Source organism: Lolium perenne, chromosome 4 (assembly GCF_019359855.2).
Source record: "Lolium perenne isolate Kyuss_39 chromosome 4, Kyuss_2.0, whole genome shotgun sequence".
NCBI lineage: Eukaryota > Viridiplantae > Streptophyta > Magnoliopsida > Poales > Poaceae > Lolium > Lolium perenne.
The window spans coordinates 29,297,714-29,369,802 of NC_067247.2; the positions used below are offsets into that span (position 1 = coordinate 29,297,714).

At 43.3% G+C, this 72,089-nt stretch overlaps 2 protein-coding genes across 2 annotated transcripts; one reads left to right on the forward strand and one right to left on the reverse strand.

Annotated features, from left to right (window-relative positions):
• Positions 1-34,218: 34,218 nt before the first annotated feature.
• Positions 34,219-35,067, reverse strand: LOC139838884 (uncharacterized). Its single transcript, XM_071828900.1, has one exon. The coding sequence runs from the start codon at positions 35,065-35,067 to the stop codon at positions 34,219-34,221; it is 849 nt and encodes a 282-aa protein (XP_071685001.1).
• Positions 35,068-36,428: 1,361 nt separating this feature from the next.
• LOC127348295 (probable L-type lectin-domain containing receptor kinase S.5) lies at positions 36,429-47,723 on the forward strand. The gene is made up of 2 exons (XM_071819635.1): positions 36,429-36,953; positions 46,569-47,723. Exons 1-2 carry the CDS (start codon positions 36,554-36,556, stop codon positions 47,522-47,524), a joined length of 1,356 nt encoding a protein of 451 aa, XP_071675736.1. The 5' UTR covers positions 36,429-36,553; the 3' UTR covers positions 47,525-47,723.
• Positions 47,724-72,089: the final 24,366 nt, after the last annotated feature.

Genomic DNA, 72,089 nt, shown 5'->3' on the forward strand with positions numbered 1-72,089 from the left:
GAGTTAACTCATAAAGCAATAATTCAAAGTAAAGGTATTGAAGCAACACAAAAGAAGATTAAGTTTCAGCGGTTGCTTTCAACTTGTAACATGTATATCTCATGGATATTGTCAACATAGAGTAATATAATAAGTGCAATAAGCAAGTATGTAGGAATCAATGCACAGTTCACACAAGTGTTTGCTTCTTGAGGTGGAGAGAAATAGGTGAACTGACTCAACATTGAAAGTAAAAGAATGGTCCTCATAGAGGAAAAGCATCGATTGCTATATTTGTGCTAGAGCTTTGATTTTGAAAACATGAAACAATTTTGTCAACGGTAGTAATAAAGCATATGCATCATGTAAATTATATCTTATAAGTTGCAAGCCTCATGCATAGTGTACTAATAGTGCCCGCACCTTGTCCTAATTAGCTTGGACTACCTGGATTATCACCGCAATACATATGCTTTAACCAAGTATCACAAAGGGGTACCTCTATGCCGCCTGTACAAAGGTCTAAGGAGAAAGCTCGCATCTGGATTTCTCGCTATTGATTATTCTCAACTTAGACATCCATACCGGGACAACATAGACAACAGATAATGGACTCCTCTTTTAATGCTTTAAGCATTCAACAACAATTAATTCTTTTCTCATTAGAGATTTGAGGATGTTTGTCCAAAACTGAAACTTCCACCATGGAACATGGCTTCGGTTAAGCGGCCCAATGTTCTTCTCTCACAATATGCATGCTCAAACCATTCAACTCAGAGTAGATCGCCCTTACTTCGTACAAGACGAACATGCATAGCAACTCACATGAAATTCAACAATGAGTTGATGGCGTTCCCCAAGAAACATGGTTATCGCACAACAAGCAACTTAATAAGAGATAAAGTGCATAATTACATATTCAATACCACAATAGTTTTTAAGCTATTTGTCCCATGAGCTATATATTGCATAGGTGAATGATGGAATTTTAAAGGTAGCACTCAAGCAATTTACTTTGGAATGGCTGGAAAATACCATGTAGTATAGGTAGGTATGGTGGACACAAATGGCATAGTGGTTGGCTCAAGTATTTTGGATGCATGAGAAGTATTCCCTCTCGATACAAGGTTTAGGCTAGCAAGGCTTATTTGAAACAAACACAAGGATGAACCGGTGCAGCAAAACTCACATAAAAGACATATTGAAAACATTATAAGACTCTACACCGTCTTCCTTGTTGTTCAAACTCAATACTAGAAATTATCTAGACCTTAGAGAAACCAAATATGCAAACCAAATTTAGCATGCTCTATGTATTTCTTCATTAATGGGTGCAAAGTATATGATGCAAGAGCTTAATCATGAGCACAACAATTGCCAAGTATCACATTACCCAAGACATTTATAGCAATTACTACATGTATCATTTTCCAATTCCAACCATATAACAATTTAACGAAGGAGAAACTTCGCCATGAATACTATGAGTAGAAACCAAGGACATACTTGTCCATATGCTACAGCGGAGCGTGTCTCTCTCCCATAAAGTGAATGCTAGGATCCATTTTATTCAAACAAAACAAAAACAAAAACAAACCGACGCTCCAAGAAAAAGCACATAAGATGTGATGGAATAAAAATATAGTTTCAGGGGAGGAACCTGATAGTTTGTCGATGAAGAAGGGGATGCCTTGGGCATCCCCAAGCTTAGACGCTTGAGTCTTCTTGATATATGCAGGGGTGAACCACTGGGTGCATCCCCAAGCTTAGAGCTTTCACTCTCCTTGATCATGTTGCATCATACTCCTCTCTTGATCCTTGAAAACTTCCTCCACACCAAACTCGAAACAACTCATTAGAGGGTTAGTGCACATTATAAATTGACATATTCAGAGGTGACACAATCATTCTTAACACTTCTGGACATTGCATAATGCTACTGGACATTAGTGGATCAAAGAAATTCATCCAACATAGCGAAAGAGGCAATGCGAAATAAAAGGCAGAATCTGTCAAAACAGAACAGTTCGTATTGACGAATTTTAAAATGGCACCAGACTTGCTCAAATGAAAATGCTCAAATTGAATGAAAGTTGCATACATATCTGAGGATCATGCACGTAAATTGGCTTAATTTTCTGAGCTACCTACAGGGAGGTGGACCCAGATTCGTGACAGCAAAGAAATCTGGAACTGTGCAGTAATCCAAATCTAGTACTTACTTTTCTATCAATGGCTTAACTTGGCACAACAAAACACAAAACTAAGATAAGGAGAGGTTGCTACATTAGTAAACAACTTCCAAGACACAAAATAAAAACAAAGTACTGTAGGTAAAAACATGGGTTGTCTCCCATAAGCGCTTTTCTTTAACGCCTTTCAGCTAGGCGCAGAAAGTGTGTATCAAGTATTATCAAGAGATGAAGTGTCAACATCATAATTTGTTCTCATAATAGAGTCAAAAGGTACCTTCATTCTCTTTCTTGGGAAGTGTTCCATACCTTTCTTGAGAGGAAATTGATATTTTATATTACCTTCCTTCATATCAATGGTAGCACCAACAGTTCGAAGAAAAGGTCTTCCCAATATAATGGGACAAGATGCATTGCATTCAATATCCAAGACAACAAAATCAACAGGGACAAGGTTATTGTTAACGGTAATGCGAACATTATCAACTTTACCCAAAGGTTTCTTTGTAGAATGATCAGCAAGATTAACATCCAAATAACAATTTTTCAGCGGTGGCAAGTCAAGCATATTATAAATTTTCTTAGGCATAACAGAAATACTTGCACCAAGATCACATAAAGCATTACAATCAAAATCTTTAACTTTCATCTTAATGATGGGCTCCCAACCATCCTCTAGCTTTTTAGGAATAGAGGCTTCACGCTCTAGTTTCTCTTCTCTAGCTTTTATGAGGGCATTTGTAATATGATGCGTGAAAGCCAAATTTATAGCACTAGCATTAGGACTTTTAGCAAGTTTTTGCAAGAACTTTATAACTTCAGAGATGTGGCAATCATCAAAATTCAAACCATTATAATCTAAAGCAATGGGATCATCATCCCCAATGTTGGAAAAATTTCAGCAGCTTTATCACAGCAGTTTAATGCTTTAGCGATTTCAGGCTTTTTCGCGCTTTGCATTAGAAGTGGAAACATTGCTAACACCAATTCTTTTATTAGTATGAGTAGAAGGTGCAGCAACATGTGTAGCATTAGCATTACTAGTGGTGGTAATAGTCCAAACTTTAGCTATATTCTTCTCTTTAGCTAGTTTTTCATTTTCTTCTCTATCCCACCTAGCACGCAGCTCAGCCATTAATCTTATATTCTCATTAATTCTAACTTGAATGGCATTTGCTGTAGTAGTAATTTTATTATGATGATTCTCATTAGGCAAAACTTTTGATTTCAAAAGATCAACATCAGCAGCAAGACTATCAACTTTGGAAGCAAGTATATCAATTTTCCCAAGCTTTTCTTCAACAGATTTGTTAAAAGCAGTTTGTGTACTAATAAATTCTTTAAGCATGGCTTCAAGTCCAGGGGGTGAACTCCTATTATTGTTGTAAGAATTCCCATAAGAATTACCATAGCCGTTGCCATTATTATAAGGATATGGCCTATAGTTGTTACTAGAATTGTTCCGGTAAGCATTGTTGTTGAAATTATTATTTTTAATGAAGTTTACATCAACATGTTCTTCTTGTGCAACCAATGAAGCTAATGGAACATTATTAGGATCAATATTAGTCCTATCATTCACAAGCATAGACATAATAGCATCAATCTTATCACTCAAGGAAGAGGTTTCTTCGACAGAATTTACCTTCTTACCTTGTGGAGCTCTCTCCGTGTGCCATTCAGAGTAGTTGATCATCATATTATCAAGAAGCTTTGTTGCTTCACCAAGAGTGATGGACATAAAGGTACCTCCAGCAGCTGAATCCAATAAATTCCGTGAAGAAAAATTTAGTCCTGCATAGAAGGTTTGGATGATCATCCAAGTAGTCACACCATGGGTTGGGCAATTTTTAACCAGAGATTTCATTCTTTCCCAAGCTTGAGCAACATGTTCAGTATCTAATTGTTTAAAATTCATTATGCTACTCCTCAAAGATATAATTTTAGCAGGGGGATAATATCTACCAATAAAAGCATCCTTGCATTTAGTCCATGAATCAATACTATTCTTAGGCATATATAGCAACCAATCTTTAGCTCTTCCTCTTAATGAGAAAGGGAACAATTTTAGTTTAATAATATCACCATCTACATCTTTATATTTTTGCATTTCACATAGTTCAACAAAATTATTAAGATGGGCAGCAGCATCATCAGAACTAATTCCAGAAAATTGATCTTTCATGACAAGATTCAGTAAAGCAGGTTTAATTTCAAAGAATTCTGCTGTAGTAGCAGGTGGAGCAATAGGTGTGCATAAGAAATCATTATTATTTGTGGTTGTGAAGTCACACAACTTAGTATTTTCAGCGTTGGCCATTTTAGAAACAGTAAATAAAGCAAACTAGATAAAGTAAATGCAAGTAAACTAATTTTTTTGTGTTTTCGATATAGCAAACAAGATAGCAAATAAAGTAAAACTAGCAACTAATTTTTTTGTATTTTGATTTAGTGCAGCAAACAAAGTAGTAAATAAAACTAAGCAAGACAAAAACAAAGTAAAGAGATTGAGAAGTGGAGACTCCCCTTGCAGCGTGTCTTGATCTCCCCGGCAACGGCGCCAGAAAAAGAGCTGTTGCCGTGGGAGGCAATTCTCTGTGGTGTAGCTTTTCTTCAGTTCCCCGGCAACGGCGCCAGAAAAAGAGCTTGATGGCGTGTATTTCACACGTTCGTTGGGCAACCCCAAGAGGAAGGTATGATGCGCACAGCAGAAAGTTTTCCCTCAGAAAGAAACCAAGGTTTATCGAACCAGGAGGAGCCAAGAAGCACGTTGAAGGTTGATGGCGGCGAGATGTAGTGCGGCGCAACACCAGGGATTCCGGCGCCAACGTGGAACCTGCACAACACAACCAAGATACTTTGCCCCAACGAAACAGTGAGGTTGTCAATCTCACCGGCTTGCTGTAACAAAGAGTTAACCGTATTGTGTGGAAGATGATTGTTTGCAGAAAACAGTAGAACAAGTATTGCAGTAGATTGTATTTCAAGAAAGAGAATTGGACCGGGGTCCACAGCTCACTAGAGGTGTCTCTCCCATAAGACGAACATCATGTTGGGTGAACAAATTACAGTTGGGCAATTGACAAATAAAGAGAGCATGACAATGCACATACATATCATGATGAGTATAGTGAGATTTAATTGGGCATTACGACAAAGTACATAGACCGCCATCCAACTGCATCTATGCCTAAAAAGTCCACCTTCAAAGTTATCATCCGAACCCCCTCCAGTATTAAGTTGCAAGCAACAGACAATTGCATTAAGTATGGTGCGTAATGTAATCAACAACTACATCCTTAGACATAGCATCAATGTTTTATCCCTAGTGGCAACAGCACAACACAACCTTAGAACTTTCTCACATCCTTGTCCTGTGTCAATGCAGGCATGAACCCACTATCGAGCATAAGTACTCCCTCTTGGAGTTACAAGCATCTACTTGGCCAGAGCATCTACTAGTAACGGAGAGCATGCAAGATCATAAACAACACATAAGCATAACTTTGATAATCAACATAACAAGTATTCTCTATTCATCGGATCCCAACAAACGCAACATATAGAATTATAGATAGATGATCTTGATCATGTTAGGCAGCTCACAAGATCCGACAATGATAGCACAATGGGGAGAAGACAACCATCTAGCTACTGCTATGGACCCATAGTCCAGGGGTAGACTACTCACACATCACACCGGAGGCGACCATGGCGGCGTAGAGTCCTCCGGGAGATGATTCCCCTCTCCGGCAGGGTGCCGGAGGCGATCTCCTGGATCCCCCGAGATGGGATCGGCGGTGGCGGCGTCTCTGGAAGGTTTTCCGTATCGTGGTTCTCGGTACTGGGGTTTTCGTCACGGAGGCTATTTGTAGGCGGAAGGGCGAGTCGGGGCCGGGCGAGGGGGCCACACCATAGGGCGGCGCGGGCCCCCCTGGGCCGCGCCGCCACGTGGTGTCGCCACCTCGTGGCCCCACTTCGTGTGTTCTTCGGTCTTCTGGAAGCTCCGTGGAAAAATAGGCCCCTGGGCTTTGATTTCGTCCAATTCCGAGAATATTTCCTTACTAGGATTTCTGAAACCAAAAACAGCAGAAACAAAGAAGCGGCACTTCGGCATCTTGTTAATAGGTTAGTTCCAGAAAATGCACGAATATGACATAAAGTGTGCATAAAACATGTAGATAACATCAATAATGTGGCATGGAACATAAGAAATTATCGATACGTCGGAGACGTATCAAGGACCTATAGTCTGGCGGAGTGGCATAGTGGTAGAGGGTAGGCATCAGTAGTAAGTTATGTTAGTTTCCAAAAAAAAAAATAGTAAGCCATGTTACAGCACGAGACAACCTCCACAAATGTAGGAACCTTCACCGGAACGAGAAGCAAATTCACATCAATTGTAGGACAACATAACTTAAGGACGAGACAATTTTAATGTATTTAGGCAACTTCTTTACAACAGTAGGCAACTTCATTGCAGCCGTGGGCAACTTAGCAACAACAATGTATAACTTTACAACAAAACCATATAGTTGCCTATAATTACATAATAGTTGCTAAAAATTCTAGTTTGTTACCTAAAATCAAATAATAATTGTTGGCTAAAAAAATATCGTAGTTGTAATTTTCCCTAGCTGCAGTATAGTTACCAATATGATGTTGTGTGTCGATTCTATGAAATTGCCTAAGAATGTTGTGAAGTAGGCGTCGCCATCCGCATAGATGACAGTCGATGTTTCACCGGATGTCTAGAGCGGTCCTCGGGAAAGTCCGGATATGCGCTTGAGAACTCAAGCGCACCAAAGTTGTGTTGTCGGCACCAAATTTGCTCCGTTGGGCGGCAAAGTTGCGCTTTCGGCCACCAAAATTGCATTTTCAGGCACCAAAGTTGCATTGTCATGCGCTAAAAGTTGATTGTCGATCACTAGGATTGCGCCGTCGGAACCAAAATTGGCTTGTCAACCACGGGATTGCTCCATGGTACCAAAAAAATGTGTTTTAAGGCACCAAAGTTTGGTGGGTAGGCAATTTTGGTGCATGAGTATGTAACTCTGGTTCATCAGTAGAAAATTTCGGTGTAGCCGTATGCAACTCCATGCATCATTAGGAAAATTTCTGAGCAGTGTTAGGCAACTTCGGAGCATCATTAGACAACTTTGGTGCAGCGTTAGGCATGTTTAGAGCATTATTTGGCAACTTCGGTTCAACGTTAGGCGACTTTGGAACACCTTTAGGCAACTTCAGTGCACCTCTGCCCAAAATTCGATGCCATGGTATGTAATTTCATTGTATGGTATGCAACTCCAGTTTATCGATAAGCAATTTTGGTGCAGCACTAGGCAACTTCGCAGTCGTGTTAGGCAACTTTGGTGCAACGTTGGGCAACTTCAATGCACTGGTAGGTATTTTCAATGTAGGGTATGGGACTATGGTTCATCGGTAGGCAACTTCGGTGCATCCTTATACAACTTCAGTGCAACCGTAGGTAAATCTGTTCAGTAACAAGCAACTTCGGTTCAGCGGTATGCACCTTTGGAGCAATGTTCTGGGGCAGAGCAAGTTCGAAGCCTCGCAAAACAAAACCCTAGCGCCATGGCTAATAATCACAAGGCCGGTGGTTCTGCAGCCGTCGGCATCGGCAGCAGCGACCGCTCCCGCAACCTCTCAATCGGGGAGGAGGACATGTTATGCGAGGCGTGCCGCCTTGTCTCACCGGATTGGCGACTCCCCTCGGGGTGGAAAATCTCCGCTTGCGTCTATGTTGGGCCGCTGCTGCCGGGCGCCCACACCCACGACGAGTATGTGCGATGGCAGCGAAGCCAGCTCACATCGGAAGGGCAGGCGGGCCGCCAACAGCTAGCTCTGAGGGGCCTCTTTTCACGGCGGAGCGTGAGGTGTCCCTCGTCGCTATCATTGGCCCGGACGGCGGCCCTACAACCGTTACGGCCGCCGCGACCGGGGCGAAGAGTCCGTAACGTGGACGTCATCCTAGCTAGCCCAGGCCGGCTACAGGCCTGGAGCTCGTCTGCGGCGAATGCCATGGCGGCTGAGCCTCATCGTGGAATCACCGGCCGAAGGCAACTTCACCAAGATGGTACACAACTCCGCGGGAAGCAACTTCACAACACCATAGACAAATTAAGAATAATTATAGATCACTTTTAGCAACTTTTTTTTTTGAGAACACAGTACAACGCAGACGCTCACAAACACGCACGTACAAACACCCCTATGAACGCACGCACGCACCCCTACCCCTATGAGAACCTCCGAGGGACTGAGCCGGCATATCTTGAGGTTGACGAAGTCACCACTGACGCCTCGCTGTTGACGGGCACGTCACCTAACACTGAAAGCATAGCGCCGGTTAAATCCTGGAATAAATCCAGGTAAATGCAAACACCCATGTCAAGTCTAGGACTTGAACCTGGGTGGGCTGGTTCCACCACAAGGAACCTAACCACCAGAGTCAAGCTCTGTTTGCAGATCACTTAGCAACTTCGTGACTACGGTGAGCAACTTCGTAATAATTCTGGACAACTTGACAAGCACGATGGACAACTTTAAAATTTAATCACTTAAACAGATTGTTAGACAAGTTGACAGCACATTTAGACAAATTTATGTAAAGAATTGCCTCCACACAGGAGGATACTGATCACGATTGTGCACAGAAGATCAATCTTACACTCAAGTGAGTGAAAAATCCTGATCATCGCGGGAGAGTAGCAAAAGCCAAACTGAGTTGTATATCTCTCCTGCTCCTCCGCAAATAAATGGACGGGTGGCGGCGACGCCCTGTCGCCTGTCGGGCAGAGCATCCGCACCGGCCAGATCTGCAGCGGGCACAGGCGGCAGGACGGGGCGGACGTACGTCGTCCGGACCACGCAGCTAAGAGATCGACGACAGGTGTAGCCGTCCCCAGCGGGAAGACGAATCGATGGAGAAGTCTACATCGGCGCACTCCATAGTCTGCCCGGCTCCGGCTCCACGCCGTGGACTCCGGGGAAAGAGCGAGCCTCGCCCGGGGGAGCTGGGAACCTGGCAGGCGGTGGTAGCAAACGCTAGAGGGGAGGCCGGCGGCAGCGCGCGCGCTGGTTCCTATCGACGGCGCCGCACGTTGTAAAGGAATCGGGTTGGAACCCATCGTGAGAAACAAAAGAGGAGGTTGGAGAAAGAATGGTGGAATTTTTTGTCCTGTATTGCGCTCGCCCTGGCGCTTTGGCACGCGCCCGCCCAAAAGAATTTGGGCAATCTAAATAAGGGTAAATTGTAAAGTCCCAAAGTAAATAAGGGTAAAAAGTAAAATTTCCCAAGTTGGACAACCTGCGGGAGTCCTGCATAGTGCCGCATCGGTCCGGTTTTGCTGTGCGGGATTACGCGGGCGGCCCACTGAATTGCATGCGTCCAACGGGCGACCTATCCTACGTCCAGATAAATTGAATTAGACAAAACTGTACATCAAACGCGTCCTAAAACTGGATGGCCGCACCGTTCGGAACGACTCAAAATAAGCCCAAATCTGAGACTTGTTTGTGTGGCCGCGGACACCAAGGGCTGACCTCTCGCGTCCTTCCTTTGTCTTCCCCTTGTCCCCCTGCCCATATCGCTGCCTCCCAAAACACACCCACTCCACTTCCAAATCAAACCTAGAGGATGACCAACAAAGCTGTCGTCGCCGCCACCATCGGAGACGAGACCGAGATCGCGGCCGTTGTCGCTCCTGTCAAGAACAATAAGCCGAATGTGAAAGCTCCTCATCCCAGTCATGGGCGACCAATGTACCGTGGGACAGGCCTCTAAACAGGGCACTGAAAACGATATCTAACCATTCATCAACGAGAAGGCCACTTTTAGGCGTGAGTTAAATTGTAACACCAAGATGCAGGGCGTGACACAACAAAGCATTGCGTCCTGACACAGGGCACGACACTAGGACTTACTAAAAAATTTAGGACTAGTTTTAGGCTAGTGTGGCGCCCTTCAGGATGGCGCGACACTACACGGTGTGGCATCTTTGTCGAGGTGTCTTTGAGAAAAGCGTGACACCAAAAGGTTAGTTTTTCAAAATAGTTTTGGCGAGAGTTTTTTTTTAATTTCTTTAGTCAATGAGTTAGTTTTGTCGATTTTGCTTCGCATGTAGATCCTACCCCTAGGAGGATATCCGAAAGACTGAATCTAGACTGATCTTAAGATTAATGAAGTCATCAAAAGGCCTCTATCCACCACTGCCCTCGTTTACTATTCATTGAGAACGTGTGAAAACGTTGAAACTTGAAAACATTGCTTTGTTTTAACTTGTTTCGGTCTGGTAGTAGTTTATACGATTGTGTTTGCTAGCTGTAAAAAACATATCTTCCTGTTGCTATCGACGGTTATGCTCGCCGGCGCTAGGCGCACATTTGTTGCCGGCAGGACGGTCGTACGATTATGTAATGTAATGTCTTATTCTTGAGTCGTATGAGAGCATGTACAATAAGTTCTAGTCAGCTGGCTATAAGCATTAAAATAATATATTGTTGCTTAGTTGGAGGAGAGAGAGGATGAGAGAGAAGAGGAGTGGGCTCTTATGCAAGAGCCAGCTCTAGCACGTGCTTATAGGCACTATGTGAGAGTGAATGATGGGCCATACACATATAAAGTAGTACAATTTATAGCTCACTATTGTACATGTTGGCTCTACAATAACTATAGATGACATGACACTTAACTTATAGCCAACAGTTGGCTCTACTATTAAACTTGCTCTGAGTGGCTTCATCGATCCGACAGGGAGATGTACCAACCATGCGAAGTTTCGTATCAAGAGTGGGTCCGTTCAAAATTAGTTCGCGGTCTGGTCAAGTTAAACTTTGTAAATTTTGACCAAATAATTACAAAAAATATCAACTTTTTGAATATAATTTTTTTTTTGAGGAAACAACGGGGGGCGATCGCCCACCTGAACTCATTTTTCATTAATGCGGGAGTGGGTTACATGGGGGGCATAGAGCCTACAAAATAGGTCTGGGGCGGCATACCGCGCCCAAACAGAGCGAGAGTGAGAGATGGGGGGAGCTGGATACAGGGGGAATACAGGGCAAGGTGAAAGACAGAGTCTAAGAGATAGCCTGGCACCAAGACAGCAGGGCGCTCGTGTCGATCCTAGGGGGGCGCGGATGACCCACAGGCGGAGATGGTCAACCAACATGGCTAGAATGCGCGGAGTAGACATAAAATCTGCATCAAACACCATTCTGTTGCGGGATTTCCAAACAGTCCACAAGAGAGCTAAGATGACCGTGTTGCGCGCTTCCGGGTGCATGGGAGGTAAGTCTTCGGAGAGAGCATCGAGGAGGGTGATGCGTGTGGTTGGCACGTCCGTTGGGAACCCCAAGAGGAAGGTGTGATGCGCACAGCGGCAAGTTTCCCTCAGTAAGAAACCAAGGTTTAATCGGACCAGTAGGAGTCAAGAAGCACGTTGAAGGTTGATGGCGGCGAGATGTAATGCGGCGCAACACCAGTGATTCCGGCGCCAACGTGGAACCTGCACAACACAACCAAAGTACTTTGCCCCAACGAAACAGTGAGGTTGTCAATCTCACCGGCTTGCTGTAACAAAGAGTTAACCGTATTGTGTGGAAGATGATTGTTTGCAGAAAACAGTAGAACAAGTATTGCAGTAGATTGTATTTCAGTAAAGAGAATTGGACCGGGGTCCACAGTTCACTAAAGGTGTCTCTCCCATAAGACGAACAGCATGTTGGGTGAACAAATTACAGTTGGGCAATTGACAAATAAAGAGAGCATGACCATGCACATACATATCATGATGAGTATAGTGAGATTTAATTGGGCATTACGACAAAGTACATAGACCGTCATCCAACTGCATCTATGCCTAAAAAGTCCACCTTCAGGTTATCATCCGAACCCCTCCGGTATTAAGTTGCTAACAATGTACAATTGCATTAAGTATGGTGCGTAATGTAACTAGTGACTACATCCTTGAACATAGCACTAATGTTTTATCCCTAGTGGCAACAGCACATCCGTAATCTTAGTGGTTCTTGTCACTCCTCCAGATTCACGGAGACATGAACCCACTATCGAGCATAAATACTCCCTCTTGGAGTTACTAGCATCAACTTGGCCAGAGCATCTACTAATAACGGAGAGCATGCAAGATCATAAACAACACATAGATATAACTTCGATAATCAACATAACAAGTATTCTCTATTCATCGGATCCCAACAAACGCAACATATAGAATTACAGATAGATGATCTTGATCATGTTAGGCAGCTCACAAGATCCGACAATGATAGCACAATGGGGAGAAGACAACCATCTAGCTACTGCTATGGACCCATAGTCCAGGGTAGACTACTCACACATCACACCGGAGGCGACCATGGCGGCGTAGAGTCCTCCCGGGGAGATGATTCCCCTCTCCGGCAGGGTGCCGGAGGCGATCTCCTGGATCCCCCGAGATGGGATCGGCGGCGGCGGCGTCTGCGGAAGGTTTTCCGTATCGTGGCTCTCGGTGCGGGGGTTTCGTCACGGAGACTTTTATAGGCGGAAGGGCAGGTCAAGAGGCGGCACGGGGCCCCACACCACGGGGCCGCGCGGCCAAGGGGGGCCGCGCCGCCCTAGGGTGTGGCCCCTCCGTGGCCCCTCTTCGTCTCTCCTTCGGACTTAGAAGCTTCGTGAGAAAATAGGCCCCCGGGCTTTGATTTCGTCCAATTCCGAGAATATTTCCTTACTAGGATTTCTGAAACCAAAAACAAACAGCAGAAAACGAACTGGCACTTCGGCATCTTGTTAATAGGTTAGTTCCAGAAAATGCACGAATATGACATAAAGTGTGCATAAAACATGTAGATAACATCAATAATGTGGCATGGAACATAAGAAATTATCGATACGTCGGAGACGTATCAGCATCCCCAAGCTTAGTTTTGCTCGTCCCGAGCAGTAAAACGATAACACGTATAATTTTACGGAGTGACATGCCATCATAATCTTGATCATACTATTTGTAAAGCATATGTAGTGAATGCAGCGATCAAAACAATGTATATGACATGAGTAAACGAGTGAATCATATAGCAAAGACTTTTCATGAATAGCACTTCAAGACAAGCATCAATAAGTCTTGCATAAGAGTTAACTCATAAAGCAATAATTCAAAATAAAGGCATTGAAGCAACACAAAAGAAGATTAAGTTTCAGCGGTTGCTTTCAACTTGTAACATGTATATCTCATGGATATTGTCAACATAGAGTAATATAATAGATGCAATAAGCAAATATGTAGGAATCAATGCACAGTTCACACAAGTGTTTGCTTCTTGAGGTGGAGAGAAATAGGTGAACTGACTCAACATTGAAAGTAAAAGAATGGTCCTCCATAGAGGAAAAGCATCGATTGCTATATTTGTGCTAGAGCTTTGATTTTGAAAACATGAAACAATTTTGTCAACGGTAGTAATAAAGCATATGCATCATGTGAATTATATCTTATAAGTTGCAAGCCTCATGCATAGTGTACTAATAGTGCCCGCACCTTGTCCTAATTAGCTTGGACTACCAGATCATTGATACGTCTCCGACGTATCGATAATTTCTTATGTTCCATGCCACATTATTGATGTTATCTACATGTTTTATGCACACTTTATGTCATATTCGTGCATTTTCTGGAACTAACCTATTAACAAGATGCCGAAGTGCCAGTTCCTGTTTTCTGCTGTTTTTGGTTTCAGAAATCCTAGTAACGAAATATTCTCGGAATCGGACGAAATCAACGCCCAGGTTCCTATTTTTCCCGGAACCATCCAGAACACCCGAGAGCCGCCAGAGGGGAGCCCTGGGGGCCCCACACCACACCCTGGCGTGGCCAGAGGGGGGCCGCGCCCCCCTATAGTGTGGGCCCCCCAGAAGCCCTCCTGCGCCGCCTCTTCGCCTATATAAAGCCCCTGGATCGAAAACCCTGAGGCGTTCGACGAAAACCACAGAAACCTTCCAGAGCCGCCGCCATCGCGACGCCAAGATCTGGGGGACAGGAGTCTCTGTTCCGGCACGCTGCCGGAACGGGGAAGTGCCCCCGGAAGGCTTCTCCATCGACACCGCTGCCATCTCCACCGCCGTCTTCACCGCCATCTTCACCGCCATCGCTGCCTCCATGATGAGGAGGGAGTAATCCACCTCCGAGGCTGAGGGCTCCGCTGTAGCTATGTGGTTCATCTCTCTCCATGTACTTCAATACAATGATCTCATGAGCTGCTTTACATGATTGAGATTCATATGAGTTTTGTATCACAATTCATCTATGTGCTACTCTAGTGATGTTATTAAAGTAGTTCTATTCCTCCTGCACGTGTGTAAAGGTGACTAGTGTGTGCACCGTGTGGTTCTTGTCGTAGGCTATGATCATGATCTCTTGTAGATTATGGAGGTAATTATCATTATGATGGTATTGATGTGATCTATCTGGTTATGTTGATCTATCTTACACTATAAGGTTACTTAAATATGAACAAATTGTGGAGCTTGTTAACTCCGACATTGAGGGTTCGTGTAATCCTACGCAATGCGTTCATCATCCAACAAAAGTGTAGAGTATGCATTTATCTGTTCTGTTATGTGATCAATGTTGAGAGTGTCCACTAGTGAAAGTCTAATCCCTAGGCCTTGTTCCTAAATACTGCTGCGTTACTACTGCTTGTTTACTGTTTTACTGTGTTACTACTGCTGCAATACTACCACCATCAACTACACGCTAGCAAGCTATTTTCTGGCACCGTTGCTACTGCTCATATATATTTATACCACCTGTATTTCACTATCTCTTCGCCGAACTAGTGCACCTATTAGGTGTGTTGGGGACACAAGAGACTTCTTGCTTTGTGGTTGCAGGGTTGCATGAGAGGGATATCTTTGACCTCTTCCTCCCTGAGTTCGATAAACCTTGGGTGATCCACTTAAGGGAAAACATGCTGCTGTTCTACAAACCTCTGCTCTTGGAGGCCCAACACTGTCTACAGGAAAGGAGGGGGAAAGTAGACATCAAGCTATTTTCTGGCGCCGTTGCTGGGGAGGAAAGGTAAAAGGCACTCATACTTCGGTTCCAGGTAAAGTACTTTTCTGGCGCCATTTTGTTTGTGCTCGAAGCTATTTCCTTTAGATCCTGCAATTGCAACTTTTTGTTTCTTGTTTACACTAGTTAGGCATAATGGAAAACATCTGTGAGCTCTTTGTACTATTTCCTGAGTCAAGACATGAATGGTTTAATGCGAAAATTAAAAAACCCATGGAACATGTTAGCATGAATACTTTGAACACCATTGTTGCTAATGATATGGAAAATTCTAAGCTTGGGGAAGCTGGTTTTGATGAGCATGATCTTTTTAGTCCCCCAAGCATTGAGGAGAAAATTTACTTTGACGATACTTTGCCTCCTATTTATGATGATTATAATGATAGTGGTCTTTTGGTACCACCTACTATGGAGAGTAAATTTTGTTGTGATTATACTATGCCTCCTACACTTGATGAGAATAATAATGATAGCTACTTTGTTGAATTTGCTCCCACTACAACTAATAAAATTGATTATGCTTATGTGGAGAGTAATAATTTTATGCATGAGACTCATGATAAGAATGCTTTATGTGATAGTTATATTGTTGAGTTTGCTCATGTTGCTACTGAAAGTTATTATGAGAGAGGAAAATATGGTTGTAGAAATTTTCATGTTACTAAAACACCTCTCTATGTGCTGAAATTTTTGAAGCTATACTTGTTTTATCTTTCTATGCTTGTTGCATTATGCTTCTTGAACTTGTTTATTTACAAGATTCCTATGCATAGGAAGCATGTTAGGCTTAAATTTGTTTCATACTTGCCTTTTGATGCTCTCTTTTTTGCTTCAAATACTATTTTTTGTGAGTGCATCATTAAAACTGCTGAGCCCATCTTAATGGCTATAAAGAAAAGAACTTCTTGGGAGATAACCCATGTGTTATTTTGCTACAGTACTTTGTTTTATATTTGTGTCTTGGAAGTTGTTTACTACTGTAGCAACCTCTCCTTATCTTAGTTTTGTGTTTTGTTGTGCCAAGTAAAGCCGTTGATAGAAAAGTAAGTACTAGATTTGGATTACTGCGCAGTTCCAGATTTCTTTGCTGTCACGAATCTGGGTCTACCTCCCTGTAGGTACCTCAGAAAATTAAGCCAATTTACGTGCATGATCCTCAGATATGTACGCAACTTTCATTAAATTTGAGCATTTTCATTTGAGCAAGTCTGGTGCCATTTTAAAATTCGTCAATACGAACTGTTCTGTTTTGACAGATTCTGCCTTTTATTTCGCATTGCCTCTTTTGCTATGTTGGATGAATTTCTTTGATCCACTAATGTCCAGTAGCATTATGCAATGTCCAGAAGTGTTAAGAATGATTGTGTCACCTCTGAATATGTTAATTTTTATTGTGCACTAACCCTCTAATAAGTTGTTTCGAGTTTGGTGTGAAGGAAGTTTTCAAGGGTCAAGAGAGGAGGATGATATACTATGATCAAGAAGAGTGAAAAGTCTAAGCTTGGGGATGCCCCGGTGGTTCACCCCTGCATATATCAAGAAGACTCAAGCGTCTAAGCTTGGGGATGCCCAAGGCATCCCCTTCTTCATCGAAAACATTATCAGGTTCCTCCCCTGAAACTATATTTTTATTCCATCACATCTTATGTGCTTTTCTTGGAGCGTCTGTTTGTTTGTTTCTATTTTTGTTTTTGTTTGAATAAATGCTTGTGTGGGAGAGAGACACGCTCCGCTGGTTCGTATGAACACATGTGTTCTTAGCTCATAATATACATGGTGAAGTTTTCTTCTTCGTTAAATTGTTATATGGTTGGATTTGGAAAATGATACATGTAGTAATTGCTATTAATGTCTTGGGTAATGTGATACTTGGCAATTGTTGTGCTCATGATTAAGCTCTTGCATCATATGCTTTGCACCCATTAATGAAGAAATACATAGAGCATGCTAAAATTTGGTTTGCATATTTGGTCTCTCTAAGGTCTAGATAATTTCTAGTATTGAGTTTGAACAACAAGGAAGACGGTGTAGAGTCTTATAATGTTTTCAATATGTCTTTTATGTGAGTTTTGCTGCACCGGTTCATCCTTGTGTTTGTTTCAAATAAACCTTGCTAGCCTAAACCTTGTATCGAGAGGGAATACTTCTCATGCATCCAAAATACTTGAGCCAACCACTAAGCCATTTGTGTCCACCATACCTACCTACTACATGGTATTTTCCGCCATTCCAAAGTAAATTGCTTGAGTGCTACCTTTAAAATTCCATCATTCACCTTTGCAATATATAGCTCATGGGACAAATAGCTTAAAAACTATTGTGGTATTGAATATGTAATTATGCACTTTATCTCTTATTAAGTTGCTTGTTGTGCGATAACCATGTTCACTGGGGACGCCATCAACTACTCTTTGTTGAATTTCATGTGAGTTGCTATGCATGTCCGTCTTGTCTGAAGTAAGAGCGATCTACCACCTTATGGTTAAGCATGCATATTGTTAGAGAAGAACATTGGGCCGCTAACTAAAGCCATGATCCATGGTGGAAGTTTCAGTTTTGGACATATATCCTCAATCTCAAATGAGAAAATTATTAATTGTTGTTACATGCTTATGCATAAAAGAGGAGTCCATTATGTGTTGTCTATGTTGTCCCGGTATGGATGTCTAAGTTGAGAATAATCAATAGCGAGAAATCCAATGCGAGCTTTCTCCTTAGACCTTTGTACAGGCGGCATAGAGGTACCCCTTTGTGACACTTGGTTAAAACATGTGCATTGTGATGATCCGGTAGTCCAAGCTAATTAGGACAAGGTGCGGGCACTATTAGTATACTATGCATGAGGCTTGCAACTTGTAAGATATAATTTACATGATACATATGCTTTATTACTACCGTTGACAAAATTGTTTCATGTTTTCAAAATAAAAGCTCTAGCACAAATATAGCAATCGATGCTTTCCTCTTTGAAGGACCATTCTTTTACTTTTATTGTTGAGTCAGTTCACCTATCTTTCTCCACCTCAAGAAGCAAACATTTGTGTGAACTGTGCATTGATTCTTATATACTTGCTTATTGCATTTGTTATATTGCTTTGCATTGACAACTATCCATGAGATATACATGTTACAAGTTGAAAGCAACCGCTGAAACTTAATCTTCCATTGTGTTGCTTCAATGTCTCTGCTATGAATTTATTGCTTTATGAGTTAACTCTTATGCAAGACTTATTGATGCTTGTCTTGAAGTGCTATTCATGAAAAGTCTTTGCTTTATGATTCAGTTGTTTACTCATGTCATTACCATTGTTTTGATCGCTGCATTCACTACATATGCTTTACAAATAGTATGATCAAGATTATGATGGCATGTCACTCCAGAAATTATCTGTGTTATCGTTTTACCTGCTCGGGACGAGCAGAACTAAGCTTGGGGATGCTGATACGTCTCCGACGTATCGATAATTTCTTATGTTCCATGCCACATTATTGATGTTATCTACATGTTTTATGCACACTTTATGTCATATTCGTGCATTTTCTGGAACTAACCTATTAACAAGATGCCGAAGTGCCAGTTCCTGTTTTCTGCTGTTTTTGGTTTCAGAAATCCTAGTAACGAAATATTCTCGGAATCGGACGAAATCAACGCCCAGGTTCCTATTTTTCCCGGAACCATCCAGAACACCCGAGAGCCGCCAGAGGGGAGCCCTGGGGGCCCCACACCACACCCTGGCGCGGCCAGAGGGGGGGCCGCGCCCCCCTATAGTGTGGGCCCCCCAGAAGCCCTCCCGCGCCGCCTCTTCGCCTATATAAAGCCCCTGGATCGAAAACCCTGAGGCGTTCAACGAAAACCACAGAAACCTTCCAGAGCCGCCGCCATCGCGACGCCAAGATCTGGGGGACAGGAGTCTCTATTCCGGCACGCTGCCGGAACGGGGAAGTGCCCCCGGAAGGCTTCTCCATCGACACCGCTGCCATCTCCACCGCCGTCTTCACCGCCATCTTCACCGCCATCGCTGCCTCCATGATGAGGAGGGAGTAATCCACCTCCGAGGCTGAGGGCTCCGCTGTAGCTATGTGGTTCATCTCTCTCCATGTACTTCAATACAATGATCTCATGAGCTGCTTTACATGATTGAGATTCATATGAGTTTTGTATCACAATTCATCTATGTGCTACTCTAGTGATGTTATTAAAGTAGTTCTATTCCTCCTGCACGTGTGTAAAGGTGACTAGTGTGTGCACCGTGTGGTTCTTGTCGTAGGCTATGATCATGATCTCTTGTAGATTATGGAGGTAATTATCATTATGATGGTATTGATGTGATCTATCTGGTTATGTTGATCTATCTTACACTATAAGGTTACTTAAATATGAACAAATTGTGGAGCTTGTTAACTCCGGCATTGAGGGTTCGTGTAATCCTACGCAATGCGTTCATCATCCAACAAAAGTGTAGAGTATGCATTTATACTTTGTTATGTGATCAATGTTGAGAGTGTCCACTAGTGAAAGTCTAATCCCTAGGCCTTGTTCCTAAATACTGCTGCGTTACTACTTTGCTTGTTTCTTTGTTTCTTGTGTTACTACTGCTGCAATACTACCACCATCAACTACACGCTAGCAAGCTATTTTCTGGCACCGTTGCTACTGCTCATATATATTTATACCACCTGTATTTCACTATCTCTTCGCCGAACTAGTGCACCTATTAGGTGTGTTGGGGACACAAGAGACTTCTTGCTTTGTGGTTGCAGGGTTGCATGAGAGGGATATCTTTGACCTCTTCCTCCCTGAGTTCGATAAACCTTGGGTGATCCACTTAAGGGAAAACTTGCTGCTGTTCTACAAACCTCTGCTCTTGGAGGCCCAACACTGTCTACAGGAAAGGAGGGGGAAAGTAGACATCAATCATCACAATGCATTGTTTTTACCAAGTGTCACAAAGGGGTACCTCTATGCCGCCTGTACAAAGGTCTAAGGAGAAAGCTCGCATTGGATTTCTCGCTATTGATTATTCTTCAACTTAGACATCCATACCGGGATAACATAGATAACAGATAATGGACTCCTCTTTTATGCATAAGCATATACCAACAATTAATAATTTTCTCATTTGAGATTTGAGGATTGTTGTCCAAAACTGAAACTTCCACCATGGAGCATGGCTTTAGTTAGCGGCCCAATGTTCTTCTCTAACATATGCATGCTTAACCATATGGTGGTAGATCTCTCTTACTTCAGACAAGACGGACATGCATAGCAACTCACATGAAATTCAACAATGAATAGTTGATGGCGTCCCCAGTGAACATGGTTATCGCACAACAAGCAACTTAATAAGAGATAAAGTGCATAATTACATATTCAATACCACAATAGTTTTTAAGCTATTTGTCCCATGAGCTATATATTGCAAAGGTGAATGATGGAATTTTAAAGGTAGCACTCAAGCAATTTACTTTGGAATGGCGGAAAATACCATGTAGTAGGTAGGTATGGTGGACACAAATGGCATAGTGGTTGGCTCAAGTATTTTGGATGCATGAGAAGTATTCCCTCTCGATACAAGGTTTAGGCTAGCAAGGCTTATTTGAAACAAACACAAGGATGAACCGGTGCAGCAAAACTCACATAAAAGACATATTGAAAACATTATAAGACTCTACACCGTCTTCCTTGTTGTTCAAACTCAATACTAGAAATTATCTAGACCTTAGAGAAACCAAATATGCAAACCAAATTTTAGCATGCTCTATGTATTTCTTCATTAATGGGTGCAAAGCATATGATGCAAGAGCTTAAACATGAGCACAACAATTGCCAAGTATCACATTACCCAAGACATTAATAGCAATTACTACATGTATCATTTTCCAATTCCAACCATATAACAATTTAACGAAGGAGAAACTTCGCCATGAATACTATGAGTAGAAACCAAGGACATACTTGTCCATATGCTACAGCGGAGCGTGTCTCTCTCCCATAAAGTGAATGCTAGGATCCATTTTATTCAAACAACACAAAAAACAAAAACAAACCGATGCTCCAAGAAAAAGCACATAAGATGTGATGGAATAAAAATATAGTTTCAGGGGAGGAACCTGATAATGTTGTCGATGAAGAAGGGGATGCCTTGGGCATCCCCAAGCTTAGACGCTTGAGTCTTCTTAGAATATGCAGGGGTGAACCACCGGGTGCATCCCCAAGCTTAGAGCTTTCACTCTCCTTGATCATGTTGCATCATACTCCTCTCTTGATCCTTGAAAACTTCCTCCACACCAAACTCGAAACAACTCATTAGAGGGTTAGTGCACAATATAAATTGACATATTCAGAGGTGACACAATCATTCTTAACACTTCTGGACATTGCATAATGCTACTGGACATTAATGGATCAAAGAAATTCATCCAACATAGTGAAAGAGGCAATGCGAAATAAAAGGCAGAATCTGTCAAAACAGAATAGTTCGTATTGACGAATTTTAAAATGGCACCAGACTTGCTCAAATGAAAATGCTCAAATTGAATGAAAGTTGCGTACATATCTGAGGATCATGCACGTAAATTGGCTTAATTTTCTGAGCTACCTACAGGGAGGTGGACCCAGATTCGTGACAGCAAAGAAATCTGGAACTGTGCAGTAATCCAAATCTAGTACTTACTTTTCTATCAACGGCTTAACTTGGCACAACAAAACACAAAACTAAGATAAGGAGAGGTTGCTATAGTAGTAAACAACTTCCAAGACACAAAATAAAAACAAAGTACTGTAGGTAAAAACATGGGTTGTCTCCCATAAGCGCTTTTCTTTAACGCCTTTCAGCTAGGCGCAGAAAGTGTGTATCAAGTATTATCGAAGGGTGGTACTTCTACAGCGGGGTGTGGAGTTTTCTCAACTAGGCATAGTATATTGGATACATAAGTTTTAGCATCTCCCTTTTCATTAGTCTTAGGCGTGCTACTCTCATCAAACAAATTTTCAGGAACTAGCCAAGCATAGTTATTTTCTAATGCATCATTCATAGCTAAGAGCTTACATGGTATCGGTGCTTTTATCTCCCCTCCATCATCAATATTATTAGTGTATCTTATTCTATCCATATCCATCCTTTCAAGGAGACTAACAAAATTAGTAGGAGAACCAAGCATATTAAATTTAGCAAACACCTTTCTAGCTTCTCTTGCTAGACCACCAAATTCTCTAAGAAGGGTTTCTAATACAAAATCTTTCTTTTCCCCCTCTTCCTTATCACCAAGTGTGAAAAACATGTGTTGGATTATAGGATTAAGATTAACAAATTTAGTTTCCAACAGGCGAACTAAATGCGCAGCAGCAATTTCATAAGTAGGCGCAAGGTCTACCAAGTGTCTATCTTCAAAATTTTCAATAGTGCTAACATGATTGAAAAATTCTTCTATATTATTTCTCCCAACTATAGACCCACGTCCTACCGGTATGTTTTTTGTGGTAAAATTAAAAGGAAACATGATGAATAAAGTAAATGCAAGTAAACTAATTTTTTTGTGTTTTAGATATAGCAAACAAGATGGCAAATAAAATAAAACTAGCAACTAATTTTTTTGTATTTTGATTTAGTGCAGCAAACAAAGTAGTAAATAAAACTAAGCAAGACAAAAACAAAGTAAAGAGATTGAGAAGTGGAGACTCCCCTTGCAGCGTGTCTTGATCTCCCCGGCAACGGCGCCAGAAATTTGCTTGATGCGTGTGGTTGGCACGTCCGTTGGGAACCCCAAGAGGAAGGTGTGATGCGCACAGCGGCAAGTTTCCCTCAGTAAGAAACCAAGGTTTAATCGGACCAGTAGGAGTCAAGAAGCACGTTGAAGGTTGATGGCGGCGAGATGTAATGCGGCGCAACACCAGTGATTCCGGCGCCAACGTGGAACCTGCACAACACAACCAAAGTACTTTGCCCCAACGAAACAGTGAGGTTGTCAATCTCACCGGCTTGCTGTAACAAAGAGTTAACCGTATTGTGTGGAAGATGATTGTTTGCAGAAAACAGTAGAACAAGTATTGCAGTAGATTGTATTTCAGTAAAGAGAATTGGACCGGGGTCCACAGTTCACTAAAGGTGTCTCTCCCATAAGACGAACAGCATGTTGGGTGAACAAATTACAGTTGGGCAATTGACAAATAAAGAGAGCATGACCATGCACATACATATCATGATGAGTATAGTGAGATTTAATTGGGCATTACGACAAAGTACATAGACCGTCATCCAACTGCATCTATGCCTAAAAAGTCCACCTTCGGGTTATCATCCGAACCCCCTCCGGTATTAAGTTGCTAACAACGAGACAATTGCATTAAGTATGGTGCGTAATGTAACTAGTGACTACATCCTTGAACATAGCACTAATGTTTTATCCCTAGTGGCAACAGCACATCCGTAATCTTAGTGGTTCTTGTCACTCCTCCAGATTCACGGAGACATGAACCCACTATCGAGCATAAATACTCCCTCTTGGAGTTACTAGCATCAACTTGGCCAGAGCATCTACTAATAACGGAGAGCATGCAAGATCATAAACAACACATAGATATAACTTCGATAATCAACATAACAAGTATTCTCTATTCATCGGATCCCAACAAACGCAACATATAGAATTACAGATAGATGATCTTGATCATGTTAGGCAGCTCACAAGATCCGACAATGATAGCACAATGGGGAGAAGACAACCATCTAGCTACTGCTATGGACCCATAGTCCAGGGGTAGACTACTCACACATCACACCGGAGGCGACCATGGCGGCGTAGAGTCCTCCGGGAGATGATTCCCCTCTCCGGCAGGGTGCCGGAGGCGATCTCCTGGATCCCCCGAGATGGGATCGGCGGCGGCGGCGTCTCTGGAAGGTTTTCCGTATCGTGGCTCTCGGTACTGGGGGTTTCGTCACGGAGACTTTTTATAGGCGGAAGGGCAGGTCAAGAGGCGGCACGGGGGCCCCACACCACAGGGCCGCGCGGCCAAGGGGGGGGCCGCGCCGCCCTAGGGTGTGGCCCCTCCGTGGCCCCTCTTCGTCTCTCCTTCGGACTTCTGGAAGCTTCGTGAGAAAATAGGCCCCTGGGCTTTGATTTCGTCCAATTCCGAGAATATTTCCTTACTAGGATTTCTGAAACCAAAAACAGCAGAAAACAGCAACTGGCACTTCGGCATCTTGTTAATAGGTTAGTTCCAGAAAATGCACGAATATGACATAAAGTGTGCATAAAACATGTAGATAACATCAATAATGTGGCATGGAACATAAGAAATTATCGATACGTCGGAGACGTATCAGAGGGCCGGAACGTCGGCGCCCACATGGGGGCGACCTGAGGGGGAGACGACATTCCAAAGGGGGCGAAGGCGGGGGCAGCCGACAAACAAATGCGAGGTGTCTTCCAGTTGATTCGGGCAGAAGGGGCAGTCCGAGGAGGCCACACATCCGATACGGTGCAGCAGCGCCCGTGTCCTGGTCTTGTGGAGGCGTAGTATCCAAAAGAACACCCGCACCTTTAGAGGCGCAAAGCAGGCCCAGTTGACGTCTTGCCCTGGGATGATACAACCCGAGGAGTCGAGGGACCGGTAGACGCTTCCAGTGGAGAAGTCGGTCAATGGGCCGAGCGATATGGAGCGAATGTCCGGCGACGAAGTGAGGGAGATCCGGGAGAGGCAAGCATGAATGAACTCCATCTCGCCAGCGGCTGCTGCAGAAACTCGGTGAACAAGCGGAACCTCAACTGCACCATTCTCGAGGGCATCGGCAACAGTGGCGAGGGGGCGGAGGCAGTGGGAGAAGGCCGCGGGGAGGGCTGCCGACAGGGGGCCTAGCGGAGTCCAAGCATCGTGCCAGAGCGAGGTGGTGCGCCCGTCGCGGGGTTCAACTCTCGTAATGGAGCGGTATAGTGGAATGAGCGACTGGAAGCACTTCCAAGCGGGGGTGGCCACCTGCGGGCGGGCACCGAGGTAACTGCGCTTCACCCACCTGGTCCACGGGGAGTCCCATCCGGTGAACAAACCATGCAGCGCTTTCAGCAGGAGACATTTGTTCTGGAGACCAAGATCGATAACACCCAGCCCCCCTTCGGACCGCAGACGGCAAACATAGTCCCATGCAACTTGGCAGTCACCACCGGAGCATTTATCTTTTGCCTTCCAGAGCATCGCCCGTCGAGGTCTGTCCATTTTTGAGAGTGTCCCTTTCGGGATTGGCAGAACAGACATGGCGAATGACGGGAGGGCTGACAGGACTGCCGTAGTGAGGGTAAGGCGCCCGCCAATTGGGAGCAAGGACGTCCGCCATCCGGGGATGCGCTTGGAGATCTTGATGGAGAGGAATTCCAGCGCAGCCGCAGGCAATTTGTGGTCCGAGAGCGGCAATCCAAGGTATGTCTGCGGGAAGGATGAGACGGGACAGCCGAGGATGTTTGCAAGATCCGAGGCCAGCTCAGCAGTGACACCACCAACGGGCACGAAGGTGCTCTTGTGGAAGTTAATGTGTAGACCCGTGGCCTATGAGAAGAGGTCGAGGAGCTCGCGGAGGCGACGGACTTGGGAGTGTTCAGCTCTCAAGATCAGCAGAGTATCGTCTGCATATTGAATCACAGGACATGGAAGGTCGTCAACAAGGGGGTGCAACAGGCGGTCGCCGCCCGCCTCCATGGAGATGAGGCAGGGGAGGAGGTCGGCGACGGCTAGGTACAGGTATGGCGATAGGGGGTCCCCCTGGCGCAGCCCATTTTTGCAAGAAATCCATCGCCCGGGAACACCATTCAGCAGCACAGCGGTCCGCCCAGTGCTAAGAATTGCAGAGATCCAGGATCGAAACAGGGGGCCGAGGCCACGTGCACCCAGAATAGCATCCATCGCCTCCCAGTTGACGGAGTCAAATGCTTTTTTAAAGTCAAGCTTGAGTACCACAGCAGGAGATCCTCGGGCATGGCAGCTTTGGACCACATCAGCGGCGTAGAGGAAGTTGTCGACGATGTTCCGTCCCTTAACAAATCCAGACTGTTCAAAGGAGATGAGGCGCTCGATGTAGTGTTGTAGCCGCGTCGTAAGGATCCGTGTGATAATCTTCATAACACAGTTCTGGAGCGAGATGGGGCGGAAGCCATCTGCAGTTAGCACATCGTCTTTTTTCGGAATGAGAGAAATAAACGCTCGGTTGAGCCCGTCGAGGGGCGCCACCCCGTCGTAGAAATCCTGAAGGAAGGCCATGAGGTCTGGACTGACAACATCCCAGAAGGTGCGGAAGAACGCGGGGCCAAAGCCATCCGGGCCTGGGCTGCTATCCACGCGCATAGCCCAAACATCGTCTTTTGCCTCCTGCAAGGTAAAAGGTCTTTCCAGCTCCTGCAATCCTGCAACTCGCGGCATGCCGGCGCGAAGGTTGAAGCCCCACAACGGGGGGGTGGAGGCGCCAAGAAGGCCAACATAGAAGTTATGCAATAGTTCAGCTTTTTCCGCATGGTTGTACACGACCCTGTCGCCATCATGAAGGACTTTGATCTGATTTTTCCTGAGACGCGCCGACGCGCAGGCATGGAAGAATTTGGTATTATCTTCACCAAAACGGCATAGGCGAAACTTGAACCGCTGCTTCCAGTAGGTGTCCAGAGCCTTGTATTCCAAGGAGAGGCGCAGACGGACGCGATCCCTCAGTAGTTTTTCAGGGGGCAGCAGGCTTCAGAGTTCTTCGGTAAGGTCAAGCAGCTCAATCACCTTTCTGCAGTTAGAGACCACCTCGGCATGGTGATACGTCTCCGACGTATCGATAATTTCTTATGTTCCATGCTTGTTTTATGACAATACCTACATGTTTTGTTCACACTTTATGATGATTTTATGCGTTTTCTGGAACTAACCTATTGACGAGATGCCGAAGTGCCAGTTCTTGTTTTCTGCTGTTTTTGGTTTCAGAAATCCTAGTAAGGAAATATTCTCGGAATTGGACGAAATCAACGCCCAGAGTCTTAGAATTGGACGAAGCTTCCAGAACACCCGAGAGTCGCCAGAGGGGGGGCCACAGACCCACCAGATGATAGGCTGGCGCGGCCCAGGCCTTGGCCGCGCCGCCTTACTGTGTCATCGCCTGTGTCGACCTTCCGACTCCGCCTCTTCGCCTATATAAAGGTCCCTGACCTAAAACATCGATACGAAAAAGCCACGGTACGAGAAACCTTCCAGAGCTGCCGCCATCGCGAAGCCAAGATCTGGGGGACAGGAGTCTCTGTTCCGGCACGCCGCCGGGACGGGGAAGTGCCCCCGGAAGGCTTCTCCATCGACACCGCTGCCATCTCCACCACCATCTTCATCACCGCTGCTGTCTCCCATGAGGAGGGAGTAGTTCTCCATCGAGGCTAAGGGCTGTACCGGTAGCTATGTGGTTAATCTCTCTTCCTATGTACTTCAATACAATAATCTCATGAGATGCCTTACATGATTGAGATTCATATGATGATGCTTGTAATCTAGATGTCGTTATGCTAGTCAAGTGAATTTTACTTATGTGATCTCCGGAGACTCCTTGTCCCACGTGTGTAAAGGTGACAGTGTGTGCACCGTGTGGATCTCTTAGGCTATATTTCACAGAATACTTATTCACTGTTATGAATAGCATAGTGAAGTGCTTATTTATATCCCTTTATGATTGCAATGTGTTTTGTATCACTATTCATCTATGTGCTACTCTAGTGATGTTATTAAAGTACTCTATTCCTCCTGCACGGTGTAATGGTGACAGTGTGTGCATCGTGTAGTACTTGGCGTAGGTTATGATTGTGATCTCTTGTAGATTATGAAGTTAACTATTGCTATGATAGTATTGATGTGATCTATGCCTCCTTCATAGTGTGATGGTGACAGTGTGCATGCTATGTTAGTACTTGGTTTAGTTGTGTTGATCTATCATGCACTCTAAGGTTATTTAAACATGAATATCGAATATTGTGGAGCTTGTTAACTCCGGCATTGAGGGTTCGTGTAATCCTACACAATTAGTGGTGTTCATCATCCAACAAGAGAGTGTAGAGTATAGCATTTATCTATTCTGTTATGTGATCAATGTTGAGAGTGTCCACTAGTGAAAGTATAATCCCTAGGCCTTGTTTCCAAATACTGCTATCGCTGCTTTTTTACTGTTCTACTGCATCTGTACTGCCTGCAATATTACCACCATCAACCACACGCCAGTTGTAGCATCAAGTATTTTTAAGGCGCCGTATCGCTGCTCATATATTCATACCACATGTATTTCACTATCTCTTCGCCGAACTAGTGCACCTATACATCTGACAAGTGTATTAGGTGTGTTGGGGACACAAGAGACTTCTTGCTTTGTGGTTGCAGGGTTGCTTGAGAGGGATATCTTTGACCTCTTCCTCCCTGAGTTCGATAAACCTTGGGTGATCCACTTAAGGGAAAACTTGCTGCTATTCTACAAACCTCTGCTGTTGGAGGCCCAACACTGTCTACAGGAAAAGAAGCGTGAGTAGACATCAAGCACTTTTCTGGCGCCGTTGCCGGGGAGGAAAGGTAAAAGGCACTCACACGCCGGATCTCGGCTACTAAGCTATTTTCCGGCGCCGTTGTAAGTACTCGAAGCTATTTCCTTTAGATCCTGCAATTGCATCTTTTTGTTTCTTGTTTTACACTAGTTTGGCATAATGGAAAGCAACATGGAGCTTTTTAATCTATTTCCTGAGTTAAGACATAAATGGTGTGTTGCAAAAATTGAAAAACCTATGGAACCTTATTTGCATGCTGGTAGCAATATTAGTATGAACACTTTGAACACCATTGTTGCTAATGATATGGAAAATTCTAAGCTTGGGGAAGCTGGTTTTGATGAGCATGATCTTTTTAGTCCCCCAAGCATTGAGGAGAAAATTTTCTTTGATGATACTTTGCCTCCTATTTATGATGATTATAATGATAGTAGTCTTTTGGTGCCGCCTGTTATGGAGGATGAATTTGATTATGATTACAATATGCCTCCTATATTTGATGATAGCTACTTTGTTGGATTTGCTCCCACTATTACTAATAAAACTGATTATGCTTATGTGGAGAGTAATTATTTTATGCATGAGACTCATGATAAGAATGCTTTATGTGATAGTTATATTGTTGAGTTTGCTCATGATGCTACTGGACATTATTATGAGAGAGGAAAATATGGTTGTAGAAATTTTCATGTTACTAAAACACCTCTCTATATGCTTAAAATTTTGAAGTTGAGCTTGTCTAGTTTTCCTATGCTTATTGCATTATGCCTACATAACTTGTTTATTTACAAGATTCCTTTTCATAGGAAGCATGTTAGACTTAAATGTGTTTTGAATTTGCCTCTTGATGCTCTCTTTTGCTTCAAATACTATTTCTTGTGAGTGCATCATTAAAACCGCTGAGCCCATCTTAATGGCTATAAAGAAAGAACTTCTAGGGAGATATCCATGTGTTTATTTTACTACAGCAATTTTGTTTTATATTTGTGTCTTGGAAGTTGTTACTACTGTAGCAACCTCTCCTTATCTTTACTTTATTGCATTGTTGTGCCAAGTAAAGTCTTTGATAGTAAGGTTCATACTAGATTTGGATTACTGCGCAGAAACAGATTTCTTGCTGTCACGAATCTGGGCCTAATTCTCTGTAGGTAACTCAGAAAATTATGCCAATTTACGTGAGTGATCCTCAGATATGTACGCAACTTTCATTCAATGTGAGCATTTTCATTTGAGCAAGTCTGGTGCCTCAATAAAATTCGTCTTTACGGACTGTTCTGTTTTGACAGATTCTGCCTTTTATTTCGCATTGCCTGTTTTGCTATGCTTGATGGATTTTTCGATTCCATTAACTTTCAGTAGCTTTGTGCAATGTCCAGAAGTGTTAAGAATGATTATGTCACCTCTGAACATGTGAATTTTTATTGTGCACTAACCCTATAATGAGTTGTTTTGAGTTTGGTGTGGAGGAAGTTTTCAAGGATCAAGAGAGGAGGATGATACAATATGATCAAGGAGAGTGAAAGCTCTAAGCTTGGGGATGCCCCGGTGGTTCATCCCTGCATATTTCAAGAAGACTCAAGCATCTAAGCTTGGGGATGCCCAAGGCATCCCCTTCTTCATCGACAACATTATCAGGTTCCTCTAGTGAAACTATATTTTTATTCCATCACATCTTATGTACTTTACTTGGAGCGTCTGTTTGTTTTTATTTTTGTCTTTGTTTGAATAAATGCTTGTGTGGGAGAGAGATACGCTCCGCTGGTTCATAGGAACACATGTGTTCTTAGCTTTTAATGTTCATGGCGAAGGTTGAAACTGCTTCGTTCATTGTTATTTGGTCGGTTCAGGAAATGCTACATGTGGTAGTGGTATAGTGAAACACTTGCATAATCTTGTAGATCATTGAGCTTTGATAACTTGATTCTTTGCAAATGTTTTGAGGTATTTAGATGGTAAAGCTTGCTGGATGAATAAGTTAAAATTAGTAGTGGATTGTTGTCTTTAAAGCTTGTGCCGTACTACAAACTCTATTTAAATAGTTGAAGGTGTAGTTGGACTTGATAGCTTTCCATGTCTGAGAGTTCATCGTAATAACTAAGTTGTGCTGAAGGTCGAGGGAGCTAGCGGGGTACTTGTGTCACCGTGAACGGCCCTCCTTGGAGTAAATTTTAATCATGCTCTTAATGATGAACCTGCTAGTTGTTTGCAATAAGCTTGTGAGTTCTTTTTGACTAATGTTAAGCTACGGTTTTTGGCACTTCCACCATCCAAATTTGCTAGCCTCTTCGGTACTGTGCATTGCCTTTTGCTCACATTGAGAATTGTGCATACTTCGCCGGTACATCCAAACCCGTGGGAGGACTTTCTCTTGTCCTCCTACACATAAGCCCATACATCTCCTCAAAACAGCCACGATACCTACCTACCATAGCATTTCCATAGCTGTTCCGAGATATATTGCCATGCAACATCCATTTTACATTACATGTCATGTTGTCATTTATTATTTATATATTTCTTTGCATGATCATATACAGCTGATGTGTGGTTTACCCATGTTACGCTAGATCATTGCACATCCTGCTACACTGGCAGAGGCATACAGTTTCATACATCATGTTTTATTCATTATGAGTTATTTGTACCAAAAAGTGTGTTGTCATATTAGGATGTTGCCCCTAAAAGTGAAAAGAGCCATGGAGGCCATCAAAAAGAGAAAAAGGAAAGAAAGAAAAAAAAGAAAAGAAAAGGAAAAAAAAAGAGAATAAAGAAAAAGGGGGCAGCATTACTATCTTTTATTCACACTTGTGCTCATGTTTTAGCACCTGCAGTATTCATAGTCATCATTTGTGCTCATGTTTAGCACCTATATTCCATATGAGAGAGTTTTCATGTTTTACTAGTATAACTATGTGGGGAATTTACACTATAGAACTTGGGTTGTATATTCCAATGATGAGCCTCCTCAAAAGTGCTCTAGGTCTTCGTGAGCAACCAAGTTGGATGCACCCCCACTAGTTCCATTGGAGAGCTTTCATACACATATAGCTCTATGTGCATCCGTTCCATGGCAATCACTACTCCTTGCATAGCTTCGATCATAAGGCTTCCTCTTGTCTAATGGTCACTTATAGCTTTGCAAGCCTTTCTTCCTTTTGGCCTTCCAAACCCACATTAACGTTCTTTATGCCATAACATCCTGGTGCTAATACCAAATGATTGCGCTCACCAGTTGAGTAGACTTCGAAACAGTTGATTTATGACGTTCATGTTTATGTTTACTTTACTGAATCCTTCTTATGTTGTGAAAATTTACTTGATGCTTGGAATGAAGGATAGAACTTCTACGCTGAATACTTAACACATCTTTAATGAACTTTGTACGGTTTCATGTCTTTGAAGCAATAGTTCATGAAAACTTCTAGCTTGTTTAACTCTTGCATTATCATATCTTATATCAATATAGATATTTGCTTTGAGTGATTTGATCTCAGTTCATATGCTTTACATTATTATTGGATCAAGATTATGTTGGTAGCATGTCACTTCAGAAATTATCTTTGTTATCGTTTACCTACTCGAGGACGAGTAGGAACTAAGCTTGGGGATGCTGATACGTCTCCGACGTATCGATAATTTCTTATGTTCCATGCTTGTTTTATGACAATACCTACATGTTTTGTTCACACTTTATGATGATTTTATGCGTTTTCCGGAACTAACCTATTGACGAGATGCCGAAGTGCCAGTTCCTGTTTTCTGCTGTTTTTGGTTTCAGAAATCCTAGTAAGGAAATATTCTCGGAATTGGACGAAATCAACGCCCAGAGTCTTAGAATTGGACGAAGCTTCCAGAACACCCGAGAGTCGCCAGAGGGGGGCCACAGACCCACCAGATGATAGGCTGGCGCGGCCCAGGCCTTGGCCGCGCCGCCTTACTGTGTCGTCGCCTCGTCGACCTTCCGACTCCGCCTCTTCGCCTATATAAAGGTCCCTGACCTAAAACATCGATACGAAAAAGCCACGGTACGAGAAACTTTCCAGAGCCGCCGCCATCGCGAAGCCAAGATCTGGGGGACATGAGTCTCTGTTCCGGCACGCCGCCGGGACGGGGAAGTGCCCCCGGAAGGCTTCTCCATCGACACCGCTACCATCTCCACCGCCATCTTCATCACCGCTGCTGTCTCCCATGAGGAGGGAGTAGTTCTCCATCGAGGCTAAGGGCTGTACCGGTAGCTATGTTGTTAATCTCTCTTCCTATGTACTTCAATACAATAATCTCATGAGCTTCCTTACATGATTGAGATTCATATGATGATGCTTGTAATCTAGATGTCGTTATGCTAGTCAAGTGAATTTTACTTATGTGATCTCCGGAGACTCCTTGTCCCACGTGTGTAAAGGTGACAGTGTGTGCACCGTGTGGATCTCTTAGGCTATATTTCACAGAATACTTATTCACTGTTATGAATAGCATAGTGAAGTGCTTATTTATATCCCTTTATGATTGCAATGTGTTTTGTATCACTGTTCATCTATGTGCTACTCTAGTGATGTTATTAAAGTACTCTATTCCTCCTGCACGGTGTAATGGTGACAGTGTGTGCATCGTGTAGTACTTGGCATAGGTTATGATTGTGATCTCTTGTAGATTATGAAGTTAACTATTGCTATGATAGTATTGATGTGATCTATGCCTCCTTCATAGTGTGATGGTGACAGTGTGCATGCTATGTTAGTACTTGGTTTAGTTGTGTTGATCTATCGTGCACTCTAAGGTTATTTAAACATGAATATCGAATATTGTGGAGCTTGTTAACTCCGGCATTGAGGGTTCGTGTAATCCTACACAATTAGTGGTGTTCATCATCCAACAAGAGAGTGTAGAGTATAGCATTTATCAATTCTGTTATGTGATCAATGTTGAGAGTGTCCACTAGTGAAAGTATAATCCCTAGGCCTTGTTTCCAAATACTGCTATCGATGCTTGTTTACTGTTCTACTGCATCTGTACTGCCTGCAATATTACCACCATCAACCACACGCCAGTTGTAGCATCAAGTATTTTCTGGCGCCGTTACTGCTGCTCATATATTCATACCACCTGTATTTCACTATCTCTTCGCCGAACTAGTGCACCTATACATCTGACAAGTGTATTAGGTGTGTTGGGGACATAAGAAACTTCTTGCTTTGTGGTTGCAGGGTTGCTTGAGAGGGATATCTTTGACCTCTTCCTCCCTGAGTTCGATAAACCTTGGGTGATCCACTTAAGGGAAAACTTGCTGCTGTTCTACAAACCTCTGCTCTTGGAGGCCCAACACTGTCTACAGGAAAAGAAGCGTGAGTAGACATCACAGGGCGACGCCGGTTTTTGGCCCATTTTTTAGACTCAGCGCGGGCCCATTTTAGAGTGTTGCACAGTCTTCACGAAGCACAGGGAAGCGACCGGTTCTGCGGTCGGGCCCAGACGGAGGCCACAAGGGCCCGGTACTCGGGGGAGAAAGCCCATGTCTTCTCATATCTGAAAATCTGAGATTTCGGGGCGCGGGAAGAGGCAGTCAGCAAAAGGGGCACATGATCTGAGGTGTTCCGAACCAGCGAGTGGAGAGTCGAGTTGAATAGGCGGGCACCCCAGGCAAGGTTGATGAACGCACGGTCCAGCCTCACCAGAGTGGGGTCGGCCCTAGAGTTGGTCCAGGTGAACCTCCGGTCGAGCAGCGGCAGCTCTTGAAGGGCTAGCTCATCGACAAGGTCATTCAGGCTTTCCGCGGCGCCCGCATCAAAGTTGTCGTTGTTCCTGTCGGAAGCATACCGGGCTATGTTGAAGTCTCCTACCAAGAGCCAGGCATCCGGGTCGAGATCAGAGAGCGATCGCATTTCCGAGAGGAAGTCCTCGCGGCAAGCTCGGTCGCAGGGGGCGTAGATGTTGGTGACGGTGAAGCGGACACCGTCCTCGACAAGTTCGAAAGTCGAAGAGAGCGAGAATTGGAGGGCGCGGTCGGAGAGGTGGGTGACGAACCGCGAGTCCCATGCCGTGGCGATGCCCCCCGATGCACCGATGGACGGTAAGAGGGAGAACGACGAGAACCCAGGCGGCAGGAACGATGCTGCCTTTTGTGTAGGGATCGACTGTAGCTTTGTTTCCTGGAGGCAGATCACATGCAGGGGCTGAGCCGACAGGTTCATTTTCACGTCCAGGCATTTGTCAGGGTCGTTGAGTCCGCGAATGTTCCAAGAGGAGAGCAGGAGTTGCCTAAAGCGATTTACATCCATGTATCTGAGAGGAGCACCAGCGAAAAGAAACCAACATAACGAAGAACAACTGGTACTAGGCCTGAGTAGAGCAAACAGGCATGGTCCGAACATGGGATTTCTATTGTATTAGAATCATTATGAAGTATATTTTCATACTCCTTCTGTTTATAAAAGGATGTCTTAACTTTAGAAAGATTTGTATGTACCTAGATATTAAAATAGGTCTAGATTCATCTAAATTTAAACAAAGTTGAGACATCCTTTTATAACCGAGTATTTTATATAATTGCTATCATGGATTTTTTTATATATTCTTGGTTAAAGTTTGCAAATATTGACTTTGAAAAATGCTAAGACCCAAACTAAATGAAAACAAATGAAGTAAGTAGCTTGCCTCCCATGACTGTTCTTACGCGGGAGCATAAAGAGTAGACTATGACGCCTTTGCCGTGTTCTAGACGCACACGGCGAAGAGGCTGCGGAACTGTCTCACATTCACACATTCACAGGCCGGCAATTGGCTGCACCGTAGCATTTTCTGCGGTGCCTATTATAAAAGCTCGCTCGCTACAGTCATTCATACAACCTAACAAGGCCGGCTGATTTTAAGATTTAGCTAGGTGGGCGAAACAATGGCCTCCCAGCTCAAACAGCTTGTTCCATATCTCCTCCTTCTATCGATCTTCTACATCTCCCACGCGAAGGAGAAGCCATGCAAATGCTCCGACTCCGGCCAGGAGCGGAGGAGCAACCATACTTTGGAAGGCGGCGATCTCACATTCCGTCTGGTCGACAAAGTATCCGGGGTGGTACGGAGGGTTGGCTTCGACTTCGTCCGCAACCTTTCCGAGAGCGCCTACGCATACAACACCAGCGTGCTGTCCACCATGTATAGCTGGGTACAAATCTGGGGAGTTCCAGACAACCGGTCGAGATGGGTTGACGAGGCGTCCTTCAGCGTCACCATCGTCTATCAGCCGCAGCCGAACCCGGATCCGACGACGTAGTATACGGTGGCCTCGTCTTCCTCATCATTCCCTTCGATGTCTTCGAGAATCTTGATCACGCAAACAACTCCTTGACGCAACTCGTGGCCAGTGATGTCGGCTCGCTCAACATCACCTCTCCTTACCGGAGCACCTTCTCGGGGGTCAACGACGAAGTCTCCGTCGCGATTTGGTACCCTGGTGAACGCATGGTGGGTGTCGATATCTCCATCCAACACACTCACCCGGATGCCTTCAACTATTCCGTGTGGATCGACTACGACCATGTCGGGCGCGGCTTGGCGGTGTACGTGGAGCTGGAGGGCAAGGCCAGGCCTAAAAACGCCATAACCGCGCAGAACCTCAACATCAGCACCGTCACCGCCCAGTACGTCTATTTCGGCCTTGTCTCTACGGCGGCGCAGCTGCTCCGCACTAGCAGAGGCATCGACTTCCGCGCGACGGTCGACGACCTCCCTGTTTACCTCCCCGAAAAAGGAGGCTTCCTGACAAGGAAGATGACCATCCTCTTCTCCATCCTCGGGCCTGTTACTGCCACCGCCTTGATGGCCATTGCCCTGGCGTGTTACTTCAACTCGAGGTACCGGAGGTGGCACCGAGAGCTCGACATGCTCGCCAGATCCATGGAGCGCCTCCCTGGGGTGCCAACCAAGGTGGACTTCGCCGACATAAAAAAAGCAACCTGCAACTTCCGCGAGACCATGAAGCTCGGGGGAGGCGGCTTCGGCACCGTGTACAGGTGCACGCTCCCTGCAGCGGCTTCCAAGATGGACCAGCCGATGGACGTGGCCGTCAAGAGGTTCACGCGCGACGTCCAGAACCACCGCTACGAGGACTTCCTTGCCGAGGTCAGCATCATCAACCGCCTGCGCCACAAGAACATCGTCCCCCTTATTGGTGAGTGCATGATTGTTTTTCCTTTCAGTTGTTCATTTTTAGTTGAAATTGACAGCCATCATACTTTACTCAGAACCATTTCGAAAAAAAAAACTCAGTAACCAGCGCAGCTTTCCTCGCAAATGCCAAGGCAACATATGAAAAATATTTAGAAAATATATGAATGATATAATATATACTTATAGTATGTCATAAGTATTTATATGTCCAGAGGGTCACTATAAACTTATGATGAATGAAAATTGTGACGTGCACCGGAAATCTATTTTAATCATCCTAAATTTAAGGGTGAATGATTACTTTAATATCTAAAAGAATATATTATCTATATATTCTATTATATACTAAAATTAAAATACGGATGTTTAATAGAGCCACCACCTTAAGCCACACCACTAAAGTTATTTTAACAGTTAGATCTAAAATTAGTGGTTATGATTTAGGGCGTGTTCGGCAATAGCCTGGCTTCTCAGAACTCCGTCGATCCTGCTTCTCACACGGACGCCAGCTTCTCTTCAGGAGTGGAAAACGTTCGGCTGGCTCCTCCTTTTTCGGCTGGGCTGCAGCTCATTTTAGCTGGGCCGGCCTGCTTGGGCGACATGGCATATTCCAGCCTGGCCGGTCATGTGGCCTAGGTTGTCGGCATCCTTCAAATAAAAAAAAGAAGGATTTTCTCAAAAAAAAAAAAAAAAAAAAAAAAGGTTAGACCATCGGCGACGGTCGCCGCTGGTGCAGCTTGACGAGGCCGGCGGAGGCAGAGTCGCTGGTCGCCGGAGCTAGTGCGGTACAGGGCGTTGCCGGCAGCCGGATCTGCAATTGGAGGAGGTCGGGGATGACGGAGGAGATCTGGGACTCGATTTGGAGGATGGGGAGGCGACCGCCGGAGCTGGAGGAGGCCGGGGACGGCGGATTTCGGGCTGGGCTACGAATCGGCCGCTGCTGATGCTTGAGGGATGGGGGAACGTCGGCGACGGTCGCCGCTACTGCTCGGCGCGCGGGCGGAGATGCAGGTGGAGTGTGGGCAGAGATACAGGGCCAGGGGGTGGCGACAGCTCCACTAGATGCGTAAGCAGTGGGTGGGAGGCTCCACTGGATGCTTGAGGGGTGGACTACGTGGTCGCCTGCGGAGAGGACTCCGGTGGCCTGGGGTTGAGATCGCGTGGCGGCGGTGGCTCGGTCATGGGCATGGGCTCCATGTCGAATGGAGGCGAGGTGTGGTGCGGGTCGACAGGGGCACCGCTGTCGGTTGGGGATTTTGGAGAGAAGCGAAGCGTTTTTTTACTAGGCGGTGGCACAATCCCGTAAATTTTCACTGCTCCGCAGTTTTGCCGATCCGGGAATCCCCGAAAGTGGTGCGAAGGGAAATGACCCAGCTTCGCGGATCCAGCTCTACGGAGCTAGCGTGTTCGGTGCTGCTCCGAGCTGAAGTTTGGAGAAGCTGGAAGCTGGGCAACTACCGAACACGCCCTTAATGAAAGATTACCGATACATAACAGATTATGTAACACTATTGGTCCGTTCGACACGCTGTACATATAGAGGAGACGTCCCATGTAATATGACTCTAAATCTAAATCGTCTAAGCACGTAAAAAGAAACCAATGTGTCATATCCACCCCATATACGTGTAGTTGAAAGAAATTTGAACCCTTTCCCGGGATTTAATGAAAATAATTATTTTATGGACACAGAAAAATCTAGGACGTAAATAAATAATCTAATGTGTCATGGCCGTGCAAGTCAAGGAATCAGGATTGGGAGTTTCACATTCGTACGAATAGTGGTTAGCACATTATGCACGTACCTGCGTTAAAAATCTAACTCTTAATATTTCGCGTGAGGTCAATGATGACCTGTCTTTTTTCAAACAAAACCCTAGCATTAAAACATAAATCGAATAGTAGGAAGCACCTCAACAAATAAAATTACAGCAAAATTCATGAGATGCTCTTCGTCTTCAACCTCCAGACCGTGTCGACGGTGCGCCGCGGCTGCCACTCCTCACTAAATCGGCCTGACGTTGTTGGTTGCGGACGGAAACTCGCTGAAAAGGACAAGAAGACCACAACCGTCCCGGAGATGCAGAAGAAGGAATAACCGCCGATGAAAGCACCATGATGAGACCCCCCCCCCCACCCCTAGCCAAAAGAAGTCCTTGAGGACCACACCACTCCCACAAACTTCTCTCCATCGCCGTCGAGATGGGATGAAGCCAGGGAGACTTTATTGGAAAAGACGTCACCGCCTACATCTGAGCGCTACCGCACCAAAAAAAACCTAGAACCAAGGGAACAGAGTCCTCCTGCCGAAGCGGGCCGAGACCCACCCCGTCTCCATGTCCCGAAGCCAGCAGAAGTGAGGCAAATCCCTGACGCTGTCGACGGGAGGCAAAGAAACCCTAATCACATCCTGAGTGTTTCTAAAGGGGAGAAAGTGTTTTTAATCCTGTTGATGACAATTTGTTAGTACCAAGTATAAACTGGCTACTCAAAGGGGTTAAAAAAGATATTACAAATTGGCTAGGATCAACGTGTCTACCAGGCATATGATTAGCTCAATATAAATTTCCTAATACTCTTGCACGTAAGAATTTGAAGCACGGAAGCAATCAACCAATAGAAGAAGAGATTCAATAGTCAATATTTCTATTTCTCTAACCATGAGTACGCACAAGTGTAATCGTCTCAGCTAATTAAATCGTGATTCGTCCCTTCATTATGAAATATTTTACATTATAATATGTTAGATTTTATACACACTTCAACAATTTATAGAAATATTCTAAAAATTAATTCAGAAATATGGAAGGGAATACCACTACAAGCATGTAAGGTTGTTTTCTCCGTTTAACAACATCCACATATGTATTCGTAACAAACAATAGATATCATATTAAAGCACATCAGATGAAACAAAAAATAGAAAACTGGTCTAAAAATCTCATGGTAAACCAATATATTCAACCAACTCATGATAGTTATTTACTAAAAAATGTATATCTTGAGCCTTATTATAAAAAAACGTGAGCTGCTATATATGACAATGAATCATATGTATTTGTATTATAATAGACCATAACTAATTGATATCTGTATTTAAAGCTAAACATCATTACGCGAAAAATTATTAACTAGACTTCAACTCGCCGACTTTGTTAACTCTAAATCGATCTCAAATCGACAAGTATGCTTTGATTTGGACCTCACACTGGAAACATTCAGCAACCGCATACAAAAAAAAAATATGGTCGTTATTGATAATGTTTAGTGCAAAGAACTGGAAGTTATTAAATATGGTTTTCACGAAAGTGATATTTTATCGAGAGAAATATCTGCCAGGACTAGAAATTAAGAACCATGTTAAATCCAATCCCATAATGCACTAAGTTTCTATAGACCATAGAAACATATTCTGTAGACAATTTCAGATGTTGTTGCCCTCGCATTTGCGAGGGCCACCTTGCTAGTTATATATAATATCTTAAGTTGTAAAAACCTCTTTTGTACTTGTATGATCGACATGTTAAGTAACTTTTCATATACATCTTCATAGCATGGAATTTTTAGATTCCCAATATCCAACAGCCACGTTTTCCCATTATAAACAATCCTCTTCTAGTATAGCTATACAACCATAATTCTCTATGAAAATATTTGATCCTATAAAAATACACAATAAGAATCACGTCGTCTTAGGTCTTAAGGGATTATAAACCATAGAAATCAAAATAAAGTACATTAAGAATTACATGATCAATTTTTTCACACATAACTCTACTACTTTTACCCAGTGATATATATATAGAGACAATAGCATTTTAGAGCATATAATGCACTACTCGATGCCCTAGTTCGAATAAAAACATGCAAATACATGCCAGGCACAAAACCAAGTGTTGATAATTGATGGAAGTGGAAAATTTGGAAACCAACAATACATAGACTTTGAAATTACAACCTTTAAACCCTTGCTCGTTAATTGATGTAATGTTTTTGGAAACTAACCATAATTTTCAGTAAAAACTTAATAGCCAATATTTATTGGAACTTTAAAGAGTTCGATGTTTCAAAAATGGATCTGTTATCACCTATTTGAAATACTCCATAAAGTTCTAATAAGACTGAAATCAGTTGTTGCTCTTTGAATCATTTAAAGTCTTGTTGCTTAATTTGACTGAAACCAATTCTTGCTTTTTTCAGGAGTTTGTTGTCTATTTAAACCCTACACTTCCCAAAAAACAAGAATATCCGTGTCGGTATTATAAACCTATAGCAACCAAATATTCAAATTGTCTCTCAAAGAGAATATATCCTAGGAAAACAAATGACTTTACCTATATAAAACATTTTTTTTACACATATCAATATGCATGTTTATATGTAATTATGTCACCCGGATTAAAAACACCTCAGCATGACCACCAAACATTATATTGTACATATGATTTGCGCATTATACATATATGCACCATATGAAAAAAACAAACAACATCATTCAATGAAATTGATTTTGCCGTTGTTGAAACCTAAAAACCTAGAACTATAAAAAAATTGACATCAAGAGGTAACCCCAAAAAAATCCCTCCCTATTTCATTTCGTCACAAAAAAGGAGTACCAAAGTTTGGCTGGTACCACCAACGAGAAACATAACTGAAAGTAAAAAAACATCCCAACAAGAATCATTCAACACTTGATCTATTACAACTTTATTCCAAATACTCAACCATGCATAGAAAAGATCATCACAACTCCAAGAGACTGATGTGAATCTTGAGCTCGATGTAAGATTACTTTAGTGGTTGTTGCACTTGTGGAGACTAGGTGCTCGATTTCATCCCAACACTAGGCCTACATTCCTTAGCTTCATATAGGTGTTTCCTCCATGCACTAGGGATTGGAACGACATAGGATGCAGATTTTTCTTCGAAGATCATTACTCGAGAGTAGGCTACCAGAATGTCATGTGTAAGGCTTGCTTGTTTAATTGTGCTCCTGAATTAGTCCCATACCAGTTGTCGTGTTAACTTGGGCACATGGTGGATGTCAAGTTGTCCACAATTCCTATTATGTGATCCATCAAAACGATATTCCATTTTCTGGTGGTTTGTAGGTTTAGCCACCACATTGGTTTAACATCCAACTATTTTTTTAATTACTATTACTAAGTTATTTTTATGTTTTTAGGTAGAACAAAGCACAACAATAGTAATAACGTTGTAAGAAACAAGTTTCTTGCTAGATACCGAGAACTTGTAGATATATTCATAGTTCTTGCCCACTTTTCTACCAAAGTGGTTGGAGATTGTGTGACAAGTATTTCAAACTATCACATAATCAAAGAACAAGCGATGAACTGATTCCACATAAATGTGATAAACATAACATTTTGGCTTGTTCATGCGTCTCCTTTTCATGTTATCTCCGGTCTTAAGTTCTTTATGAGAGAGTAGACAAACACACACTTTGCTTTTGGAGGAACAATTAACAATTTACCAAGCTAAGGGAATATAGATTGGGTTTACCTCCTCTACAATTAATGATACCATATAGGGAGTTAGATAAGTAAATCATACTAGTGTATTGTCAAAATGCATCCATGTCATCCTATATATTGATGATTTTAGCAACCTCTACTGGATCAATCCATTGTTGCATCATATTTCAAACAAAATTTCTTCTAAATAGAGTTTTAATGTTGACCAAACCCATAACTCATTCAATGTATTCCTATGTTGACCAAACCCATAACTCATTCAATTTCAATTTCTAAGGGAGTGTTCCCGGGTCGTGCGTCCTACAAGAACCTATTTTTTTGTACCATTACCTACATGGAATCTATTACCAAATTTGATAGATTGATACCACTTTCATTGGCCCTTTCTAAATTCTAGGAGCTCTAGACACAAAGCTAGTAAATATATATTTTGAACCTTCTAGTAAAGAATAAGTATTTTAATTATATTATAAAATGTTGTTTATTAAGTGAGTTGTCTCTATGAATGGATCCATCTGTTAATATGCTAAACCCCAAGTGAAAGTGGTAGTTGTAGAGACTGTTTAACTGGACGAGCAAGAAGGTCAAATAATTATTATAGAAAATTAATATGTCACTTGCAAGAACATAATACTTAACTATGGTGCAAGTTAATAAAATAAATCATGTAAATGAAATATAAAACATGTGGTGTAATCAAATGGATAAAAGGTTATAGTCAATTGGATTTTTATAAAGCGGTGGATTTTAAGTGAAACTCGAGCTAAGACACCACAATGTTCCACCTATACTCAACATCCCAAATGTCAACTCGAGTTAGGCAGTGATGTGGGTAGAAAAGTCAATAAGAACACGAGACATTGTGATTTCTGCCATAGGTATTAGGTCTTTCTTTATTTCTAGCGTGGAATCGTAAAATGGCGCACCCATACCCATGCTAAATTACATCACTAGTGATTATATAATAATTATATACCCATGTGCTACAAATGGTGGTATTAAGGCATAAATGTGTAACCACCATAATAAGCTTTCAAGGTAACCAAGAATATCCTATGAACATGAATGTAAGATTTGGTTCACGGTTTGTATAACTCTCGTATTACCTTATGATTTTACCGAGACATAGTGCAACCCTTATGTGATGTGTTATTGTACACATCCACTCATACACTAATGCTAACTAATTGCATATAAGTTACCGTACATGTATGGAACATGCAATCAAACAATTTCACCAACTTCGTAGAACAAGTGACTACTCAAACAATGACATAGAGATGTAATAAATCAGGGGGAGGTAAGATATATCACAAAACATAACTTTTGATAATTGGCCTCAGTATGGATGTGCACTAGAATATCCTATGAACATGAATCCAAAACATCATGTTTGATAGTGCAAAATGACACAAAAGATTCTTTATGGAAGCATGGCCAAACGAAAGTAGAACGATGTCAATCAAGGTGGTGATGGTGAATACAATGGCCTCGGTATCATTGTCACCTAAGAGAGGAGGATGCCACCCTCCTTTTCCTTCTTCCTTGTGTCTCCCCCGTAAAAGAGAGGTGTTTGTCTAGTTTTCTTATTGGTCTTAGGTGTTGTATAAATGACCCCTCCCTTAAGATAGGACTTGGCCTCTAGGCATTCCTCCTTTGTTACTGTTTTCCCCTTCCATCCCTTGACCCCGTTTTATATTCAAACGGAAATCCATACACCAGAATCATCCCAAACCACTTTGTCCAAGATTCTTACCAAAGAGATCCTTTTGGAAAAATCCATAGGGCCCATGCAAGACGGGCGTGAAAATCCTGAACTAGCTGCACCCGCTCAGTCACCTCCATTTGCAAATTTCTTTGCTTTGGCTCGTGATACTTTCTGAAATTTTGCAGATTTTTCATTACCCTGGAAGGTTCAAGAAATATTGAAGAGAGGAAAAGGTTTTATACCTTTGAACGACTAATACCGATTTACACAAATAAATAATAAAAGTTATAAAAATCAGAAGAAACATGATATTTTTTTAAGAAAAATGATACATTTAGGATGTATAATAGCCCAAAATACGAATGTTTATATCTTAGGTATTGGGAATCATTGAACTCCAAACTTATTTTTTCATATAAAAACGCTTAGCTAAGTGAAATTTTCTATTCTCTTCTATACCATTCCATAGGTAGTGTGACATCGATAATGATCAGTTCCACTGTCGATTTTGGGAATCAATGATTAGAAATAGCCTAGTGGCATCGGATATTGAGGTTGATGTACTAATTTGTATCTCCATCCTACAATCCTCTTTATAATTTTTGTCCATTCTTAGTTTGTTATCTTCTACCGTCTGATGTTACGATCTAGAGGAAAATAAAGACATTTAAAGCAAAATTTTCCTTATGAATTAGAAATCACTAACAGGAGAATATCTCTTTCTCCTACATGCTAAAGGGGTCACATTTGTTACACTTGATAATCATTCAAAGCAGTATAAGGTACATTTTTGTGTGGCTACCTCAACAACTTGTTTTTTGTAAAGGTGGTTGTGTCATCAGACTACGGGAGGCAAATGATCCATCTAGGGGTAGTCTATTGAAACAATCCTACAATTTTTGTAATGCTTGGAAAAAGGTAATGGTTTGAATGTTTAGCTGGCATCTTAGTCGTGCCATTGACCACAAGATTTGACGAAATAGGATATCCTTTCCCCCAAGCTTTCTCTATGGATCTACTAAAGCATGTTCACGTAGAAATTCCTCAATCTAAGAAACTATTGTGAAAAATAAAAAATTGCTAAATCAAATGCTTTCTTATAGTCAAGTATTAGGATTAAGATTTTATATAAATTTTGACGAATGTACATAATGCACCACTTCATGTGCAATGACGACCACACTCTCCAATATATATGCATGTGTTCACTCATCGATCTGTCAAATGACCTAGTTGCATAAGACTTAGTTTGTCATTTGTGCAACATGCCTCACTTTTCTCATATTTTAGTACCCAATATAAAATATATGGAGGAGAACACAACCTAATGATAGGCTCATATATGTAATTTTGACTTGTTCGATAATTAAACAATAGTTGAAAATCAATAAAGGGTAAAGGTTTTTGTGGTTCTTTCTTTGACACTTACCTAGCTATATTATTGAATGCTTACTATAACCATGTATGATGTATCTATCGATGAAAACAACACTCAAAAGAACAGCTGGAAGATCCATAGTTGTTGATATTTCAAGCCGTACCATCGCATATCGGTTCAAAGAACTATTTTTTATATAGCCAGCGAATCACAACTTAACTGAACAAGTATGCTGATTTTACAACTATGTATAACAATGTTAAAGGTATGAGCTAGCGAAATTGAAGGATCCCGAAACATGCATCCAACTCTATTCTGTTTGCTCATGAATGTTGCTAGACCCCTTGAAAACCATGTCTTAGTTGCACACTAAGTAGGATAATATGCCATTTTTTTGCAAATTCAGCATGAATTGTGCAATGAGTTTGTTGATTTACTTGCAATATGTCTAAACATGCATTATGAGTTTTTTTGTATTCATGGTTTTAATGAACTTATCTGGATGAAACAGGTAACTTTATAGCATTTTTACGATTTTAGTAACTTGCAAATTTATTTGGTTGAATATGAACATCAATAAGTTTGGTCGGCGTATTTTAAATGTGGATGTGCATCCACAATGATTGGTTCAAATAATGTTTACCATAACAAACAAAGAAAGGTTGTTTTTATTCGGTTACCATGATAATGCTACATTACATTCATCTGTACATGGGAAAATTCCTTTTCATCTTCCCATTCTGGGAGTGAGGGAATAAAAAATGACACAAAATCTTTTTCCTGAAATACGAGAAAAATGTGTTAAGATAATGTTATTATTATGTTTTGAGTACTTCTACTTTGCTGGTCAAACGTAAATTTGAGAAAACGGCATCACCCGCGCTATTTTTGTGTAGGTTCTGTGTGGAGTTGCGAATAGTGGTCAATCTAAAAGCCTAAAAATGTGACAGACAAGAATCTTTTGTTTACTAATCTGAATCCTTCATTTTACAATCTATTCTAGCTATTTACCCTGCACACATATACAATTTTCAGGGTGGTCTTACAACAAAGGAGAGCCGCTGCTTGTGTTTGAGTATATGACCAATGGCAGCTTAGACCAACATCTCTTCCCCAAAGGAGGTAGCAGCAGCGGCACCGGCGCGTCCATCCGCCAGTGGGCTACCCGCTACGAGATCATCAGGGGAATAGCCACCGGCCTACACTACGTCCACCATGAGTATGAGCCCATGGTGCTCCACCGCGACATCAAGGCGAGCAATGTGATGCTAGACTCGAGCTTCCGCGCCCGCCTCGGTGACTTCGGCCTAGCCTGCACTGTCGCCGACGATAGGAAGTCCGTCACCGGCGTGGGCGGCACCTGGGGCTACATCGCTCCCGAGTACGCGATGTGTGGCAAGACGACTCGGCAGACGGATATCTACGCGCTCGGGGTGCTCATACTGGAGGTCGTCACAGGGCAGCGGGCGTTGGTTAATCGTCGTAAGGTGGTGGATGACGATGACGTCCATATCACCGACCGGGTCTGGCGGCTCCACCGTGAGGGGTTGCTATCAGAGTGCGTGGACGGCGTCCTGCTCGCTGCTGCTTCAGAAGACGACAAGGAGCAGATGAACGCCGACCCCGGCAATGACGCTGCACGCCTTCTGCTTTTGGGCTTAGCGTGCAGCAACCCGAACCCGTCGGACCGCCCAACCATGCCCGACGTTGTGCAGATCATCGCGAAATCAGCGCCGCCCCCGCAGGTGCCTCCTCAGAAACCGAGATTCGTGTGGCCGCCAACGGAAGAGAGGGCCTCTAACGATGAAAGCACAAGCTCATCGATGATGAGCGATCTCGACTGGAGTACAGACGAGCTGCAGGTCAGCTTGGGACAACCCCCAATGACACATACACAAACCGAGGAACGATATGCCTCGTTTCAACTACAGAGTGCAGGAGCGCACCACCGGAAGACATATGCCTCGTTTCAACTACAACACTCTGTCTAGAACTCTTGATCAGAGCCACCAGTTCTCATGTCTCCGGGGAGACGCGGAGCATATGGTCGATTACAAGGTACATTGGAGATCAGCTAATTAACCGATCACTAGGTACATTTGTGACTAGATGTGTAAGGTAGCACAGAGTGTATAATGTTGGAGTGAAAAAAGTAGTGTACATATAAGAGTGGTATAAAAGTGTGCAAGGGTCTAAAGTATATATGATTTTAGTTTTTCATTACAGTTCTCAAATCCGTCAATATTTCCATTAGGTTTTTCAACGAAACAATATTCTACCACTTTGCGGCCGCTGCTGAGGTGAAATCGAAGACATCATCAGCATTGATGCCTACTTGGCATAGGAAGGAGCCTCTCCATTGACATATTCACCATCAACATCTCCGAGATCAACGTCACCCCTCGCAGTTTGTTTAGATCTAAACCCTAGAACATCTTTGTGGTACCCTGTGCATGATTGTACCTGACTATTTGAGATTGTTTTACGGTGAAGTGATATTTTCAAATTGTTTAGATCTAAACCCAATGACCATGTCCATTTTTCAGCATTGTGAGTAATTCCCAAGATCCTAATGGCATATGATGACTTAGCCGTGATTTCTATATAGTGCCCTCCGAGTATTTGTTCAAGTTTTATAATTTGTGAGAGGCGTGGCTCAGCGCAGTGGCTTGGCTTGGCAGTGGCCAGCCAGCCCGCCTGGGATCGATCCCCGCAGGGGACGACTTTCAGGTGTCTCACCGGGGCTTTGCTCCAGAATAAAAGATGTCCAGTTTCCTCCCACGGTTCTGTAAGAGGTATTGCAGTGTTCCCCACTGCCACAGGGTTTAACCCTGAAGTTCGCTAAGCTCGCGATTTAGTAGGTGTATTATCTAGCTTGTGCACTAGGGGTGTGAGTGTGTGAGGTGTGCGTGTGGAGTGAGTTAGTGCATAAGTTCAGATACTACAACTGTACTAAGTTGAGGACTCGCAATTTTTTTTTTATAAATTGTTGGTGTTCTATGATGGTAATGTGCAAACGTCGCTTGTATATTACTTCACATTTATGTGCTCATAGTAGTGCACCTTAGAGTAGAGAAAAGTGGAGGGATGTTTTTTTTTCGAAAAAGGCCACTTTATTACTCATAGTTTGACATAATACACCAGGCCTCTACATAGCTAGGATGCACACAACCATTCCAAGTTACAAACCAACCACATAAAGTTCAACATCTATTAGAGCTGTAAAGAAGAAAATCCAATCATGGCGAAGGAGCCGCTATCCTGAGACTATGCAGCCACCCATGTTGGATAATAAACTCCTTGGCCAAATTCTCCAATCGTGTAGACACCTCCGTAAAGCGGTCGCGGTCCTCCAAGCGCTGAAGCGGCGACCATAAACGGAGCGTAGCCGTAAACTAGTAAATCACATGCATAAGAGAATCATTTTTTTCATTAAAAACTTTGTCATTTCTACATAGCCAGAGCGACCATATGACGGCTAACGCTCCCACCCTGATAAGACTTCTATACCTAACCTCTACCCCATTTAGCCAATTGCCAAAAAGTTTGCAATGCTACGAGAAGGGTATAAGCTAGATCCTATCTGAATGATTGACCATATAGCTTTAGCAAACTGGCACAGGAAGAAAAGATGTTTAATTGTCTCATCTTCTTGATAGAAAACACATTTGTTGCATCCATGCCAGTTTATTTTCGCAAGGTTATCTTTGGTGAAGATAACACCACGGCGTAGGTATAAAGAAAATACCTTCGTCTTTAATGGTATCCTCAATTTCCAAATCCTTTTATTATTATAAACCAGTTGAATAGGTTGAATCAACGCTTCATACATTGATCTTACTGAGAATTTACCATTCTTGGTAAGCTCCTAGCGGAATACATCTTTCCCTTGAACCAGTTGGATTGAAGCTAATCTCTGTAGCAATTCATTCCAATTGGTTAATTGGGGACCGAGTACATTACGCCTACACGTCATAGATGGTGGAGAAGTTTCCATCACCCTATGAAGGGTCACATCCTTATGGCGTACGATCCTTTACAAAGTCGGATATTGTTCCCGGAGGGTGGTTGTCCCCAACCACTTATCCTCCCAGAATCGAATTTCCGACCCATCCCTAATGGAGAAAGACCCGTACGGGAAGAAGTGCTTCTTAGTAGCCATAATGCCAGCCCAAAAGTGTGAGTCTCCGGGTTTCCAAAAAACCTGAGAAAATCCTGTTGAGCCTACATACTTCCTTCTCAACAACTTTTGCCGTAGCCCATCGTCGGTTAAGATTCTAGCCAACTGATACGTCTCCGACGTATCGATAATTTCTTATGTTCCATGCCACATTATTGATGACATCTACATGTTTTATGCATACTTTATGTCATATTTATGCATTTTCCGGAACTAACCTATTGACGAGATGCCGAAGTGCCAGTTCCTGTTTTCTGCTGTTTTTGGTTTCAGAAATCCTAGTAAGGAAATATTCTCGGAATTGGACGAAATCAACGCCCAGAGTTTTAGGATTGCATGAAGCTTCCAGAACACCCGAGAGCCGCCAGAGAGGGGCCACAGGGGGCCCACACATGGTGGCGGCGCGGCCCCGGGGCGCCGCCCTAGTGTCCGTGGCCCCTGCACCCCTTCTGACGCCGCCTCTTCGCCTATAAGAAGCCCCTCGACCTAAATCTTCGATACGGAAAAGCCACGGTACGAGAAACCATCCAGAGCCGCCGCCATCGCGAAGCCAAGATCTGGGGGACAGGAGTCTCTGTTCCGGCACGCCGCCGGGATGGGGAAGTGCCCCCGGAAGGCTTCTCCATCGACACCGCTGCCATCTCCACCGCCATCTTCATCAACGCTGCTGTCTCCCATGAGGAGGGAGTAGTTCTCCATCGAGGCTAAGGGCTGTACCGGTAGCTATATGGTTAATCTCTCTCCTATGTACTTCGATACAATGATCTCATGAGCTGCCTTACATGATTGAGATTCATATGAGATTTGTATCACTATTCATCTATGTGCTACTCTAGTGATGTTATTAAAGTACTCTATTCCTCCTGCACGGTGTAAAGGTGACAGCGTGTGCATCGTGTAGTACTTGGCGTAGGTTATGATTGTCATCTCTTGTAGATTATGAAGTTAACTATTGCTATGATAGTATTGATGTGATCTATTCCTCCTTTCATAGTGTGAAGGTGACAGTGTGCATTCTATGCTAGTACTTGGTTTAGTTGTGTTGATCTATCGTGCACTCTAAGGTTATTTAAACATGAATATCGAATATTGTGGAGCTTGTTAACTCCGGCATTGAGGGTTTGTGTAATCCTACGCAATTAGTGGTGTTCATCATCCAACAAGAGAGTGTAGAGTATAGCATTTATCTATTTATCCTGTTATGTGATCAATGTTGAAAGTGTCCACTAGTGAAAGTATAATCCCTAGGCCTTGTTCCCAAATACTGAAATCATCACTTGTTTACTGTTCTACTGCATCTTTACTGTCTGCAATATTACCACCATCAACCACACGCCAGTCCTGGACAGCAAAGCACTTTTCTGGCGCCGTTACTACTGCTCATATATATTCATACCACCTGTATTTCACTATCTCTTCGCCGAACTAGTGCACCTATTAGGTGTGTTGGGGACACAAGAGACTTCTTGCTTTGTGGTTGCAGGGTTGCATGAGAGGGATATCTTTGACCTCTTCCTCCCTGAGTTCGATAAACCTTGGGTGATCCACTTAAGGGAAACTTGCTGCTGTTCTACGAACCTCTGCTCTTGGAGGCCCAACACTGTCTACAAGAATAGAAGCACCCGTAGACATCAAGCACTTTTCTGGCGCCGTTGCCGGGGAGGAAAGGTAAAAGGTACTCACACTCCGGATCTCGGCTACTAAGCTATTTTCCGGCGCCGTTGTAAGTACACGAAGCTATTTCCTTTAGATCCTGCAATTGCATCTTTTTGTTTCTTGTTTACACTAGTTAGGCATAATGGAAAACAACAAAAATATGAGAGATCTTTATGAACTTTATCTTGAATTAGGACATGATGTGTTTGAAGAGAGAATTAAAAAACCCATGGAACTTTATATGCATGCTAATGGGAATGTTATTAATATGAATGCTTTGAACACTATTGTTGCTAATGCTATGGAAAATTCTAAACTTGGGGAAGCTGGTTTTGATGAGCATGATATTTTTAGTCCCCCAAGCATTGAGGAGGAAATTTACTTTGATGATACTTTGCCTCCTATTTATGATGATTATAATGATAGTAGTCTTTTGGTACCGCCTGTTATGGAGGATAAATTTGATTATGATTACAATATGCCTCCTATATTTGATGATGAGAATAATAATGATAGCTACTTTTTTGAATTTTCTCCCACTACAACTAATAAAATTGATTATGCTTATGTGGAGAGTAATAATTTTATGCATGAGACTTATGATAAGAATGCTTTATGTGATAGTTATATTGTTGAGTTTGCTCATGATGCTACTGGACATTATTATGAGAGAGGAAAATATGGTGGTAGAAATTTTCATGTTACTAAAACACCTCTCTATATGCTTAAAATTTTGAAGTTGAGCTTGTCTAGTTTTCCTATGCCTGTTGCATTATGCCTACATAACTTGTTTATTTACAAGATTCCTATGCATAGGAAGCATGTTAGGCTTAAATGTGTTTTGAATTTGCTTCTTGATGCTCTCTTTTGCTTCAAATACTATTTCTTGCGAGTGCATCATTAAAACTGCTGAGCCCATCTTAATGGCTATAAAGAAAGCACTTCTTGGGAGATAACCCATGTGTTTATTTTACTACAGTACTTTGTTTTATATTTGTGTCTTGGAAGTTGATACTACTGTAGCAACCTCTCCTTATCTTAGTTTTGGTGCATTGTTGTGCCAAGTAAAGTCTTTGATAGTAAGGTTCATACTAGATTTGGATTACTGCGCAGAAACAGATTTCTCGCTGTCACGAATCTGGGCCTAATTCTCTGTAGGTAACTCAGAAAATTATGCCAATTTACGTGAGTGATCCTCAGATATGTATGCAACTTTCATTCAATTTGAGCATTTTCATTTGAGCAAGTCTGGTGCCTCAATAAAATTCGTCTTTACGGACTGTTCTGTTTTGACAGATTCTGCCTTTTATTTCGCATTGCCTCTTTTGCTATGTGGGATGGATTTCGTTGTTCCATTGACTTTCAGAAGCTTTGTGAAATGTCCAGAAGTGTTAAGGATGATTGTGTCACCTCTGAACATGTGATTTTTTATTATGCACTAACCCTCTAATGAGTTGTTTCGAGTTTGGTGTGGAGGAAGTTTTCAAGGGTCAAGAGAGGAGGATGATACAATATGATCAAGAAGAGTGAAAGGTCTAAGCTTGGAGATGCCCCGGTGGTTCATCCCTGCATATTTCAAGAAGACTCAAGCATCTAAGCTTGGGGATGCCCAAGGCATCCCCTTCTTCATCGACAAATTATCAGGTCCTTCTCTTGAAACTATATTTTTATTCGGTCACATCTTATGTACTTTACTTGGAGCGTCTGTTTGTTTTTGTTTTTGTTTTTGTTTGAATAAATGCTTGTGTGGGAGAGAGACACGCTCCGCTGGTTCATATGAACACATGTGTTCTTAGCTTTTAATTTTCATGGCGAAGGTTGAAACTGCTTCGTTAATTGTTATATGGTTGGAAACGGAAAATGCTACATGCAGTAATTGGTATGATGTCTTGAATAATTTGATACTTGAAAATTGTTGTGCTCATGTTTAAGCTCTTGCATCATATACTTTGCACCTATTAATGAAGAAATACATAGAGCTTGCTAAAATTTGGTTTGCATAATTGGTCTCTCTAAGGTCTAGATAATTCCTAGTAAGAGTTTGAACAACAAGGAAGACGGTGTAGAGTCTTATAATGTTTACAATATGTTTTTTATGTGAGTTTTGCTGCACCTCTTCATACTTGTGTTTGCTTCAAAAAGCCTTGCCAGCCTAAGCCTTGTATCGAGAGGGAATACTTCTCATGCATCCAAATCCTTGAGCCAAACACTATGCCATTTGTGTCCACCATACCTACCTACTACATGGTATTTCTCCGCCATTCCAAAGTAAATTGCTTGAGTGCTACCTTTAAACAATTCAAAATTTATCACCTCAGATTTGTGTCAATGTTTTATAGCTCATGAGGAAGTATGTGGTGTTTATCTTTCAATCTTGTTGGGCAACTTTCACCAATGGACTAGTGGCTTCATCCGCTTATCCAATAATTTTGCAAAAAGAGCTGGCAATGGGATTCCCAGTCCCAAATTAATTAACAAAAATAGACACTCCTCCATGGTATGTGATTGTTGGACGGCACCCGAAGGATTCGGTTAGCCATGGCTTGAGAAAGCAAAGGTGGGGAGGAGTGTCATCATAATAAAACTAAAATAAAAAGGCACTCCTTCATGGTATGAGATTGTTGGCAGGCACCCGAAGGATTCGGTTAGCCATGGTTTGTGAAAGAAAGGTTGGAAGGAGTGCCACACAAAAATAAAATAAAATGAGAGCCGCTCTTTTAAGGTTTGTCTGGCAAGGGGGTTAGAGTACCCGCTACCATTCGTTGACAACAACAAACACCTCTCAAAATTTACTTTTATAATCTCTTGATGTTTTCAAAATCAAAGCTCTAGCACAAATATAGCAATCGATGCTTCCCTCTGCGAAGGGCCATTCTTTTACTTTTATGTTGAGTCAGTTCACCTATTTCTCTCCACCTCAAGAAGCAAACACGTGTGTGAACTGTGCATTGATTCCTACATACTTGCATATTGTATTTGTTATATTACTTTATGTTGACAATATCCATGAGATATACATGTTACAAGTTGAAAGCAACCGCTGAAACTTAATCTTCCTTTGTGTTGCTTGAACGCCTTTACTAAGAATTTATTGCTTTATGAGTTAACTCTTATGCAAGACTTATTGATGCTTGTCTTGAAAGTACTATTTATGAAAAGTCTTTGCTATATGATTCAATTGTTTACTAATTGCATTACCATTGTCTTGAATCGCTGCATTCATCTCATATACTTTACAATAGTATGATCAAGATTATTATGGCATGTCACTCCAGAAATTATCTTTGTTATCGTTTACCTGCTCGGGACGAGCAGGAACTAAGCTTGGGGATGCTGATACGTCTCCGATGTATCGATAATTTCTTATGTTCCATGCCACATTATTGATGACATCTACATGTTTTATGCATACTTTATGTCATATTTATGCATTTTCCGGAACTAACCTATTGACGAGATGCCGAAGTGCCAGTTCCTGTTTTCTGCTGTTTTTGGTTTCAGAAATCCTAGTAAGGAAATATTCTCGGAATTGGACGAAATCAACGCCCAGAGTCTTAGGATTGCATGAAGCTTCCAGAACACCCGAGAGCCGCCAGAGAGGTGCCACAGGGGGCCCACACATGGTGGCCGCGCGGCCCAGGGGGGGCGCGCCGCCCTAGTGTCTGGTGGCCCCAGACCCCTTCTGACGCCGCCTCTTCGCCTATAAGAAGCCCCTCGACCTAAATCTTCGATACGGAAAAGGCACGGTACGAGAAACCATCCAGAGCCGCCGCCATCGCGAGGCCAAGATCTGGGGGACAGGAGTCTCTGTTCCGGTACGCCGCCGGGACGGGAAAGTGCCCCCGGAAGGCTTCTCCATCGACACCGCTGCCATCTCCACCGCCATCTTCATCAACGCTGCTGTCTCCCATGAGGAGGGAGTAGTTCTCCATCGAGGCTAAGGGCTGTACCGGTAGCTATGTGGTTAATCTCTCTCCTATGTACTTCCATACAATGATCTCATGAGCTGCCTTACATGATTGAGATTCATATGAGATTTGTATCACTATTCATCTATGTGCTACTCTAGTGATGTTATTAAAGTACTCTATTCCTCCTGCACGGTGTAAAGGTGACAGTGTGTGCATCGTGTAGTACTTGGCGTAGGTTATGATTGTAATCTCTTGTAGATTATGAAGTTAACTATTGCTATGATAGTATTGATGTGATCTATTCCACCTTTCATAGTGTGAAGGTGACAGTGTGCATGCTATGCTAGTACTTGGTTTAGTTGTGTTGATCTATCGTGCACTCTAAGGTTATTTAAACATGAATATCGAATATTGTGGAGCTTGTTAACTCCGGCATTGAGGGTTTGTGTAATCCTACGCAATTAGTGGTGTTCATCATCCAACAAGAGAGTGTATAGTATATCATTTATCTATTTATCCTGTTATGTGATCAATGTTGAGAGTGTCCACTAGTGAAAGTATAATCCCTAGGCCTTGTTCCCAAATACTGAAATCATCGCTTGTTTACTGCTCTACTGCATCTGTACTGTCTGCAATATTACCACCATCAACCACACACCAGTCCTGGACAGCAAAGCACTTTTCTGGCGCTGTTACTACTGCTCATATATATTCATACCACCTGTATTTCACTATCTCTTCGCCGAACTAGTGCACCTATTAGGTGTGTTGGGGACACAAGAGACTTCTTGCTTTGTGGTTGCAGGGTTGCATGAGAGGGATATCTTTGACCTCTTCCTCCCTGAGTTCGATAAACCTTGGGTGATCCACTTAAGGGAAACTTGCTGCTGTTCTACAAACCTCTGCTCTTGGAGGCCCAACACTGTCTACAAGAATAGAAGCACCCGTAGACATCACCAACCATTTACCTAGTAAGGCCTTGTTCTTAACCTCAAGATCATGGATACCAAGTCCACCTTGATCTTTAGGACGGCAGACCACACTCCATTTTGTCAACCGATATTTTTTCTTCACTATCTCCTCGCCAGAAAAATCTTGATCGGAGATAATCCAATCTATGAAGAACTCCTTTCGGCAATTGGAAGAATGATATCATATACAATACCATATTTGTGAGTACTGAATTTATGAGTACCAATCTTCAACCAAGAGATAGTAATTTTCCTTTCCAACTACTCAGTCTTTTCTGCAACCTTTCCTCGACCATGAATCGGCTAGAGTAAGTCTCCAATAATGAATCGGAATACCTAGGTAGCTGACAAGGGTTTAACTTGTCAATGCCTACAAGTTGTAGACTAGGGTTTCGCGGAAAGTATAGGGCAAGTAGATCTCGAAGATTTCAGTCGAAAAGGTGCTCGGCTATAAAACCAGGGTTTGTGTTGACAATGATTCGGTCCTTTCTTTCTCCCTCGGCTCCCCTTTATATAGGAGGTGGAACCGACGCTTTCGTATCGTACAAGTTACAGAGTCCGGGAGACTATTTGAGTTCTTCCCGTATTGATACAAGACTCCTTATTCCTAATCTATATCTATTTCCATATCGATGCTTATTGGGCTTCCGGGCTTCATAAACTTCGGGTCGTGGGCCTTCAACCATCCTCGGGTACCTTATTCGGCAGGCCCATTCGGGATGCCTATGTCAGTAGCTGAAGGAGATATGCCCTAGAGGCAATAATAAAGTGGTTATTATTTATATCTTTATGTTTATGATAAATGTTTATATATCATGCTATAATTGTATTAACCGAAACATTAGTACATGTGTGATATGTAGACAACAAAGAGTCCCTAGTATGCCTCTTAACTAGCTTGTTGATTAATGGATGATTAGTTTCATAATCATGAACATTGGATGTTATTAATAACAAGGTTATATCATTGTATGAATGATGTAATGGACACACCCTTTTTAAGCGTAGCATAAGATCACGTCATTAAGTTATTTGCTATAAGCTTTCGATACATAGTTACCTAGTCCTTATGACCATGAGATCATGTAAATCACTTATACCGGAAAGGTACTTTGATTACACCAAACGCCACTGCGTAAATGGGTGGTTATAAAGGTGGGATTAAGTATCCGGAAAGTATGAGTTGAGGCATATGGATCAACAAAGGATTTGTCCATCCCGATGACGGATAGATATACTCTGGGCCCTCTCGGTGGAATGTCGTCTAATGTCTTGCAAGCATATGAATAAGTTCATAAGAGACCACATACCATGGTACGAAGAGTACTTGTCAGGAGACGAGGTTGAACAAGGTATAGAGTGATACCGAAGATCAAACCTCGGACAAGTAAAATATCGCGTGACAAAGGGAATTGGTATCGTATGTGAATGGTTCATTCGATCACTAAAGTCATCGTTGAATATGTGGGAGCCATTATGGATCTCCAGATCCCGCTATTGGTTATTGGTCGGAGTGAGTACTCAACCATGTCCGCATAGTTCGCGAACCGTAGGGTGACACACTTAAAGTTGGATGTTGAAATGGTAGAACTTGAATATGGAATGGAGTTCGAATATTTGTTCGGAGTCCCGGATGAGATCCCGGACATCACGAGGAGTTCCAGAATGGTCCGGAGAATAAGATTCATATATAGGAAGTCATTTTATGTGAATTAAAATGATCCGGAAGGTTCTATGGAAGGTTCTAGAAGGTTCTAGAAAAGTCCGGAAGAAACCACCAAGGAAGGCGGAGTCCCGGTGGGACTCCACCTCCCATGGCCGGCCAACCCTAAGGGGGAGGAGTCCCAAGTGGACTCCCCAAGGGGGGCCGGCCACCCCCTCCCAAGGAAGGTGGGATTCCCACCTCTAGTGGGAGTCCTAGCTTGGGTAGGTTTCATGTGTTATGGAAGGTTTTGGTTTGGGGTCTTATTCGAAGACTTGTAGACCAACTCTTGGGTGTTCCACCTGTATAATGAGGGCCAAGGGGAGGGGGCCGGCCACCCCAACAACACCAAGGTGGCCGCACCACCTAGATGGCCGGCGCCCCCCTCTCCCAAACCCTAGCGGCCTCTCTCCTCCACCACATCCCGCACGCTTAGCGAAGCTCCGCCGGATTTCTCCACCACCACCGACACCACGCCGTCGTGCTATCGGATTCAAGAGGAGCTACTACTTCCGTTGCCCGCTGGAACGGGAGGTGGACGTCGTCTTCATCAACAACCGAACGTGTGACCGAGTACGGAGGTGCTGCCAGTTCGTGGCGCCGTGATCAAGATCTTCTACGCGCTTTTGCAAGCGGCAACTGAACGTCTACCGCAGCAACAAGAGCCTCATCTTGTAGGCTTTGGAATCTCTTCAAGGGTGAGATTCGATAATCCCCTCGCTGCTACCGTCTTCTAGATTGCATCTTGGCTTGGATTGCGTGTTCGCGGTAGGAAAATTTTTGTTTTCTATGCAACGTTATCCTACAGTGGTATCAGAGCCGTGTCTATGCATAGATGGTTGCACGAGTAGAACACAATGGTTTTGTGGGCGTTGATGCTCTTGTTATCTTTAGTTTGAGTACTTTGCATCTTTGTGGCATAGTGGGATGAAGCGGCTCGGACTAACTTTACATGACCGCGTTCATGAGACTTGTTCCTCGTTCGACATGCAACTTGTATTGCATAAGAGGCTTTGCGGGTGTCTGTCTCTCCTACTATAGTGAAGATTCAATTTACTCTTCTATTGAAAACATTAGTATCAACGTTGTGGTTCATGTTCGTAGGTAGATTAGATCTCTCTCGAAAACCCTAAACCACGTAAAATATGCAAACCAAATTAGAGACGTCTAACTTGTTTTTGCAGGGTTTGGTGATGTGATATGGCCATAATGTGATGATGAATATGTATGAGATGATCATTATTGTATTGTGGCAACCGGCAGGAGCCTTATGGTTGTCTTTAAATTTTATGTTGAGTAGTATTTCAAAGTAGTTGTAATAGTTGCTACATGGAGGACAATCATGAAGACGGCGCCATTGACCTTGACGCTACGCCGACGATGATGGAGATCATGCCCGAAGATGATGGAGATCATGTCCGAGCTTTGGAGATGAAGATCAAAGGCGCAAAGACAAAAGGGCCATATCATATCACATATGAACTGCATGTGATGTTAATCCTTTTATGCATCTTATTTTGCTTAGATCGCGACGGTAGCATTATAAGATGATCCCTCACTAAAATCTCAAGATAATAAAGTGTTCATCCTTAGTAGCACCGTTGCCAAGACTTGTCGTTTCGAAGCATCTCGTGATGATCGGGTGTGATAGAATCAACAAGTGCATACAACGGGTGCAAGACAGTTTTGCACATGCGGATACTAAGGTGGCCTTGACGAGCCTAGCATGTACAGACATGGTCTCGGAACACGTGATACCGAAAGGTAGAGCATGAATCATATGGTTGATATGATGAACACTTTGAGTGTTCGCCATTGAAATCACACCTTGTCTCGTGATGATCGGACTTAGGTGCGGTGGATTTGGTTCGTGTGATCACTAAGACAATGCGAGGGATATTGTTTTGAGTGGGAGTTCACCTAGATTTTTTAATTATGTTGAATTAAAATTTGAACTCAATTTGTCATAAACTTAGTCTAAACTTTTGCAAATATATGTTGTAGAGATGGCGTCCCCAATCAATTTTAACCAGTTCCTAGAGAAAGAAAAACTTAAGAGCAACGGTAGCAACTTCACTGACTGGTTTCGTCATGTGAGGATCTTCCTCTCTCGTGGAAATCTGCAATATGTGCTTGATGCACCGCTAGGTGACCCTCCTGCAGAAACTGAAACCGATGAAGTAAAAGCTGTTTACGAGACTCGGAAAACTCGGTACTCTCAAGTTCAGTGTGCCATCCTGTGCAGTCTGGAATCCAATCTTCAAAAACGTTTGGAGCACCACGATCCTCATGAGTTGATGAAAGAGCTGAAAGCTATTTTTGAGACTCATACGGCCGTGGAATGCTATGAAGCATCGAAACATTTCTTCAGCTGCATGATGGAAGAAGGCAGCTCCGTTAGTGAGCACATGCTCGCCATGACCGGGCATGCGAAGAAACTCAGTGACTTGGGAATAGTGATTCCTAACAGATTGGGGATTAATCGTGTCCTTCAATCACTGCCACCAAGTTACAAGAACTTTGTGATGAACTACAATATGCAGAACATGAACAAGGAGTTACCTGAACTCTTTGGCATGCTAAAAGCTGCTGAGATTGAGATCAAGAAAGAGCACCAAGTGTTGATGGTCAACAAGACCACCAGTTTCAAGAAACAGGGCAAGTCTAAGGGAAAATTCAAGAAGGGTTGCAAGAAAGCTGCCACGCCTCCTATGAAACCTAAGAACGGCCCTAAGCCTGATGCTGAGTGCTATTACTGCAAGGAGAAGGGACACTGGAAGCGTAATTGCTCCAAGTATCTGGCTGATCTGAAGAGCGGCCTTGTCAAGAAGAAGAAAGAAGGTATATCTGATATACATGTTATAGATGTTTATCTCACTGGTTCTCGTTCTAGTACCTGGGTATTTGATACTGGTTCGGTTGCTCATATTTGTAACTCGAAACAGGAACTAAAGAATAAACGAAGACTACTGAAAGATGAAGTGATGATGCACGTTGGAAACGGATCCAAAGTCGATGTGATCGCTGTCGGCACACTTCCTCTACATCTACCTTCGGGATTAGTTTTAAGCCTAAGTAATTGTTATTTTGTACCCGCGTTGAGCATGAACATTATATCTGGATCTTGTTTAATGCAAGACGGTTATTCATTCAAGTCTGAGAATAATGGTTGTTCTATTTTTATGAATAATATCTTTTATGGTCGAGCACCAGAAAAGAATGGCTTATTTCTGTTAGATCTCGATAGTAGTGATACGCATATACATAACATTGATGCTAAGCGAATTAAATTGAATGATAATTCTACTTATATGTGGCACTGTCGTCTTGGTCATATTGGAGTGAAACGCATGAAGAAACTCCATACCGATGGATTACTTGAATCACTTGACTTTGAGTCACTTGATAGATGCGAAGCATGTCTAATGGGAAAAATGACTAAGACTCCATTTTCTGGTATGATGGAGCGAGCTACTGACTTATTGGAAATCATACATACCGATGTGTGCGGACCAATGAGCGTAGCATCGCGCGGTGGTTATCGTTATGTTCTAACCTTCACAGATGATCTGAGTAGATATGGGTATATCTATTTCATGAAACATAAATCCGAAACTTTCGAGAAGTTTAAGAAATTCCAAAGTGAAGTAGAAAATCAACGTAACAAGAAGATTAAATTTCTACGATCTGATCGTGGAGGTGAATATCTGAGTTATGAGTTTGGCATGCATTTAAAGAAATGCGGAATACTTTCACAATTGACACCGCCGGGAACACCTCAACGAAACGGTGTGTCTGAACGTCGTAATCGAACTCTCTTAGATATGGTTCGTTCTATGATGTCTCTTACTGATTTGCCGTTATCATTTTGGAGTTATGCATTAGAGACAGCCGCATTCACTTTAAATAGAGCACCATCAAAATCCGTAGAAACGACACCGTATGAATTATGGTTTAATAAGAAACCTAAGCTGTCGTTCCTAAAAGTTTGGGGTTGCGAAGCCTATGTAAAGAAGTTACAACCGGACAAGCTAGAACCCAAAGAGGAGAAATGCGTCTTCATAGGATACCCTAAGGAAACTATAGGGTACACTTTCTATCACAAATCCGAAGGCAAAATCTTTGTTGCTAAGAATGGAACCTTTCTTGAGAAAGAATTTCTCACTAAAGAAGTGACTGGAAGAAAAGTAGAACTCGATGAGATTGATGAATCTATACTCGTTGATCAGAGTAGCGCGATCGAAGTTGTACCTGTACCGCCTACACCGGCAACAGAGGAAGCTAATGATAATGATCATGAAACTTCAAACGAGGAAACTACTGAACCTCGCAGATCGACAAGGGAACGTGCCACTCCTGATTGGTATGATCCTTGTCTAAATGTCATGATTGTGGATAACAATGATGAGGACCCTGCGATGTATGAAGAAGCGATGATGAGCCCAGATTCCAACAAATGGCAAGAAGCCATGAAATCCGAAATGGGATCCATGTATGATAACAAAGTATGGACTTTGGTAGACTTACCTGATAGCCGCAAGGCTGTCGAGAATAAATGGATCTTCAAGAGAAAAACAGATGCTGATGGTAATATTACTGTCTATAAAGCTCGACTTGTCGCAAAGGGTTTCCGACAAATTCAAGGAGTTGACTACGATGAGACTTTCTCACCTGTAGCGAAGCTAAAATCTGTGAGGATTTTGTTAGCAATAGCTGCATTTTTCGATTATGAGATTTGGCAGATGGATGTCAAAACGACGTTCCTTAATGGAGACATTGAGGAAGAGTTGTATATGGTACAACCCAAAGGTTTTGTCGATCCTAAAAATGCTGACAAAGTATGCAAACTTCAGCGTTCAATCTATGTACTGAAGCAAGCATCAAAAAGTTGGAACCGACGCTTTGATAAGGTGATCAAAGACTTCGGGTTTATACAGTGTCATGGAGAGGCCTGTATTTACAAGAAAGTGAGTGGGAGCTCTGTAGCATTCCTGATATTATATGTAGATGACATATTATTGATTGGGAATGATATAGAACTTTTAAGCAGTGTAAAAGGTTATTTGAATAATAGTTTTTCAATGAAAGACCTTGGTGAAGCACCGTATATATTAGGAATCAAGATTTATAGAGATAGATCAAGACGCCTAATAGGGCTATCACAGAGTAAATACCTGGACAAGATTCTAAAGAAGTTTAGAATGGATGAAAGTAAGAAAGGGTTCTTACCTATGTTAGCAGGCAAGGTCTTGAGTAAGACTCAAGGACTGGCTACGGCAGAAGAAAGAGAAAGGATGAGTAATATCCTCTATGCCTCGGCAGTAGGATCTATCATGTATGCCATGCTATGTACTAGACCGGATATAGCACATGCTATTAGTTTGACTAGCAGATATCAAAGTGATCCAGGAATGGAACACTGGACAGCGGTCAAGAATATCCTGAAGTACTTGAAAACAACTAAGGATATGTTTCTTTGTTATGGAGGTGACCAAAAGCTCGTTGTAAACGGTTACACCGATGCAAGTTGGAACACTGATCCTGATGACTCTAAGTCACAGTCTGGGTACGTGTTTATATTGAATGGTGCCGCAGTAAGCTGGGCAAGCTCGAAGCAGTGCACGGTGGCGAAGTCTTCAACAGAATCAGAGTACATAGCGGCTTCAGAGGCTTCATCAGAAGCGGTATGGATGAAAATGTTCATTGTAGAGCTCGGTGTGGTTCCTAGTGCATTGGACCCATTAATCATTTACTGTGATAACATGGGTGCCATCGCCAATGCACAAGAACCAAGGTCACACAAGAGGCTGAAGCATATCAAGCTGCGTTACCACTCGATTCGCGAGTACATCGAAGATGGAGAAGTAAAGATTTGCAAAGTACACACTGATCTGAATGTAGCAGATCCATTGACTAAAGCTCTCCCTAGGGCAAAGCATGACCAACACCAGAATGCCATGGGTGTTAGGTATATTACAATGTAATCTAGATTATTGACTCTAGTGCAAGTGGGAGACTGAAGGCGATATGCCCTAGAGACAATAATAAAGTGGTTATTATTTATATCTTTATGTTTATGATAAATGTTTATATATCATGCTATAATTGTATTAACCGAAACATTAGTACATGTGTGATATGTAGACAACAAAGAGTCCCTAGTATGCCTCTTAACTAGCTTGTTGATTAATGGATGATTAGTTTCATAATCATGAACATTGGATGTTATTAATAAAAAGGTTATATCATTGTATGAATGATGTAATGGACACACCCTTTTTAAGCGTAGCATAAGATCACGTCATTAAGTTATTTGCTATAAGCTTTCGATACATAGTTACCTAGTCCTTATGACCATGAGATCATGTAAATCACTTATACCGAAAAGGTACTTTGATTACACCAAACGCCACTGCGTAAATGGGTGGTTATAAAGGTGGGATTAAGTATCCGGAAAGTATGAGTTGAGGCATATGGATCAACAGTGGGATTTGTCCATCCCAATGATGGATAGATATACTCTGGGCCCTCTCGGTGGAATGTCGTCTAATGTCTTGCAAGCATGTGAATAAGTTCATAAGAGACCACATACCACGGTACGAGTAAAGAGTACTTGTCAGGAGACGAGGTTGAACAAGGTATAGAGTGATACCGAAGATCAAACCTCGGACAAGTAAAATATCGCGTGACAAAGGGAATTGGTATCGTATGTGAATGGTTCATTCGATCACTAAAGTCATCGTTGAATATGTGGGAGCCATTATGGATCTCCAGATCCCGCTATTGGTTATTGGTCGGAGTGAGTACTCAACCATGTCCGCATAGTTCGCGAACCGTAGGGTGACACACTTAAAGTTGGATGTTGAAATGGTAGAACTTGAATATGGAATGGAGTTCGAATATTTGTTCGGAGTCCCGGATGAGATCCCGGACATCACGAGGAGTTCCGGAATGGTCCGGAGAATAAGATTCATATATAGGAAGTCATTTTATGTGAATTAAAATGATCCGGAAGGTTCTATGGAAGGTTCTAGAAGGTTCTAGAAAAGTCCGGAAGAAACCACCAAGGAAGGAGGAGTCCCGGTGGGACTCCACCTCCCATGGCCGGCCAACCCTAAGGGGGAGGAGTCCCAAGTGGACTCCCCAAAGGGGGCCGGCCACCCCCTCCCAAGGAAGGTGGGATTCCCACCTCTAGTGGGAGTCCTAGCTTGGGTAGGTTTCATGTGTTATGGAAGGTTTTGGTTTGGGGTCTTATTCGAAGACTTGTAGACCAACTCTTGGGTGTTCCACCTATATAATGAGGGCCAAGGGGAGGGGGCCGGCCAACCCAACAACACCAAGGTGGCCGCACCACCTAGATGGCCGGCGCCCCCTCTCCCAAACCCTAGCGGCCTCTCTCCTCCACCACATCCCGCACGCTTAGCGAAGCTCCGCCGGATTACTCCACCACCACCGACACCACGCCGTCGTGCTGTCAGATTCAAGAGGAGCTACTACTTCCGCTGCCCGCTGGAACGGGAGGTGGACGTCGTCTTCATCAACAACCGAACGTGTGATCGAGTACGGAGGTGCTGCCCGTTCGTGGCGCCGTGATCAAGATCTTCTACGCGCTTTTGCAAGTGGCAAGTGAACGTCTACCGCAGCAACAAGATCGTCATCTTGTAGGCTTTGGAATCTCTTCAAGGGTGAGACTCGATAATCCCCTCGTTGCTACCGTCTTCTAGATTGCATCTTGGCTTGGATTGCGTGTTCGTGGTAGAAATTTTTTTGTTTTCTATGCAACGTTATCCTACAGTAGCCCCCGAGATTTTACTTGAATCGTAGAGTCGAGTAAAATCTCCATTGTAGAATTAATCCATAAATTCTTCGGATTTCTATAACATTTTGCTCGAGGTATTTATATCTTGCACATGGATAATGGTAGATGGGGCTGGTTCATCTGACGGATCAGCTACCAGTTAACTGCTCTTGTGGTAAACCCGCAAAAACCTACTTCAAGGTCAAGTCCCTGGACTCGACCTCAGGATACTGGCGTAATTCGACATGTGCCGCTTAAGGTCTTACCATGAGCCGAATTCCAGTTAAATTTTATCGAGTACCTAACGCGTCCGCTAGGATTTTTCTTCGCATCTGTTGACACGGATAAAGTAGTAGAGCGCATTCGGGTGCGATACCACGCCACGCAGGAAGGATCCCGCGGACTTACCTTCGTAAAATATTACGACATTCAGAGATTTTACCGTGGCGGACGCGCTCTGAGAATATATTATCGAGTGCCTATATCGGCTGCTGGAATGGTATAATTATTCGAGTCACAAGATGACATAATATCTTGACCTCCCGATGGGAGTACATAACGAGTTATGTATAACTCGAAAATGTACGAAGATACTTCTTTCTCATACTTCGTCGGGTGCGCGACCAACGCTCCCGATGGGAGTAGCCCCCGAGGCTACAGCCAAGTGCTTGTACTTGGTTGTAGGCTCAACTTCTATTATCTTGTCGCTATTTTGTTTACCTCCCCTTCTTCTCTTTTTTTACTCAACTCGCTGCTCCCTCTCTTTTTCATTTCATCGGGTGCGCGACCAGCGCTCCTGATGGGAGTAGCCCCCAAGGCACTTGGTTTTAGGCTCATCTTTTGCTATTTTGACCAACTCTATATTTTTCCTTTACGCCTTACTATCTTATCAGAAGTATATACAATGCTTCCGATAAGAGTAGCCCCCGAGCATATGAGCAGATGCTTGCATTTGATCATAGGCTCGCGAAGTTTCTCTACTAGAAGACTCAAAGTTTTTTTGTCGCCATCTGTTAATGAAAACACCCGAAGATTTCTCGACTGACATCGTTGCTGACGATAGCCACGATTCCCTCCTTGGGAAGCCATAGGTCCTGTCGATTCACTGGGTTGTGGGTCAAATTTTCTGCACCGTCGACATGTCGCACAAGTGGGGGACACACGTCCTTCGTAATTTTCGGCACGCACGCAGTAACTCCAACTAGTAATTTTGGTCTAATAAGACCAGTTTACCCCTTGGAACACGTGTAAGGATAAAAACACTTCCTCTTTTCATCCAACGGCACGATGGATCAGCTCCTCGCTATAAAGTCATTGCATCGTCCTCATTCATCCCCTTCGAGGTGCCGCAAATCTGCTTTCTCTCTCACTCTGCCATTGCCAGTTCTTGAGCTCCTTGCGCTCCTAATTCCTCTCATCCCGCACTCCCACCAAAGCTCTCCGCCATGGCTCCTCCTCGCACGAAGCTGCTGAAGCACAAGGCGCCCGGCACTGACGCGCCCGCAGAGAAGGCGTGGGTTTCTGGATGGGAGTGATCCAGGATCACCAATCAGGACAAGAAGATGCTGAAGAAGCTTGGCCTGCTGAAGAAGCAGGAGTCCCTGAGGTTTCCCGATGATGAAAGCTTCCCGCATCCCCCTATCGGATTTCGGTTAACATTCATTGACTTTCTCATTCGCGGTCTTTCCACTCCTATCCATGAGTTCCTTCGTGGTCTCTTGTTTATCGACGAGATTCAGTTGCATTAGCTGACCCTGAATTCTCTCCACCATATTTCCATTTTTATTACCCTATGCAAGTGTTTCCTCGGCATCCATCCTCATTGGGGCATGTGGAAACACATTTTTTACCTCCGGCGCAACAACTCTAGGAACGTCGTCTACAATGTAGGCGGCGTTTGCATCTGCGTCCATCCCGACATTGATTATTTCGACGTGAAATTCCCCGACTCTGTCCTAGATTGGCGCAAGAAGTGGCTATATATCGAGGACGAGTATACCCCCTCCCAGGAGTATGGTATCGCACCGTTTGACGGTGAAGAGGAAATTCAAAGGCGCAGATCTTGGGACACAGAGGCCACTGATGTCTACGCACACTCCTTTTCCTGTAGACAGTGTTGGGCCTCCAAGAGCAGAGGTTTGTAGAACAGCAGCAAGTTTTCCCTTAAGTGGATCACCCAAGGTTTATCGAACTCAGGGAAGAAGAGGTCAAAGATATCCCTCTCAAGCAACCCTGCGATCACAATGCAAGAAGTCTCTTGTGTTCCCAACACACCCAATACACTGGTCAAATGTATAGGTGCACTAGTTCGGCGAAGAGATAGTGAGATGCAAGTAATGTGGATGAGTATGAGTGGTAATAGCAATCTGAATAAAATATGGCAGCGAGTAAACATGCAACAAAACAGTAAACAAACGGAGATTCGATGTGTGGAAACAAGGCCTAGGCATCCTGCTTTCACTAGTGGACACTCTCAACAATGATCACATAATAGAACCACTCTACACTCTCTTGTTGGATGATGAACACCACTAATTGTGTAGGGCTACAAGAGCACCTCAATGCCGGAGTTAACAAGCTCCACAATATTCGATATTCATATTTAAATAACCTTAGAGTGCATGATAGATCAACACAATTATACCGAGTACTAACATAGCATGCACACCGTCACCGACAGACTATGAAAGGGGGAATAAATTGCATCAATACCATCATAGTAATAGTTAACTTCATAATCTACAAGAGATCACAATCATAGCATATACCAAGTACTTCATGATGCACACACTGTCAACATTACATCATGGAGGAGGAATAGACTACTTTAATAACATCACTAGAGTAGCACATAGTTGATATTCAACTAGATCACATAGAGAGAGATGAACCACATAGCTACATCGGAGCCCTCAGCCCCGGGGGTGAATTACTCCCTCCTTATCATGGTGACAGCGATGGCGGTGAAGATGGCGGTGGAGACGGCGGTGGAGATGACTTCGGGGGCAATTCCCCGTCCCGGCAGGGTGCCGGAACAGAGACTTCTGTCCCCCGAATTGGAGTTTCGCGATGGCGGCGGCTCTGGAAGGTTTTCTCGGGTTTCGTCAATCGGTGTCGATGTTTTAGGTCAGGGAGGCCTAAATAGGCGAAGAGGCGAAGTCGGAAGGCTGACGAGGCGGTGACACACTAGGTGGTGCGGCCCCCCCTCTGGCCGCGCCAGGCTGGCGTGTGGGGCCCCCAGGGCTCCCCTCTGGTGGCTCTCGGGTGTTCTGGAAGCTTCGTCCAATTATAAGATGCTGGGCGTTGATTTCGTCCAATTCCGAGAATATTTCCTTACTAGGAATTTCTGAAACCAAAAACAGCAGAAAACAGGAACTGGCACTTCGGCATCTCGTCAATAGGTTAGTTCCGGAAAACGCATAATAATGACATAAAGTGTGTATAAAACATGTAGGTATTGTCATAAAACAAGCATGGAACATAAGAAATTATCGATACGTTGGAGACGTATCAGCCACTACCGAAGAAAAGGCAGCCACTGAAGCTCTGATGACCCGCATCCACCAACTGCAAAACACCGACGGAGAAGAACGCTCGGGTGTTCAAATAACCGCCTATTTCCTTAGAATCCAGGTGCAGCCACTCCAGGCTCGCAAAAACCCTCTCTGGATGTACTCAGGAGCCAAAGATGTCGACCGTTTGTCCAAGGATGTTTCTGTGAAGGACTTGGAGAGGATTATCCGACGTTTTACCTCTCTGAGCAAAAAACATGGAGTTCCCTCATCTTGCCGCGTGGAACCGTACAATGCTTCCCACGCTCTCCCCAAAGTAAGTGTTTCTTCTAAGTAAACTTCTCCATCTTTGATCGTCTGCATCTATTTTTTGTCGTGTTCTTATTTTTCTTGTCTTTGTGTTGCATTTTGCAGAACCATCAAACTCTCTTTTCTCTTCCCCCACTCCCCGAAGGTGGAGAGGTGGACGGTAGAATCATTGTCACCGACGATTCACAAGAAACCTCTCTTCCTGAGAGTGAAACCGCGGGATCTCAGAAATCCGTGGGTTCCTCCGAAAGCGAAACTAGATCAGAACAATCTGAGTCTGGTCACTCCATTTCTCCTCCACTTGCCACTTCTCCTGGGTGTAAGAGGAAGAGAAACGATGTCGAAAATTCCGGCGCCTCCAATCCTACTGAGCCAGCTGCCGAAGAATCTTCTCCTGAAGAAGAGGGTGCTTTCGACCCCTACGATGAAGCTGGCGCCATTAGCTCGTGAGTTACTTTGTTTTTGTGTTTTGCCCATTTTCTTTTTTCTTCGGGATACTCATATTTTTATATTGACAGCTCTGAAGAGGAAGAAAACGAAGAACCCGCGGTTCATGGCGCGGCTCCTACGAGCACGTATAATACCATGGTTCTTTCTGAAGAACACCGCACTGCTGCGGAATCTTTGCCTCCCCCTCAACAGAACATGGAAACGTCGACTCCTGCGGCTAGCCCCCGAGCACCTGCGCCGAAGAAAGCAAGGACTGGGGATGGCAACACCCATGAAATTGTTGCAGGAAATTCTTCGACTCGCTTGCTGAATGATGTAAGTCCTTTTTGTTTTTCTTGGTTTCCTTTTTTGTTTTGCTTATCGACTATCCTCTTTCTACCAATTTTTACCCTTGGCATGTTTGCTTTCCACTGACTATATTTTTCCCTTGTTTCTTGACAGCCTCTGATGAAGAATCTCATAGACCTTGGCTCCCAATTCATTGGGTTCCGTGATGAAGCCACCGCTCTGAAAGGTAAAGCTGCGTTGTTCTTGATACAACTCACTCTTGCCAGATGACTAGTTGCCTTCTGATAAAGGATATTTGTCTTCCGATTTCTTTTTTCGAGAAGCGCTCCGCCGAGCCGAAGAACGCGCTGATGCACTTGCAGCTAAGCTAGAGCTCAGTGAAAAAGCTCGCGAGAAAGCTGGGAAAGATGCTGCTGCCATTGAGGGCCTCCGCCAGAGGCTTCAGACTGCCGAGGATGCTCTGAGTGACAAGGTGGCCGAGCAAATCGAGCGTGAAAACGCCATAATATCGCGCTTTGACACGCAGAATCGAAGATTCACTAGTAAGCTATTCACTGCACTTTATTATTTTGCTTCTGCCCTTGCTCATCTAGTTATCCCCAATATTGATGAACTCGTGGTTTCCTCCAGCAGGGCGGATGGGTGTGATACGTCTCCGACGTATCGATAATTTCTTATGTTCCATGCCACATTATTGATGATATCTACATGTTTTATGCATACTTTATGTCATATTTATGCATTTTCCGGCACTAACCTATTAACGAGATGCCGAAGAGCCGATTCTTTGTTTTCTGTTTTTGGTTTCAGAAATCCTAGTAAGAAAATATTCTCGGAATTGGACGAAATCAATGCCCAGGGGCCTATTTTTCCACGAAGCTTCCAGAAGACCGGAGGACTAACGAAGTGGGGCCACGAGGCGGCGCCACAGTAGGGCGGCGCGGCCCAGGGGCTGGCCGCGCGGCCCTAGCGTGTGGGCCCCTCGTGACTCTCTCGACTCTGCCCTTCCGCCTACATATAGCCTTCGTCGCGAAACCCCCAGTACAGAGAGCCACGATACGGAAAACCTTCCAGAGACGCCGTCGCCGCCAATCCCATCTCGGGGGATTCAGGAGATCGCCTCCGGCACCCTGCCGGAGAGGGGAATCATCTCCCGGAGGACTCTACACCGCCATGGTCGCCTCTGGAGTGATGAGTGAGTAGTTCACCCCTGGACTATGGGTCCATAGCAGTAGCTAGATGGTTGTCTTCTCCTCATTATGCTTCATTGTCGGATCTTGTGAGCTGCCTAACATGATCAAGATCATCTATCTGTAATGCTATATGTTGTGTTTGTTGGGATCCGATGGATAGAGAATACTATGTTATGTTGATTATCAATCTATGTGTTGTTTATGATCTTGCATGTTCTCCGTTACTAGTAGATGCTTTGGCCAAGTTGATGCTTGTAACTCCAAGAGGGAGTATTTATGCTCGATAGTGGGTTCATGTCTCCGTGAATCTGGGGGAGTGACAGAAGCCCCTAAGGTTATGGATGTGCTGTTGCCACTAGGGATAAAACATTGATGCTATGTCCGAGGATGTAGTTATTGATTACATTACGCACCATACTTAATGCAATTGTCTGTTGTTTGCAACTTAATACTGGAAGGGGTTCGGATGATAACCTGAAGGTGGACTTTTTAGGCATAGATGCATGCTGGATAGCGGTCTATGTACTTTGTCGTAATGCCCAACTAAATCTCACAATACTCATCATATCATGTATGTGCATTGTCA

What these genes read in the sequence shown, in the direction of transcription:
- LOC139838884 (XM_071828900.1), bottom strand. Translation starts at nt 35,067, where the DNA reads ATGGATGTAAATCGCTTTAGGCAACTCCTGCTCTCCTCTTGGAACATT.
- LOC127348295 (XM_071819635.1), top strand. Translation starts at nt 36,554, where the DNA reads ATGACCATCCTCTTCTCCATCCTCGGGCCTGTTACTGCCACCGCCTTG. An exon ending in GAACATCGTCCCCCTTATTG is followed by an intron (nt 36,954 to 46,568) that starts GTGAGTGCATGA and finishes TACAATTTTCAG; the next exon opens with GGTGGTCTTACAACAAAGGA.